Genomic DNA, 70,811 nt, shown 5'->3' on the forward strand with positions numbered 1-70,811 from the left:
TTTCTTAGCATCAGGATCTTTTCCAGTGAGTCAGCTCTTCATATCAGGGGGCCAGTTTATTGAAGGTTTGGTTTCAGCAACAATCCTTCCAATGAACATTCAGAGTTGATTTCCTTTAGAATTGCCTGGTTGGATCTCCTTGCTATCCAAGGGACTCTCAAGAGTCTTCTCCAGCTCCACAGTTTGAAAGCATCAATTCCTTGGCGCTCAGCCTTCTTTATGGTCCAACTCTCACATCCATGCATGACTACTGGGAAAACCATAGGTTTGACTAGACAGACCTTTGTTGGAAAAGTGATGTCTCTGGTTTCTAATATGCTGTCTAGGTTTGTCATAGCTTACTGTTCATAGCGTTCTCGAGGCAAAAGCACTGGAGTGGTCTGCCATTCCCTTCCCCAGTTAAGAGATGAGGCAGACACAGAGATAAGGACAGAAATAGAGACCGAGCGATGGTCAGAAAGGGTGATGCTGGGTCAAGGGAAGTTCAGGTTGATCATGTGACCTGCCTGAGGTCACAGGTCACAGCTCAGCCATGACTGCGAAGTTCCTCTTTCCCCATCATGCCATTCTCCTTCAGAAGGGAGGGAGTTGTGTGAAGGGAGAAGGCAGCGGTGTCTGCTTTGCATTGTGTAGACTTTTCCTTTAAAGTTCAGGCTTCTGTCCCACGTAGGGTGAGCCAAAACGGCGCTATGAGCCTGCGGTTGCCAGTCACGCTGACTGTGATGACGCACTGCGCCCTGAGCCTGCAGCCTGCTCCAGGTAGGCCAGCTCTCCGCTCCCCGTCCTGTTCCCATTCCCAGACTGTTGAGCCTGGCAGTCGGTCCACCTGGTGGGAGTTGCAGACAGCAAACTTGATACTTGCCACGTGGGTTCAACTACTCCACAGCTTAGCTTTTAGTTTTAAATGATTCATTTCCCCCGACATCATGGCTTTTTCTCAAGGGACACCTTGTCACAATTTAAATATCTTCTATAAATCAGTGAGCTTTGGTGCTGGAAAATCTAACATGCACCCTGACTTTGTCCAGAGTTAGAAGACATCTGGAAGATTATCTGGGCTATTTGTGGAGATACAGAAACAGCGAGTTGCTTTGCTCATAAAATGCTGGTAATTAAGAATACCAGTATGTTAAACCAGTCTTCTCATCGAGAAGTTTTTAGTTTAATGCAGTGTCATTAAAAAAGCACCATGTTTTAACAATGACTTGAACAGAAATAAAACATAAGAATCAGATCACAGTATTGTCTTTATTTCAAAGCAGCGAAAAGGTTTCTCTGGAAGCATTTAACTACATTCCCAAGTCAAGCTCCTTGTCTTCCAAAGTCTGAGCAAACTTGAGTATTATATAATTCCTTAGCATGCTACCAGCTCTGTGAAACCTTTGAACTCCAGAACTTTTTCTGGACTTCTCTTTAAAACCTCTCTTTAAATCTGGTTTACAGTAACTCTTGGTGAATATTTAATAATAACGATAATAAAACAAGTGCTCAACGTGACGCATGTGGGATCTTGGGAATCTTAGCTCTCTGACTGGGGATCAAACCCATGCCCCCTGCATTGAGGGACAAAGTCTTAACCACAGGACTGCCAAGTAATTCCTCAAAAAACGTGTTTTATTCATACATAGAATGTTCTTTGGCAATAAAATATAACAAACTATTAATAAATGCCATATCATAAGCAAGTCCTCACGTTGAGCACTTGTTTTATTATCGTTATTATTAAATATTCACCAAGAGTTACTGTAAACCAGATATCATAAGCAAACCTTAAAATATCATGCTCAATCAAAGAATTCATTCATAAAAGACTACATAGTTTATGTTTCCATTTGTGTGAAATATCCATAAGAGGTGCATAAATATAGACAGAACACAGATTGGTGATTACCTGGGGGAGAAAGAAATGAAGAGCAACTGTTCAGTGAGCCCAGGATTTTCTTTTGGGGTGATGAAAATGTTTTGGAACTAAATAGGGGTGGTAATTGTACATTTTGAATGTACCAAATGTTACTGAATTGTCTACTTTTTTGTGTGAATTTCACTTAAAAAAAAAAAGGCTGAAAAAAGAAAACAATAAAACAAGTGCTCAAAAAATTTACTGAGCACTTTTTACCCAGATGGCAGCTTTGTAAACCGCTTATACGGGTCAGTTCTTCGTATCCACTGCAGTTTTATTGTCTTCTCCACTTCATAGCGGAAGAAACTGCTATGGAGTTAGGTGACTTGCATAAGGTCATACAGCCTATTGGAACCAGACTTCAAATCCAAGTGTTTCACTGCAAACTTGTGCACTTGTGAGCTGTGACCTCAGTATTTAACAAACGAGTGAGGGAGGATGGGCGGATGGGTAAATGGACGGATGGATGGTTGAAGGAGTGGATGGATGGACAGATGGAGGAGGGGAGGGAGGGAGCGATGGATGAAGGGGATGGATGCGTGAAGAGCTGACTGGCTGGTCAGCTGGATGAAAATAAAGAACAAGAAGTAGTACCCTTGGGTCACCTCTAGCCTGGACTCTTCACTCCTGGGCATCCAGCACGAAGTGCGCAGATAAAGGCTGGGCTGGCCCAGGGACGGCTCCCAGGGTGGCAGTATCACCCTGAGTGAGCTGGGAGGGGCTCGCTTGAAATGACCGCAAGTCGGGAAGCCCTGGGAGTGACGGGAAGGCCCCAGCTGAACCGCCTTCCCTCGCTGCTGTTGTCCAGACTGGAGCATAAACAGCCCCCTAATCTGAGCTCCGAAGAGCTGCCCAGGGCACGCGACACCCTGGGCTCGGATTGGGCATCCTGCCAAAGCCAGGGATCAAACTCTCCAGGGGCAGGAGAGTCATCTGGGGGCTGAGTTTACAGTCATTCACCCCAATCTCTCCATTGGCTTTTAACAAAGCCATTTTCAGCATCCAATTAAGTTGTAATGGACCATTAGGATCACTAATTGTTGTGTATTTAATAGGAGAAACTCACTCTCGAGTAGTTAATGTAAATCACTTGCTGAATGCTGATAACTACACTCCCCAGACAAGCCGATTTCTGTGTGTGAAGTTCCCCTTGGCTCACCCTCCCTGAGTGGACTTTCCACCTCTCCAGTCAGACACACCCTCCGTTCGCAACGGCAGGGTGGGTTTTGCTTCTGTCCTGTGGAACACAAGATGGGAATCTTCTCTCTAAGCATGCTACCAGCATCGCCGCCCCCCCTCCCCCATCTGCACTGGAAGCCTCTCTTGGGTATTTGGGGAGTTTGGAGAGCAAGGTCAATGCTTTTTTCTATCCCGAGCATTCAGCCTGACACCTGCTATAATCACTGGCTGTATGATGATGAGATCAGAGGGAGGAAAGACTAGGGAGGTGAGGACGCTCCCATATCCGCAGCCTGTGCTTGTTCTGGTGGCTGAGGCACGGAGACTGGAGAGAGAGCCGCTGGAGGCCTTCTGCTGCAGGCTGGCATTGCTGGAGAGTCCGCCTGGGCTCACAGCCCCGGTGGTGATGATGTCAAGACTTGAGAGCCCTACCAGCAGGCACTGAGGCCCCTTCCCCAGGAAAATAAAACCTCACCAAACCTGCGAGCTGCATGACACCTCCTTTCTCAGATGGAAGAACAGAGACTTTAGGGGACCTCCTGACTTCAACCCTGCCTATCCCACTCCTGATAGAAAGGGGCTTTGGGGTGAATGAGGAGATGAGAGAGTGAGTAGATAACATACCCCCAGGAGGAAGTTTGTTCTGAAGCCAGGTATTTGGAAAGATTGCTGTTGAGTCGCTCAGTCGCATCTGACTCTGTGACCCCATGGACTGCAGCACACTAGGCTTCCCTGTCCTTCACCATCTCCCGGAGCTTGCTCAGACTCAGGTCCATTGAGTTGGTGATGGTTGGTGATGTCCAACCATCTCATCCTCTGTCATCACCTTCTTCTCCTTGGAAAAGATTGTCCAAGTCTAAATCCCAGGGCAAAATTCCGTCCCAAATACACTGACGAGGAAAAGGATTTTATTTTTATATATTTATCCACAACACCTGAGGTTGGTTCCCAGATCTCTTCTGTTAACTACAGACCAGATTAAATAAAATAAAGATATACTGGTTTCCCAAACAATGGCTCTGTGATGGATTTCAGGCTTGGTTGGTTCAAGCCATGCTGTGAGGCGTCAGAATCTCTTTCTCTCTTTCTGTTTCTCTCTCTGTCTCTCTTCCTCATCTGCCCTTTCCTTCTCCTCTCCCCATGCCAGGATCTTCTGCAATGGCGTGGTTCTCATGCAGGCGCTCCATGGTGGCAGCTTGCAGTCAGCAGCTCTAGACTTCTATCTAAGAGGGTAGTTCCCTCACAATGAGAGCTGCTGTCCAACAGCTAATGTCCTGGAATTGAGTCTCACTGACCTGGCCTGGGTGACATTCCACTGGGACTGGTCAGCCAGGCTCTGGTCATATGCCCATACTTGCAGGAGAGGGTAGGTGTCAACTTCATCCAAACCACCCCCAAAGGAAGACCCAGAGGGAGAAAGAGGGCTGCACCATGAATGTATCAGTCCTATCCTGACATGCTGTGCTCTGTGTCCTGGGGACCTTGACCAGCCAGGACCACATCCTAGGGTGCTGGGCAGTGGCTCTCTGAGGAGCAACGCGACTCAGGTGCGGCTGAGCCATGGCCTGGGTGTGCTGCTGGCTGATGTGAAGGGGGCGGCCCTGGACACCACAAGTGGGAGCCTGTTGGGGCGGTCCTTGGTATTTTTGGTATTTTCTCTTCTGAATGACCCTTGGATCATCTTGTCAAATTCCACTCAAATCTCACTGGGATTTGACTAGGGTCGCACTGGCTCTCTGGGTGCACTGGGGAGAACTGACATCTTATATATTGTTTCTTACCCTCAAGCGTGTTATTTCCTCCCTGTATTGGTGTCCTCTTTCAGTTCAGTTCAGTCGGTCAGTCCTGTCTGACTCTTTGCGACCCATGAATCGCAGCACGCCAGGCCTCCCTGTCCATCACCATCTCCTGGAGTTCACTCAGACTCACGTCCATCGAGTCCGTGATGCCATCCAGCCATCTCATCCTGGGTCGTCCCCTTCTTCTCCTGCCCGCAATCCCTCCCAGCATCAGAGTCTTTTCCAATGAGTCAACTCTTCGCATGAGGTGGCCAAAGTACTGGAGCTTCAGCTTTAGCATCATTCCTTCCAAAGAAATCCCAGGGCTGATCTCCTTCAGCATGGACTGGTTGGATCTCCTTGCAGTCCAAGGGACTCTCGAGAGTCTTCTCCAACACCACAGTTCAAAAGCATCAATTCTTCGGCGCTCAGCCTTCTTCACAGTCCAACTCTCACATCCATACATGACCTCTTTAGTAAGTCAGTAGAAGCTTACGATAAGTCTCGTACCTTTCTGGTTAGTTTACTTTTCTTCTCTAGGTACTTGACAGCATTTGTTGTCCTTTCTCAATTTTATTTCCTAATTGGTTATTGTAGATTGCGTCATGCACTCTTATTTTGGCTCCCAAGGGATGAAGAAAGGTTCACTTGAGACTTAATTATAACAAAAAGGGGTGTGTGATTTATTATGTCATTAACTGAAAAACTGAGGGTTGGCTGGCTTCAGGCACCAAAGGATGAAACCTCTTCCCCTGCTTGTGTCCTCCACATACATATCGTTTAGGGAAACACCAGCTGCTTCAACAGATAACCCTTGGTCTTGGCAGCTGAACCCAACACAAGATGAGTCTGCTTATTGATCATCTAAGAGTCTCAGTGCCTCTTCTCTGAGCAGGGATTCCAGGACGCAGCCTCCATCAACCCAGGGCTCCCAAGGTCAGCTCCAGCCTAGGCAGGAGGGAGGGAGGACGGGGTAGCACTTATGTGTCTACACGGAAGTGGTGAGAGTCAAAGGATAAGGAAAAGAAAAATGCGGTCCAGCCATACAACGGGGTGTCATTCAGCAACGAAAAGGCAGGAGTGTACCGACACCGGCTGCAACACGGATGCACCTTGAAAATACAGCACGTGAAAGAAGCCACATAGAAAAGGCCAAGTATTGTGCACCTCCGTTTTTATGAAATGAATAAGGGCGCTTCCACAGGGACAGAGAGCAGGTGAGAGGTGCCAGGGGCTGGAGGAGAGGAGGAGGCGAAGGGGCTGCCAGCGGATGCAGGGGGGCTTGGGCCTCTGGGTGGGAACTACTTCCGGACGCTTGTGCTGACTTTCTTCCCTCAGTTCTCCGCCCCTGATCTCCGGGGCCCCTGCTTGGGGTTCTTTACTGATTCAAACCCATCCCTGTCAAATGACCTTGCTCAAGTTCGTGAACCTCTTTCTCAACGTTGGCTCCTGCACCATGAAATCGGCTTGAATAAGCCAATCTCACAGACTTATTTCTTGGAAAGCAAAGTCTGTAAAATCTCTCTTCAGCAATGACGACCTGCTTTCGCGTGTTCTTTTTTTAAATACAGATATTTAAATTTACCGTATACATACTACGTACACAGTTTTGAAGGAATAAAAACCCCACACATAAGACAACACAGAGAACAAAGACTGGCGCTACCGTACAGATGGATCAGCAAACGTGAATAAGAAGTATACGGTTTTTGGCTTTCCAGGGGGCACTAGTGGTAAAGAACGCGCCTGCCGACACAGGAGACATAAGAGAGGCAGGTCTCACCCCTCCCGGAGGAAAACACGGCAACCCGCCCCAGGGGTCTTGCCTGGAGAATCCCAAGGACAGAGGAGCCTGGTTACAGTCCACGGGGTCACAAAGAGCTGGACATGACAGAGCAATTAGCACATACGAGCACATGTGATTTTTAACCACGTTCATATTATGCAGTTGTAAAACTAATATTTTACAATGATCGAATCCTTACTTGAAACTGTAGTGTTGGTAAAGGATGTATGCCATTTTAAATATTAATTCAGAGGCATACAAAACAATTTTACTGGTATTTATGTGGTATAAATGAGGAATAAATACGTGAAGGATATGCTTTCATGAACTTAACTGTGCTTTCAGGAGCCAGAGCATCCGTGTTGCTCCTGCCATGTTGGAGGTCAAGTTGGGGCGGCCCTCCCCAGCCCCCACGGTGGTTTGGGGCCACGTGACTTGCTCTGAACCATCAATTGTGGATAGATGTGCAGCGTGCACCCTTGCTGCCAGTGAAAGGGCCTCCAGGGCACACATATTGTGCACTCACAGGACGAGACAATGTTCCAGATGGTGTCAGCTCTGTCAGCCTGATTCGGGGGTGAGGGTGAAGCAGGAGAGAGTCCCTGGGACCTTCAGTGGACGTGCAACACAGGTGAGAAACAGACCTTTGTTCTGCGGCACTGAGTCTTGGGGAATGTTTGTTTCTGCAGCACAGCTTAGCCACGCTGACTGATACACAGTTGCCAGAGATCCCTCTGCTCATGACTCTGCTCTGATGCAGAGAGAGCCCTGTGAGCATTTCCCAAAATGCTGCAAGCCTTGCTCAGAGAGGCTGTCTGTTCTTTATTGACCCTTTTAGTCGAAGTCTGGGGGAGGAAGGGCCATGCCCAGATTTGAGTTTGTTATGAGCTCTGATCAGTTCAGTCAAGCTGAGGTTCAGCCTGGAGCTGGTGAGACAGGTGATGTGGTCCAGACAGCCACGAATCAGAGGGTCCTCCTCCCAAGGACGGAGAAGCCCATCTCCCTGTATTCTTCTCTGGTGACCCACATGTCCTTGAAGGTGGAGAGTGAGCACAGGATGGAGCCACCTACCCATGCTCCATACACAGAGTATGGACAGGTGGACACCTGCACGGGCGGGGAGGAGGCAGAGGGGGGAGTGGAGGAGGGAAGGGAGGAGGGGGAGGCAGGAGGGAGGGTCAGAGGGGAGAGAGGGAGAGAAAGCTGGATCAAAATACTAGCAAACTGGGGATCAAAACGCCAGTCCCTGAGCAAACTTCACAGGCAGTCATTCCCCCACCCCCCAGCAAGGACCGTCTATTCCAACCTTGAAAGATGCTTCGTGGCCTTCATCCCACTGCTTGTAGCTTAAAATTATAGGATAAAAGGGATAAGAACACAAAGGACCCACAGCTGACTGTTGGATTCACTCTAAAACGCACGACACACTTGATACATGTATTAAGACTATGCAAAAGGCAAACATTATTTTGTAGAAAAAATACAGCTAAGCAAAAAAAAAAAAATCCAAGTACTCAGACCACGTGGAGAAGATCTCGTCTACCGCCTGAGGCATCACACCAAGACTTTCTCTGGTTTCTGCTCTGTTCTTACTTTTAGACTGACATTAGCCAGGCACGTGGCAGGTAGCGGTGTTTCTTAGCCAAGTCAGGTCACCCCTGGGTTGAGCAGGTAAACATCTCCACACCCACTTGCCAGGTGGCATCACTGAGGCTCTGAAGGACAGGTCACTTGCTCAAGGTCAGATGGTGTCATCCTCACATGTTCACTGACTTTCCTTAAGGCTCTCAGACACGTCATAGTACAACATGTTTATTCTCCTAAACTGCGAGGCGAACACACAACTGCAGGGCTAAGGGATTTAGAAGGAGGATTTCAAACACCCGCGGTCCAATTGGAAGCGGGAATGAGGGAAGATGAGTTATCAGATTAAGTCATGGGGAAGCTTGCTGACTCCATTGCCATAGAACCACGCTTGGCTTGGAAACCATCTGCTACTATTGGTTAAGACAAGAAAAACTGCTAAAATTTTAGGGAAAAAAAAAACAAGGAAAAGGGTCACAAATGGCGTGGGAGAGCATATTCAGGGTCAGGCATCAGGCAGAGAAAAGAGCTAGTCACAGGAGCCTGGGACCCTGTGTGCTGGCTTTTTTTCCATCAATAAGCTGCCAGCCTGGATGAGCCACAGACCCCATCTATGTCCTGTCTAAACAAACAAAGAAAACCAGGCAAAGGTGTACACACAATGAGGTCTGTTCATTCAAAAGAGAGCAAAGCCCCCAGCAGAAGAAAGTGGCCAGAAGGTCGGAAGAAGCGATTACAAAGATATAAAAGAAGATAAACAAGAAGGTATGCCGCACAGGGAACTATGTGCAGTACCCTGAGATGAACCGTAACGGGACAGAATATTAAAAAATGAAAGCATGTGTGTCACTTAATCACTTTGGTGTAGAGCAGAAATGATCACAACAACTGTCCTTCAATTTAAATAAAGAAAAAGAGAAAAACTACAGGCAACTAGGAAACCTGCCAAAGACTCACCTTTATTAGTCATTAAAGAAACAAAATTAAAACAGTTATTTTTCATCTACCCACTTGGGAAAGAGTTTTAAAAATGATGGACCCCATTGGAAGGACTGATGTTGAGGCTGAAACTCCAATACTTTGGCCCCCTGATGCGAAGAGCTAACTGATTGCAAAAGACCCTGACGCTGGGAAAGATTGAGGGCAGAAGGAGAAGGGGACGACAGAGGATGAGATGGCTGGATGGCATCACCGACTCGATGAACATGAGTTTGGGTAGGCTCCGGGAGTTGGTGATGGATAGGGAGGCCTGGCGTGCTGCAGTCCATGGGGTCACAAAGAGTCAGACACAACTGGGCGACTGAACTGAACTGACGCTGAGGGAACAGCTTCGGTGAGACAGTCTCCCCACCATCGACAGGACTAGAGGTTGGCTATTCTCAGGGGCACCTTGGCCGTAGGTTCCAAAACCTTAACAGTGCATATATTTCTGGCTCAGGAAATACCCATCTAGAAATGGATTCTAAGGGGGAAAAATTCTCCTAAAGAAATAAGAGGAAATCATGGCACAAGAACATTATTATAGCAAGATTTAGGTTGTCAGGAGAAGCTATTATTTTAAACGTTGGCCCCATGGAGACCAGCTGTTCTCTGAAGGGAGATGAGTCTGTTTTAGGGAGAGCATCCTTCTGTTCTTTAGGGGGGAATATAATGAGCTCTGTGGATGACTAAAGGTGAACCCACATCCCCTTCTCTTCCAGAGATGTCTAGATGGGAGAGAACTTGGGCAGAGACAGACCTAAGTTTTAATAAAGTTACAGAAAACGGGTGATGCCTTCAAGCTTCATATGGAGAAGTTTTCGGGGTGGGGGGGTGGGGGTAACTTGAGGGATCAGAAGAAGCGGGGATGGGAGAGTTTGGTTCAAACCTCAGTCCAGCCACAGGCTGGCAGGCAAAGCCAATGCAAGACAGTGTGAAGGGTGCTCTTTGCAATGGTGGTCAAGAAACACAGAGAGACTGTAACATGCTTCCATTTGTTTTTCATTCTGGCTAAGCTTGCCTTCCTTTCTGGTTTAGGGTTTTCCCTGGGGGCTCAGATGGTAAAGACTCTGCCTGCAATGAAGGAGACTGGGGTTTGATCCTTGGGTAGGGGAGATCCCATTCTCCAAGGAGGGAAAGGAAACCCACTCTAGTATTCTTGCCTGGAGAATCCCATGGACAGAGGAGCCTGGCAGACTACAGTCCATGGGGTGCCAAACAGCTGGACATGACTGAGTTACTAACACTTTCACTTCCTGGTTTAATGCAAGGTTTTTACAGGTAAGAACTCGGAGGGTCAAGAGGAGGAGCAGCGGAAATGTATTCCTGAGGAGAGTGGAGGACTTCAGAGTGAGACGCCGAGAAGGATATGAGCTTTCTAACAATTATGTAAATGTCTCATCTCATGTGAGATGGTGGAAGGAGGCTGCAGCCTTGGGAGGTGAGGAAGCAGGTCAGTAACAATTTTCCAACATTACCTATATTTATGTAGCATCATATGAAACCGTATAAAGAAGACGGCAGCCTTAGGAGGCACGAAGGCGGGGCACCATTCTCTAATACAGATGTGTGCCCTGGTGGATCCTATTTTATGATGAGGGTTGCAGTCTTAGGAAGGAAGGGAAGGGATTAATTTTCCAGTATTACATGGATTTGTACAATAATAATGTAGTCCATCCTAAAGGAGACCAGTCCTGGGTGTTCACTGGAAGGACTGATGCTGAGGCTGAAACGCCAATACTTTGGCCACCTCATGCGAAGAGGTGACTCATTGGAAAAGACCCTGATTCTGGGAGGGATTAGGGGCAGGAGGAGAAGGGGACGACAGAGGATGAGATGGCAGGATAGCATCACTCACTCGATGCACATGAGTCTGGGTCAACTCCAGGAGTTGGTTGTGGACAGGGAGGCCTGGCGTGCTGTGATTCACGGGGTTGCAAAGAGTCAGACAGGACTGAGCAATTGAACTGAATGGAGTTTTATATATAATGTATATGCAAGAGGGCTGCTGACTTTGGAAGGGAGGCCTGTATTGATTATATAATACCTGATACATTTATCCTTCCATGAAATTCCTGAGTCTTCCCTATTGCCCCAGTAGCTCTGGAGGGGGAGCCATAGAGACCACCCAGAGCAAGGAGCACTGCTGGGGGGCAAGCCTCAGTCTTCAGTCTCTTATTTAACCAAGAGCATGTGGGTGGCCCCATCCCTCCAACCCACAGCCACCCAGCCTGGGCTCATGCTGAGCTGGTTCCTTACAATTAGAGGGAGAGACAGGAAGATGCTTCTTCATGGCGCAAACTGGGACTGAAATTCCAAACCCACTATATCAGTTCAGTTCAGTCAGTCAGTCCTGTCCAACTCTGTGACCCCATGGACTGCAGCACTCCAGGCTTCCATGTCCTTCACTAACTCCCATAGCCTACCCAAACTTCTGTCCGTTGAGTCAGTGATGTCATCCAACCGTCTCGTCCTTTGTCGTCATCCCCTTCTCTTCCCACCTTCAATCTTTCCTAGAATCAGGGTCTTCTCAAATGAGTCATTTCTTGGCATCAGGTGGCCAAAGTATTGGAGTTTCAGCTTCAGCATCAGTCCTTCCAATGAACATTCAGTACTGATTTCCTTTAGGATGAACTGGTTTGATATCCTGGCAATCCAAGGGACTCTCAAGAGTCTTCTCCAGCACCACAGTTCAAAAGGATCAATTCTTTGGTGCTCAGCTTTCTTTATAGTGTAACTCTCATATCCATACATGACTCCTGGAAAAACCATAGCTTTGACTAAACAAATCTTTGTGGGCAAAGAGATGTCTCTGCTTCTAATATGCTGTCTAGGTTGGTCATAGCTTTTCTTCCAAGGAGCAAGCATCTTTTAATTTAGTGGCTGCAGTCACCATCTACAGTAATTTTGGAGCCTCCCCAAAATAAAGTCTGTCACTGTTTCCATTGTTTCCCCATCTATTTGCCATGAACTGATGGGACCAGATGCCATGATCTTGGTTTTCTGAATGTTGAGTTTTAAGCCAAATTTTTCACTCTCCTCTTTTACTTTCATCACGAGGCTCTTTAGTTCTTCACTTTCTTCCATAAGGGTGGTGTCATCTGTGTATCTGATATTATTGATATTTCTCCCTGCAATCTTGATTCCAGCTTGAGCTTCATCTAGCCTGGCATTTCACATGATGTACTCTGCATATAAGTTAAATATGGATGACAAGATACAGCCTTGACATGGTCCTTTCCCGATTTTGAAGCAGTCCATTGTTTCATGTCCACTTCTAACTGTTGCTTCTTGACCTGCATACAGATTTCTCCAGAGGCAAGTCAGGTGGTCTGGTATTCCCATCTCTTTAAGAACTGTGGACGGAGGTTCATGACATTGTACAGGGGGCAGTGATCAAGACCATCTCCAAGAAAAAGAAATGCAAAAAGGCAAAATGGTTGTCTGAAGAGGCCTTACAAATAGCTGAGAAAAGAAGAGAAGCTAAAGGCAAAGGAGAAAAGGAAAGATATACCCATCTGAATGCAGAGTTCCAAAGAATAGCAAGTAGAGCTCAGAAAGCCTTCCTCAATGATCAATGCAAAGAAATAGAGGGAAACAATAGAATGGGAAAGACTAGAGATCTCTTTAAGAAAATTAGAGATACTGAAAGGTTGTTGCTGAACCACAAAAGACACCGGGATTCTTGGCCTCCAGAGGAGAAGAATTCTGAGGCTTGATCACTCAACGCTTTTGTGCAATGAAGTTATATTAAAGTATAAAAGAGATAGAGAAAGCTTCTGACATAGGCATCAGAAGGCGGCAGAAAGAATACTCCCTGTAGTCTTTAGCTGGATGTTATATAGCTACTCAGTTCAGTTCAGTTCAGTCACTCAGTCGTGTCCGACTCTTTGCGACCCCATGAATTGCAGCACGCCTGCCAGGCCTCCCTGTCCATCACCAACTTTCGGAGTTCACTCAAACTCATGTCCGTTGAGTCCGTGATGCCATCCAGCCATCTCATCCTCTGTCGTCCCCTTCTCCTCCTGCCCCCAATCCCTCCCAGCATCAGAGTCTTTTCCAATGAGTCAACTCCTCACATGAGGTGGCCAAAGTAGTGGAGTTTCAGCTTTAGCATCATTCCTTCCAAAGGACACCCAGGACTGATCTCCTTTAGGATGGGCTGGTTGGATCTCCTGCAGTCCAAGGGACTCTCAAGAGTCTTCTCCAACACCACAGTTCAAAAGCATCAATTCTTCGGTGCTCAGCTTTCTTCACAGTCCAACTCGCACATCCATACATGACTACTGGAAAAACCATAGCCTTGACTAAACGGACCTTTGTTGGCAACGTAATGTCTCTGCTTTTGAATATGTTACTAGCAGTCTGCTAATTAAAGAAAGGAAATGTCTCAAAACTGAGAATGGCACCAGGCCCCTCACCCGCAAGATGCATTTTGAGAGAACCTTGGCACCAGATGAGTCATCCTGGGCCATAACATGATTGGCATGAATCTTGGAGAAAGGCAGATTTCCATACAAATGCATAGTTTCATTAACATAGATTAGGAGAACAATGTGTGAGTATAACATACTGGTTTGTGAAGTCAGTTCTGAGCCGTTAGGTGGAACCCACTTGAAGACAGAGTCTGGGGTAAATACATAGCCCATTAACATAGTTTAAGACAAACATCTCCATAAGAAAAATGCTTTGGTTAGCTCTAGGTTTGAGAAAAGTTAAGTTCAGGTGGAGCCAGGTGTCTTTCTGGCAACACAGAATTTTAAGAGAAACCTCCTTTTAAATTTGCAGAGACAAGGGGGGCGGGGGGGGGGGGCGGGAATGTAAACTGGTTTGTTTCCTCCTGCTGCTTAAGAGAGATTAAAAAATGTCTGACACTTGTAGCCTATTTCCTCCGTTTGGAGACCCCTGGCCTTCCTGCCTGTTACCCCCAAGGGAACATTTCATGTGAAGATGGGTATAATAAAGGACAGAAGTGGTATGGACCTAACAGAAGCAGAAAAAACCCAGTGCATAAACATTGCTTCTAGAACTACTTTTATAAACAGGGGGGGAAAAAGAAAGAAACGGTTTGAAAATGGAGTCAAAAAGAAGCCCACGTGGAAAGGCTACATGCTCTGTGATTCCAGCCACACGAGCGTCCAACGACTTGATTCCAGCTACATGGCATTCTGGAAAAGGCAAATCTATGCAGACATTAAAATCATCCGTCGGCGCTGCTCGGGGCCGGGGGCGGTGGGGAGCAGTGGGCAGCCCCCAGGGCGTTATAACATGAACTATCATGTGACAGCCACCGAGAATATGGAATCACTTCCTCTACAGGACACGGCGTCTGCGGGTGCACGGCTTTCTACATTCCTCGGAGCCCAGCAGACGCACAACACCAGGGGTGAGGCATGACGTCAACTACAGACTCCAGTTGACAACAACTGGTCACCGGTTGTAACCAACGCACCAGAAGAGAGCAACGGATGGGCTCACGGGGCGACTGGGTGCACAGGGAGGAATATGTGGGAACTCGCTTTCTCTGCCATTTTTCTGTAAACCTAAGACTGCTCTTAAAAAATAAAGGCTGTGAATTTGAAAGTAAACGAGTAAAATTTACATGGTGGTGAGAGCATGGCAGGAAGCCCCCTGGCAGGGGTGGAGGGTCAGACAGGGGAGGGTCCCTGCCTTCCTAAAGCCTGAGGTGCATGGAAGCCGGCCTGCCTTTTGCAGACCTGGACCCGGGAAGTGGGGGTGGAGGTGGGAGAAGCGGGGGGAGCCTTTGCGTCAACGTCTCTCTGCACCATCACTTCGTCTCCCCACAGATAGTCCCTGGCAGAGGTCATACAGGCAGGTAGCTCTCCCGTCTTAAAACCACCGCCACCGCACCCACAAAACTGATCTTGTGTCCCAGGTGTCGCCCGGCTTTTCTGTGCTTCTTTGCAGCAAATGTCCAAGTCCCCTCCAGACATCGGTTTTACAGGCCCTCCATGTGGTCTGTCTCCCCGGACAGAAGATGCTGAATCCCAGGCCCCCAGGGGCTGGTCGTGAGCCTTGCCCCACCTGCCAATGTTGCAGGATTTCTAGTCTGGCTTTCTGCTACCAGTAGGGCTGCCCACTCTCCTACTTTCCTGCCTGCGCTCTGGAGCTCCGGTTCCTGGGGGCACCCCTGTTCCTCCAGCCTCTCCCGCTGGACCGAGGGGGCTGCGTGTGGAGCTCGGCCCAGTACCCTGCCTGCACCCCTGCCCCTGGTGTCTAGGCATCCTGCCTCTGATGAAGTCTCCAGTGTGGTGGTGGAGCCCAGCCTCCTCCCACCTCTGAGCTCTAGCCCTCCTGAATTCTGCCCCCCAACAGAGGGGAGACATCCCCAAGTGGATGAGTCCAAAACACCACTTCAGACTTCCCCTGACTACCCCTCTGGTGACCTCGACCATCTCTGCCACAGCGTCTCTGTCTCCCCAGTTGTTTAGGCTAGAACTTCAGGACCCGCCCAGGGTTCCTCTATCTCACCACTGCTTCACATCTCCCTGAAAATCTTATTGCCTTTGCTTTGAGTGTGAGCTCAAAATTTGGCCACCTCCCCACACCCTCCGTGCTGCCGACCCTGAGCCACCAGCATCCCTCACCTGGACCCCAGCATCACCTCCCAGCTGCATCCACACAGTCCACCCCCCAGCAGCCTGACTCTTCCTCCAGAGCCTGGCCTGATGTCACTGCTCTGCCCAAACCTCCTGCTGGTTTCCAGTCTCCTTCACGGTAAAATCTCACGTGGCTTCTCTGACCCCGTTTACCCCGCTCCCTCTCTCAGCCCAGCCAACCTTTCTCAGCGTTTCCTTAAGAAACCAGCCTCTGGGCCACTGTGGGGGCTGTTCCCTGAGCCTGGATGCTCTTCCCCACATATCCACCTGCTCCCCTCTCCTTCAAGTATTCACTCAACACTGCCTTTCCAGGAATGCCCCTGTCCTGACCGCTCTCCCCTTCTCCTTCCTTCCTGTCTCCCCACCCCGAGGCTAATAGCCCTTCCCAGCATATTCCCTCCGTACATATGAACTGTATCGCTTACTCCTTATCACCGCCCCCAACACACACTAGAATGTAAGCTCCCAGAGTTCTGTCGTTTTCTGTTAACTGAGGCTTCTGCAAGCGCCGGGCACCTCAGAGACATTCCAGGAACACCTGTGGAATAAATCGCTGAGCCCCAGAGGGTGGGTGGAGGGGCCCTACCTTCACATTAATCTTCGGGGAGACCAGGGCGGATGCTTCTTTCTGCAGCCGGGACCTCAAGCCAGAACAGGTGCCCGTACCTCCCGACAGGATGATGTGGCCAAAAAGGATCTTCCAGAGGGCGGGGTTGCAGGAGCTGATGCATTCGAATGCCTTTATGTGGATGCCCAGGTTGTTCCTCTCTGTCAGGATGGACGGAACAAGGAAGAAACTTAGGGGACCAGAGGCCTAGCAGCTGCACCCCTGAGCTCCTCCCTTCCCCGGCAGGGACTAGGGAGGCAGGGGCCCCCACGCCTCAGGCAGTTCGAGTGCAGTGGACAAACAGCACTGCTGACTGCGAGGCCCTTACGGGTTCAACACAGCAAAGCACGTGACCTGCCCAGTGCAGTCGTGGGGTCCACTACTCATGACTGAAGAAATACATGTTAATTCTCCTCGCTCATCCGGATGACCTTGCATCAAAATGTCACAGACAGTTATTAATTTTTAATTAAAATCTTTAGATTAATTTTCATCGGGTATGGTTTCTTTACGATGCTGTTTGTCCGTCTCTCAGTTCAGTTCAGTTCAGCTCAGTCGCTCAGTCGTGTCCGACTCTTTGCGACCCCATGAAACTGAATCCGCTGTTCGCACACACACGTCTCCTCTTTGTTGGATTTCCTTTCCGTTTAGGTCACCGAGCACTGAGTTCTCTGAGCTGTGCGCAGGCTCCCATTAGCTGTCTGTTTCATACACAGTGTCAATAGTGCAGAAATGTCGATCCCAGTCTCCCAATACGTCCCACGCCCCTGGTGTCCATGTGTTTGTTCTCTTTGTCTGTGAGTTATTCGTTTTTAATGTGTTGGCATCAGTTGCCTTATGAAAGGACTTCTGTAGCCGCAGGGCCTTTGCTCAGGGGCCTTGGAAAATTATCCTGGTCCTTCCTCTCTGGACTCATCCCTCGCCTTTATGGCCTCAGATGCAACGAGCACAGACCTAAGGATGTGTGCGCTGTGGTCCCGTCTGCCTGAGAGTGTGAGGTGCTGGGAGGGATGGCTGGTGCCTATCACTGTGGCCCCAGCTGTGACGGTACCGACGTGTGACGCTGGGATAAGGACCGAAAAGTCGAATTCACAGGAGCTGTGTAGACGTGTGCACCAGCAGCTACCGTTAAAGTCACAGTTGTGCCCACAAAGCTGCAGTCTACCTAGACCCGGAAGAGAACTTTCATACTGCGGGTGAAACTTCATCCAACGGCTTCACTTCCCCTTAATATCTGGAGGCACGTGCCATGTTTTAAACCTTTACCCCCTACACAGCGTGTCAGAGAACACAGAACCCGGCTCACCTGTACTAGATAAAAACGCCGGGTCCTTGCTAGGTACTAATTCTGCGGAAGTTTACTTCTCTTTTATTCCCCTTTGTCCCTTATTAATGTAACCAATTATCTTTAAGTTTTGATTTCAGGCAACAGCTGGCTTTCCTTGACTACTTTGCAGACTTCATTTGCCCAATCAAAGGGAATTTTACAACTCATCACTTTTTCCCGTTCTCCCATGTCTGCCAGAGAGCTTTGTCAGCTCAACCTTCATTTACAATCTCTAGATCAGCCAGATTTTTAAAGTTTCCTTCAAATTCCATGGGTTTTGCTTCTTTGCTTTGTCTCAATACCTATATCCCGAAATATCTTGTAAGTAGGTAGAGTATAAATAATTCATAGTGAAAGAGGCTTGCTGTCCAGGGCAGCATCTCATCACGTCTGATGAATGAGCTAACACTTTCTAGTGGGGTTCTTCATCTGTAAGATGAAATAATGTGAGATCTGGGGAAGGCGGAAAGGCCACAGCCCACGTACAAATGGTCTCTGCTGTTCAGCACAGTGAATCCGCTATTCGCACACACACATCTCCTGTTTGTTGGGTTTCCTTTCCGACGGGTATGCTGTTGTTAATTGTTGTTATCACTGAGTCACGTCCAGCTCTTTCGTGACCCCCATGGACTGAAGCCCACCAGGCTCCCCTGTTCATGGGATTTCCCAGGCAAGAACACCGGAGTGGGTTGCCATTTCCTTCTCCAGGGGATCGTCCCAACTGAGGGATCGAACCCCCATCTCCTGTATTGGCAGGTGGATTCTTCACCTGCTGAGTCACCGAGGAAGTCCTGGAGACTTTCTTAAATAGCGGTAAACTGTGTTTTGGTGCTTAACAAGTGACGGTTGATATCAGGGGACCTTTGGAAATGAGGTGTCAGCTTGCTATTATTTGCTACTCAAAATAGAATGCCCTCCTGGCAACCCATCTCCTTCTGCCTTGCGATGTGCTCATCTGTCTGTCCCCCTCCACGGACTCACCTATGAGGTCTGGCTGGAAAAGCGCTTCGGGGCAGAAAAACCTCTCCCTCCCAAGGTCTATCTCCTGGCCGTCAGGCAGCTGACACTTTTGTGGGTAGGAGGGAGAGTTGGCTTCTGCCTTCTCTTTTTCAAAGTCCAAAGCCACAAAACAGTTTTTCTCTTTCAGGTCCCGCGCACACTCCCGATCAGCTGTGGAAGAAATGAAAAGGGTCTGGCTGTGAGTTGAGTTCACGAAAGGATTTGTTTCTCCAGGAGCCTCCTTCTAAAGCTTCAGCTCCTTGCAGGTGTGGCACCAGACAGAACTGTTAAGGGAAGCACACTGATTGAAAATGTCCACCCTGACCAGGCACCATAGTAACTATTTGCATGAGCTGTTTAACGACAGGAGGTCCTGGTAAGGAACAGGGAACTAATAAGCCTCCACCAACCAGAAGAGTTCGGGAAAGGTCAAAAGGAGACACCACCTGTCCGACCACCTCCCAAAATCCTGCTCTCTGGCATCCATCTTGGCTGAACAAGGCATGCACCACCAGGAAGGACTCTGAGTCGGAATGATTGGCTAAGGACAACCCGGAAACTAATCCCATCGCCATAAAATTGCGAGCCATGCGACGGAGCAGTTCTCCTGAGTTCCCTTACCTACCGCTCTCCACCCGGGCGCCCTTTCCCAATAAAATCTCTTGCTTTGTCAGCAGATGGGTCTCTGGACAATTCATTTCCGAGTGTTAGACAAGAGCCCATTTTCAGGCCCTGGAGGGGGTCCCTTTTCTGCAACAGAACCATGCAGCGGCAATTTCTATTTTCATCTCATATTCTAGAACCGGACTTCACATAGCTCAGTGTAAAGATTTTTCCTGCAATGCAGGAGACTCAGGTTCTATCCCTAGGTTGGGAAGATTCTTCGGAGAAGGGAACGGCCACCTGCTCCAGTATTCTTGCCTGGGAAATCCCATGGACAGAGGAGCCTTGGGGGCTACAGTGCATGCGGTCTCAAAGAACTGGACACAACTTAGTGACTAAACAACAGCTCTCTCGTGCCTGCTGACCTGTGACATGTGTTGGGTCCAGGTCTGTGCTCGAGAAGGGTGGACTAGGGATGTTCCGAGCTGAAATGCAAATGTTTGAGAAGCGTCTTCATTTTATATGCTGTGTGCTTTGGGGGCTGGATAATCAAGTTCAATTAATTATCTCTTAATCTCTTAATCTAGGAGATGATAGTGCTCACATCCCTACCTGCTACAAATATTGCCTCTGAACAGTTCACAACTGCCTCCTCCTCTGGAGAACTGCCCAAGGCAATGGAAGCCCCTTATTCCAGAAACATCCCACCTTCTGGACTGCTGACAACAGGTTTCAGACTCAGCGGCATCTGCTGGTGTTAGACTTCTATTTTTCATCCCTCATCACTTTTGAGAGTGGGTCAGAGGGCTCTCCCTCTATCTGCTCACCTGGAAATCCCACTGATCCTTCAGTCCATGGACATCTGACCTCTGCCTGTCACTTCACCTAAACCGAGATGACGAATCCGTCACTTGGTAATGGCAGAAGGAGGAGAGGTGAACGTTGAAAGTTGCCTTTTTCTTGACTTCTTTCCCTCCAACAACTGATGCTGTAGGTCACACCCTTCTCTTTCCTTGTCTCCTGGGTAACACCTTATAGTTTCCCCTTCTTTGCCTGGTTTGGGCTTTGGTGAGACAAGTATAGGTTCAAATTACCTCTTCCACCTCTGCCATTTACCAAGTGCCAAGCTTCCCTGATAGCTCAGTTGGTAAAGAATCTGCCTGCAATGCAGGAGACCCTAGTTTGATTCCTGGATTGGGAAGATCCTCTGTAGAAGGGATAGATTACCCACTCCAATATTCTTGGGCTTCCCTTGTAGCTCAGCTAGTAAATAATCCACCTGCAATCTGGGAGACCTGGGTTCAATCACTGGGTTTGGAAGATCCCCTGGAGAAGGGAAAGGCTACCCACTCCAGTATTCGTGGCCAGAATTCCATGGGCTATATAGTCCATGAGGTCGCAAAGAGTTGGACACAACTGAGCAACTTTCACTTCACTTTCAAGCTCATTATCCTCTTAGCCTTCTGTCTCCTTGTCTTCAAGAGTGGGGCTGGTCCTCCCTCACAGCATTGCTGTAAGGATGAGATGAAATAATGCATATGTGACTTTGCTGAGTGTGAGGTGTCAGTAACACATCTGAGTCTGTCCCAGCCGATCCCCACCACTGTCCCTTGCTTTCCTCTAATGGCCGCTATTCCTCTGGGTTCGTACTTTGCACGGTTTGGATACAGACCCCTCACCTGAGAAGACCCGAAACCACGAGGTGGGTTAGAGGCTTGTTGGGAATGGGTGTCAGGTAGGGTCTACAGGCTGGGACTTAGTCCAGGAAGCGGGTGAAGAGTGGACAGGCACCTCCTTGTCTGCAGTCCTTGGTTCCCTTCCCAGCAATTATACCTACTAGTCATGGGAAGTTGAAGTCTTCTAACTTTCCTAAACCTATTCCTCTTGCAGTGGAGGTAATTGTTTCTACTCAGAGTATCGAAGCATAAAGCAATGAGAGAATGTATGCGAACTGCTTCCTTAGCCTGGTGCCTTTCACAGGTAAGTACTCTGTAAAGCTTAGCTCATCAGCATCAGCGTCAGCATCCCCTCACCACCATCAGCACCATCAGCACCATTACACCCGCATCACCACCTTCATCACCATCATATCCTCATCTTCACCATCATCCTTATTGCCATCATCAATGCACTAAAGGTCCCTAACATAGATAGCATTGCTTTTTAGAACTAGAAGGAGGATAAAGTAGCCTTTGCTTTACAAATTGAGAGCTGTAGGTGGAGGACGCTAAGGAGGCCGTTACAGCCCAAAGACTGGTTTACCTGGCTGAGAAGAGCAATGTCCTACCTGTGCTCACAAATGAGTGCCCACTTTCTGACAGCAGATGTAGGAAGTACAAGGTTAGGTCTTGGCCTGCAATGTCCATGTGGAAGGTTGACTGGTGCAAAGGACAGCCGTCAACGATGGGCACAAAGTATGTCATTCCTTCTCCGGATTCAATTGTCATTCCTAGGCAAGAAAACACACTGGCATCATAATGTCAGGTACAGGGCATTGCTTATCAATTGTCAGGTCTGCCTGAAGACATGGCAGAGGAGCAATAACCGGATGGGAAAACAAGGGACCTGAGGAGAACACTTTCTTTCCCTGTAGGAGAATGTGCTGGGATGGTGCCAATCTGGGTCAGACCAGCGGCTAAATGCATTGGAGAGGAAGCCTGCAGATTTTCTAATTAAATCAGACATTCAGGTATTAGCCTTTTCATACTATTCATGGGTTCTTAAGGCAAGACTACTGACATGATTTGCCATTCCTTGCTGCAGTGGACCATGTCAAGGCTGTATATTGTCACCCAGCTTAATTAACTTATTGCAGAGTACATCATGTGAAACGCCTGGTTAGATGAATCACACGCTGGAATCAAGATTGCTGGGAGAATTATCAACAGCCTCAGATATGCAGATGATACCACTCTAAAGGCAGAAAGCAAAATAGAATTAAGAAGCCTCTTCATGAGGGTCAAAGAGGAAAAAAACTGGCTTAAAACTAACATTCAGAAAACAACAATCGTGGCATCTGATTCTATCACTTCATGGCAAACAGATGGGGAAAAAGTGGAAACAGTGACAGATTTAATTTTCTTGGGCTCCAAAATCATTGTGGATGGTGACCTCAGCCATGAAATTAAAAGACGCTTGCTCTTTGAAAGAAAAACTATGACAGACTTAGCGTATTGAAAAGCAGAAACATTACTTTGCTGGCAAAGGTCTGTATAGTCAAAGCTATGGTTTTTCCAGTAGTCATGTATGGATGTGAGAGCTGGACCATAAAGAAGACTGAGCACCTAAGAATTGATGCTTTTGAATTGTGGTGTTGGAGAAGACCCTTGGCAGTCCCTTGGGCTGCAGGGAGATCAAACCAGTCAATCCTAAAGGAAATCAGTCCTGAATATTCATTGGAAGGACTGATGCTGAAGCTGAAGCTCCAATACTTTGGCCACCAGATCATAAGAGCCAACTCACTGGAAAAGACTCTGATGCTGCGAAAAAGTGAGGAGAAGAAACAATAAGGGGACGACAGAGGATGAGATGGTTGGATGGCATCACCAACTCAATGGACATGAGTTTGAGCAAACTCTGGGAGATGGTGAAGGACAGGGAATCCTGGCGCACTGCAGTCCATGGGATTACAAAGAGTAGGACATGACTTGGCAACTGAACAACAGCAAGGGCATGGCACCAGCATATTCTTATTTTAAGACTTCTTAAGCCACGAAAAGGCAAGCCACTCCAGTATTCTTGCCTGAAGAATTCCATGGACAGGGGAGCCTGGTAGGCTGCAGTGCATGGGGTCACAAAGAGACAGACACGACTGAGTGACTCACCCTTTCAAAGCTACAGTAATCAAGACAAAGTAGTATCATCCTACAGCTACACAAACTGATCTGGAGGAGGAATGGCAACCCGCTCCAGGATTCTCGCCTGGGAAACCCAGCGGACAGAGGAGCCTGGCGGGCTACAGTCCACGGGGTCGCAAAGTCAGACACGCCTGAAGCGACTTAGCACACACAAACAGACTGAGGAAGCAGGACAGAGAACAGAGAAGCAGAACCCCCCACACAGACAACTGGTTTTCAAAAAATGGGCAAAGGCAATTCAATGAAGAAAGCCTGGTCTTTACACAAATACTGTGGGGAACATGAGACCTCTACACACACACAAAACCTCACTCATACTTCATACCATATACAAAAATTTATTCGAAATGGATCTAAATGGAAAACTAAATGACAATCTCTAGAAGAAAACAGCCGAAAACTTTTTGAGCTCAGCATGTACTTCTTAGATATGACACTGAAAATAAGATCCACAGAAACTAAATTGATAAATTGATCTTCCTTGAAGTTAAAAGCTTCTGCTCTTCAAAAAACACATTGAAGAGGGTGAAAATTCAAGTCATAAACTGGGAAGAAATAGTTGCAAAACTTCTGTCTGATAAAAGACTTGTCCCCAGAATACAAGAAGAATTCATAAAGCTTCAAGATAAACAACTCAATAAAAAATTGGGCAAAACATTTGAACAGACTGAAGCAGATCTGCGGATGGTAAATAAACACATGAAAAATGCTCAGTCTGATTGGTCTTCAGGGAAATGCCAGCTGAAACCACGATGAGATACTGCTACACACCTGTTCAAAAGCAGAAATGAAAGACTGACCCCATCAAGGGCCTTGGAGGAACCGGGCCCCTCACAACGGCTGTGTGGGACCGTACAAAACGGCCCATGCAACACCACTCTGCAACTAGTTTGGCCAAGTTTTTAAAAAGTTAAACATCCACCTACCATATAACACAGTCACCTCCCTTCTGGGTATTTGCCCAAATGAAATGAAAACAAATGTCCGTGCAAATGTGCACAGATGGACACCTGTACACAAATGTCCACAGAAACTTTATTGATAAAATTCCCCAACTGGAAACATCCCGAATGTCCATTCCTGGGTGAATGGATGAAGTATGGGCACCCATCCAAAGGAGCATTACTCAGCAGTAGCAAGGGATGAGCTATTGATACAAACAACAACACGAGTGAGTCTCCAGATAATCATGTTGAGTGTAAAAAGCTGTACAGGAAAGGGTACCCACTGCATGCTGACACGTCTACAAAACTCCAGAAGATGCAGACCCATGTGTGGGGACAGACGCCTGGAGGAGGCAGCGTGTGAGGTGGGGCGGGGAGTGTTTGCAGGTGATGGACAAGTTCGTCCTCTTGACTGTGCGGGTGGGTTCAGGGTGTATCCATGCCTCAAGGTGTATCCAGCTGTACGCACTGCCGTTCAGTACATGTCAATCACACCTCAATAAAGATGCTCAGGAAAAAAGTGAGTCAGTGCGGGAGGTTGGGGGGAAGTTCAACCAGGAGGGTTGAAAAGGGCTTGTAAGTGGCTTTTATGCATTTTTCTTTTCTTTTCTTATTTGGCAGCAAGGGAGTGGACAGCTAGAGGGATGGGCTGGGTGTGGGCGTGGGCTCCTAGGGGCGGGCTTCCTCAGGGCCACTCACCAGCGGTGTGTCCAGAAGCATAGAGAGAAAGGACTCCTTGGTTGGCTAAATATAAGGCAGGCACACTGAAGGTCTCGAACAGGATCTGCGTGCGAGAGGTGTGGAAGCAGTCAGGGGGCAGTTTGCCTAAATTCCATGAGCACATGAGTCCCTCTGGCCAGAGGCACATGGATCCAGAGAGTGGGGTCAGGAATGCTCCTCTTCATCCCAGCCCTACCCTGACGACCTCTGTGACACCCTGTCTCCCCGTCTGCAGAATGGGCCCGCACCCTTCCCAGGTACCGAATGGGTGAGCACCTTCTGCGCTGTCTCAGGACCTACTAGAGGGCATCACACCGTCTTCTAAGCCACCATTTCCTCACGATGGGGAAAACACAGATTCCCAAAGCCTCTGAGAAGCCATTGCTGGTCCCTCCACTGAGGACACCCTTCTTTCCTCTCTCCAAGGGCGGGCGGACCCATACGGACCAGGGTTCTTGGCCTTCCCCAATCAATAGAAATCAACCAGAGGCCAGACAAGACATTCAGGCAAGGCTTGATCGGGGCCCCTGTTGCAGAAGGGGTGTGTGTGGCAAGAATAGGTGCTTGGCTGCCCCTGAGTGGGGATGAGCTGCTTCCTGATGTGGGGGAGGCTCGGGGTGTGTCCAGGGGTGAGCAGAGGAGTGGTGTAGGTGGCTTGCACACCCCTTCGTGGTGCTGAGAGCAGGGGGCACATGCACGGCCCCACTTCTGCCAGCACTGCCCACTTTCTGTCAGTTTTCTTTTTCTTTATTTTTTGCTGCCAGCTCTTCAGAAGCGGCAGTTGAGTTTTTTGGTCTCCTTGTATCTTTTGCTCTGGAATTTGTCCCCAGTGCGCATGCACGCAGTTATTTTCGGTGTTGTATGCAGTACTTGGATGCAACCTCAAAAACGACAGAATGATCTCTGTTCGTCTCCAAGGCAAACCATTCAATATCACGGTAATCCAAGTCTATGCCCCAACCAGTAACGCTGAAGAAGCTGAAGTTGAATGGTTCTATGAAGACCTACAAGACCTCTTAGAACTAACACCCAAAAAAGATGTCCTTTTCATTATAGGGGACTGGAATGCAAAAGTAGGAAGTCAAGAAGCACCTGGAGTAACAGGCAAATTTGGCCTTGGAATGTAGAATGAAGCAGGGCAAAGACTAATAGAGTTTTGCCAAGAAAATGCACTGGTCATAGCAAACACCCTCTTCCAACAACACAAGAGAAGACTCCACACATGGACATCACCAGATAGTCAACACTGAAATCAGATTGATTATATTCTTTGCAGCCAAAGATGGAGAAGCTCTATACAGTCAGCAAAAACAAGACCAGGAGCTGACTGTGGCTCAGAACATGAACTCCTTATTACCAAGTTCAGACTTAAATTGAAGAAAGCAGGGAAAACCGCTAGACCATTCAGGTATGACCTAAATCAAATCCCTTATGATTATACAGTGGAAGTGAGAAATAGATTTAAGGGCCAAGATCTGATAGATGGAGTGCCTGATGAACTATGGAATGAGGTTCGTGACATTGTACAGGAGACAGGGATCAAGACCATCCCCATGGAAAAGAAATGCAAAAAAGCAAAATGGATGTCTGGGGAGGCCTTACAAATAGCTGTGAAAAGAAGAGAGGCAAAAAGCAAAGGAGAAAAGGAAAGATACAAGCATCTGAATGCAGAGTTCCAAAGAATAGCAAGAAGAGATAAGAAAGCCTTCTTCAGCGATCAATGCAAAGAAATAGAGGCAAAGAACAGAATGGGAAAGACTAGAGGTCTCTTCAAGAAAATTAGAGATACCAAGGGAACATTTCATGCAAAGATGGGCTCGATAAAGGACAGAAACAGTATGGACCTAACAGAAGCAGAAGATATTAAGAAGAGAATACACGGAAGAACTGTACAAAAAAGATCTTCACAACTCAGATAATCATGATGATGTGATCACTAATCTAGAGCCAGACATCTTGGAATGTGAAGTCAAGTGGGCCTTAGAAAGCATCACTAGGAACAAAGCTAGTGGAGGTGATGGAATTCCAGTTGAGCTGCTTCAAATCCTGAAAGATGATGCTGTCAAAGTGCTGCACTCAATATGCCAGCAAATTTGGAAAACTTAGCAGTGGCCACAGGACTGGAAAAGGTCCGTTTTCATTCCAGTCACAAAGAAAGGCAATGCCAAAGAATGCTCAAACTACCACACAATTGCACTCATCTCACATGCTAGTAAAGTAATGCTCAAAATTCTCCAAGCCAGGCTTCAGCAATACGTGAACCGTGAACTTCCTGATGTTCAAGCTGGTTTTAGAAAAGGCAGAGGAACCAGAGATCAAATTGCCAACATCCGTGGATCATGGAAAAAGCAAGAGAGTTCCAGAAAAACATCTATTTCTGCTTTATTGACTATGCCAAAGCCTTTGACTGTGTGGATCACAATAAACTGTGGAAAATTCTGAAAGAGATGGGAATACCAGACCACCTAACCTGCCTCTTGAGAAGTCTGTGTGCAGGTCAGGAAGCTACAGTTAGAACTGGACATGGAACAACAGACTGGTTCCAAATAGGAAAAGGAGTACGTCAAGGCTGTATATTGTCACCCTGGTTATTTAACGTATATGCAGAGTACATCATGAGAAATGCTGGACTGGAAGAAACACAAGCTGGAATCAAGATTGGCGGGAGAAATATCAATAACCTCAGATATGCAGATGACACCACCCTTATGGCAGAAAGTGAAGAGGAGCTAAAAAGCCTCTTGATGGAAGTGAAAGAGGAGAGTGAAAAAGTTGGCTTAAAGCTCAACATTCAGAAAACGAAGATCATGGCATCTGGTCCCATCATTTCATGGGAAATAGATGGGGAAACAGTAGAAACAGTGTCAGACTATTTTTTTGGGCTCCAAAATCACTGCAGATGGTGACTGCAGCCATGAAATTAAAAGACGCTTACTCCTTGGAAGAAAAGTTATGACCAACCTAGATAGCATATTGAAAAGCAGAGACATTACTTTGCCGACTGAGGTCCGTCTCGTCAGGGCTATGGTTTTTCCTGTGGTCTTGTATGGATGTGAGAGTTGGACTGTGAAGAAGGCTGAGCACTGAAGAACTGATGCTTTTGAACTGTAGTGTTGGAGAAGACTCTTGACAGTCCTTTGGACTGCAAGGAGAGCCAACCAGTCCGTTCCGAAGGAAATCAACCCTGGGATTTCATTGGAAAGCTGCAACTCCAGTACTTTGGCCATCTCACGCGAAGAGTTGACTCATTGGAAAAGACTCTGATGCTGAGAGGGATTGGGAGCAGGAGGAGAAGGGGACAACAGAGGATGAGACGGCTGGATGGCATCACGGACTCGATGGACATGAGTCTGAGTGAACTCCGGGAGATGATGATGGACAGGGAGGCCTGGCATGCTGGACTCATGGGGTCGCAAAGAGTCAGACACGACGGAGCGACTGAACTGAACTGAACTGACTGACCATTTCTTTGCTGGAGGAGAGGTGTGTCCCAGTGCAAGCACCACAGCAAAGGCCAGGTCCCAGGGCCTCCCGTTTCCAGACGTCATCAAAATTCCGACACTTGGACTTGGGACAACTCGCTTGTTTCATCACGATGGAGCAATGAAAGCTAACGGCCATTGTGTGTCAACTACAGGCCAGGCACTTAGTCCAGACATGGTTTGGTCAAGAAATCTCTCCTGGGTGCTATGTACGGGGGGAAGGAGTGCACAGGGCAGGCACAGCCTCATCTTTATGGCCCACGGTGGCAGCCCCCTAATGGGTGTGATGTAGGATCCCCCGCAACCCCATCCACATGAGCGCCCAGTGGGCAAGAACGTGAGGCAGCAGGTGGCAGCAGTGGGATGTGAGCACGGGCTGCGGGGCACGTGGGGCACCACCTCTGGGGCCTTGGTGGGGTAAGTGAACGATTCTCCTGCAAGATGGGGACACTGGGGTCCACAGGACTACAGGTTCTTTTTCCCTGTTTTTTTTAAAGTTCCCTAAGTCCTTCCTAAGCCTGTTCCTGCCCCTGCACTCCAGACGCAGCCACTTTCGGCGGTTTTTTTGGATGGGCTGGTTTGCTGCATGCTGGCTTTGGTCTGGGTGCGGGGGCTCTTCTCCGGTTTCACGGCGGCGGCTTCTCCTGTTGCAGAGCCCGGGCTCTGGGCGCGTGGGCTCGGTAGTTGTGGTGAATGGGCTTAGTTGCCCTACGGCATGAGGAATATTCCTGGACAGGGGATCGAAGCTGTGTCCCCACTGAACCTGTGGGTGCGTTGGCAAGAGGATTCTTAACCACTGGACCAGCAGGGAAATTGTATCGGCTCTTCCAGTGGCGGGACTCAGCGCGGTGTCACTCGGGTAGGTAGCAGGCAGACTTGGTCACGTGCAGCCCCAAACCAGGGACGACCGCCGGCGGCGCCACGGGGGTGGGACAGGGGTGCACCCAGGCACAGGGTGAGCGGGCGCTGCTGGGTCCAGAGCACGGGTGCCCGCGGGGTGGTCTGCCCAGTTTCAAGGGATCCTTTGGGTCGGCTCGTTTGGCTAAGGTCATGGGCTCCTGTGCATAGAAGCAGACCCTAGCGGTCTAGTGACCGGCTCTGAAGCAGTTAGGTCAGGTGTATAGTGCCCGGGGTGTGTGACAGGGACACAAACAGAGGGGTTGGGGTGTGGGCTTAATCCGCTGCCCAAGAGGGAAATTAACCAGCCTCTAGCCAAGACCCCAAGCCAGGTCAAGACAGCCTTTTTAAACAACCTTCTACGTGGAACACACCCCACTGAGTGTGTTACTCACAAAGTGCTACCCTCTAAGGGGGTTATACAGAGCAGGGTCTGGGCCTTGATGATTTACCACGAGAGGTGAGAACACACGTCCGTGCACACAAAGGTTGGCCTGTGCGTCTGTGCCCTTCTTGGGTCCCCCCCTGACTGGACCCTGGAATTTGGATCCTAGAGGAGGTGGGAGGGCAGCTTTCACGATTCAGCTAGAGACCCTTCCCCTTAAAAACACAAAGAAAAAAGCAGCTCCACTCCCCCTGGCCTGGCAAGAGCTTAGAAGGGTCTTCAGGGAACCTGAGGTCAAGCTCCCACTTCAGAGATGAGAAAACAGAGGCCTAGGGATGAGAACCAGCGTTTAGTGAGTGTTTGATGGTGCTAAGCATTGGGACAAGCGCTTTACAGCGTTAACTCACCTCATTTCCATAGCGCCCCCGGGTGATACTGTTATCATCCTCTGAGGGGGGCACCAGGACACCAAGAGGACCAGTCACCCACCCGAGGTCACGAGGCCAGCACTTGGGGGTCTCAATGCCAGCTCGCGCCCTTCCCTGTGTGCTGGGCTGACCCCACACTGGTTTCTCTCCTGGGACCTGGTCCCCAGAAATCCTCTTCAGATACACGTTCATTCTCAGAGGAGAACCAGCCCCGCAGTTCAGTCCCACTGGAAGGCCGGGGCAGGACGGGGAGCTCGGCGCAGAGCCGCAGATGTGGAGAAGTCCCCTGTCCGCAGGGAGGTGGCGTTCCGGGGCCTTAGCGCAGCCGCCACGGCCGGCTGCCTCTGGTTTGTCTGCAGAAGCCCCCGCCCTCCAGCACTGCTCTGTCCTGGGCTGTGCTCACAGGTTCCCCTGCCCTGGGTGACCCACTGGGATCTGCCCATGGGGGTCCCGAAGGAGAGACGAGGGAGGCGGGAGAAGGCACTGGGCCCCACTCCCTCCCTCCTGGCCCCTCTGGCTGCTGCTGCCCGCCGGCTGCCCACTCAGCCCTGGGGGTGTGTCGGCTCGTTACCAGCCCGGAGCCCTGAGCCTCTCCTGTGCCCATTCTGAGACCTGGGCTCCCCGTGCCTGTTGGCTCTTCAATAAACTCTCACCAACGCTACCCCATGTGGGCATCCTTTGGTTTCCTGCTGGGATCCTGATACAATTAGGGAGTGAATTCAGAGACAGTTGTGGCAGAAAGGCAGGGAGTGGGCCTGGGGGTGGTGGGGAAGCGCCGGAGCCAGGCCTCGTGGCCAGCACTGCAGTTAGTGCGAGGCTGGTCAACTTGCCTGGGCCACAGGGGGGCCAGACATTGGGTCAAACATGGGTCTGGGTGTGTCTGAGGGTGTTTCTGGACGAGACTGGCACTTAACGGCTGTGCTCAGGCGCTCAGTCTTGGCCGACTCTTGCAGCCCCATGGACTGTGGCCGGCCCGCCAGGCTCCTCCATCCATGAGATTCTCCAAGCAAGAATACTGGAGTGGGTTGCCATTTCCTTCAGGGGATCTTCCCGGCCCAGGGGTTGAACCTGTGTCTAGTAAGTCTCCTACACCGGCAGGTGGGTTTTTTACCACTAGCGCCACCCATAGACTGAGCAAAGCAGATTGCTTTTCCCACAGTGAGTGGTGTGAAAGTGAAAGCGCGAGTCACTCAGTTCTGCTGGACTCTTTGTGACCCCATGGACTGTAGCCCGCCAGGCTCCTCGGCCCATGGGGTTCTCCAGGCCAGAATACTGGAGTGGGTAGTCATTCCCTTCTCCAGGGGATCTTCCCCACCCAGGGATCCAACCCAGGTCTCCTTCATTGCAGTCAGATTCTTTACCGCCTGAGCCACCAGGGAAGGTGGGTCTCATCTAATCAGCTGAAGGGCTGACAGAACAAAAGGCCTGAACTTCCCTGAAGGAGAGGGAATTCCTCCTGCCTGACTGCCTTTGAGGTGGGACATCCGGTCTTTTTTAAAAAATATATTCCTTACTACTATTTTATTGATTTCTGGCTGTGCTGGGTCTTCGTTGCTGCCCGGGCTTTTTCTAGCTGCAGCCAGCACAAACTTCCAGTCCCATGGCTTCTCCTGTTGTGGAGCCCCAGCTCTAGGGTTTGCAGGCTCAGTAAATGCGACTCCCGGTCTCTGGGGCACAGGCTCAGGAGTTGTAGCACACGGGCTTCGTTGCCTGAGGCGTGCGGAATCTTCCCAGATCAGGGATCGAACCCGTGTCTCCCGCGTTGGCAGGCAGATTTTTACCACGGAGCCCTCAGGAAATCCTGGGACATCACTTTTTTTGTGGGTTTGGACTGAAACTTAGACCACTGACTGTCCTGGGGTCCATCCTGCTGGCTGCAGATGCTGGGACTTGGCGGCTCCCACGATCCTCGTTGACTCCTTACAATAATATGTATTTCTCCTTGCTGTCATTGAGTTGCTCAGTCATGCTCAACTCTTTGCGACCCCATGGACTGCAGCACAGCAGGCTTCCCTGTCCATCACCATCTCCCAGAGTTTGGTCAAACTCTTGTCCATTGAGTCAGTGATGCCATCCAACCATCTCATCCTCTGTCGTCCCCGTCTCCTTCTGCCCTCAATCTTTCCCAGCATCAGGGTCTTTTCCAGTGAGTCAGCTCTTCGCATCAGGTGGCCAAGGATTGGAGCTTCAGCTTCCACATCAGTCCTTCCGGTGGACATTCAGGGTTGGTTTCCTTTAGGAAGGACAGGTCTAAATCCCTTGACTCTGCATGTTTCCTCCACCGCATGTGTATCTTCCTGGTTCTGCTTCCCTGGGAAGCTGCGAACAAGACTGGAGCAGCGAGTCCCCTCGGGGGAGGGATGCTTCTGTCTCTCTTTTCTCTCCGGCTCACAGGGGCCCCTTCGGGCCCTGGGCATTCTCGAAGCTGCTGTCTGCCATGGCACGATAGAGGCTTATGCCGGGTCCACGTGCCGCCTGGCATGGCCCACCGCCCGCGTGCAGGGGAGGACTCGTGGGTGCCCCGAGCCCTGTGTTAAATGAGGCGGAGCTCACACCTGTGCTGCGGTGGATGCCCCTCTGTTTCTGGGCCATTGGAGGGAGCCTCCTCCCTGGGCAGATGGTGCCTCGGACCGCTGGGCATGCCTGCTGGGTCACTGCTCACCGCGGGAAGCGCCACTGGATCCAGGGAGTCCGAGCCAGGTGGCAGAACCTGGCTGCTTGCTTAATTAGCTCGCCAATGTCCTCACTAGGCAGCCGCTGCAGCCCCTGCCCCATCTGGACCCCAGCCCTGAGGAGGGCTCTGCCATCTGCACTGGGCGTACACTCCCCTCTCCCCACCAGCCTTGATGGGCTCCGTCACCCAGTTCAACCCAGTTCAAGCTGAGGCAATCCAACCAGCACACATCACCCACTCCTTGGGGTTGGGGGACAAGCCAGGGGGTGAGGCCTAGAGACGGAGGAGGTCCTGGAGCTTTTAAGTCAGGCTTAGACCCGCAGGCCGGACACACTAGGCATCAAAGCTGAGAATACACTGCAAACCCAGGCCCCGGGGGTCTGGATGTGTCCACAGGCCACTCGCTGTGTGACCTCAGCCAATGACTTCCTCGGCTCCTGGAAGCCCCAGTTTCCCTGCCTGCCCAAAGGGGCACATGAGCGCCCTGCACAGAGCGGCCGCAGGTCCCGATGAACCCGTTCAGCTTCAATGACTTACCTGTGCTCGACGGTGTGCTGAGGCCTCTGGTGGAAGCTGCCACTTGCTGCTGCTGTCGAAAGGGTCAGGTCTCGCTGGGAGAGGCCCCTGCCGCCCTCCCCCAGCCTGCTCCCTGAGCCCCGAGCTCAGCTCCTGGCCCCTCACCTGTGACAGTCTCTCTTTACTGGACATGGAGTTCAAGGGCGGCTCTGCCATCAGCAGAGGGTGCTGCTCTGGGGCCACGTGGAGCACCTGGTAGAAGGAGTGATGCCAGATCTGACGAGAGAGGGGGTGTAGCCGTCAGCGCCCCGCGGCTCCCACCCCAGCCCCTACCATTGTCCACCCGGGAGGAGGCCAGCCACGGGCCTCGAGGACCGTAGGGAGGCCCCGCAGAGAGGCCACGTCGAGAGGGGCCCCCTTGCTGGCCCTGCAGAGCCTTCGGATGCCACAGCCCCAGCCAAACTCTGCCTGCAACCCCGTGAGAATCGAGCCAGAACCACCCAGCTAAGCTGCCCCCAAGTCCCTGGCCCACGGAAAGTGTGGGAGGTAACCAGAGACCATCCCTGTTTCCAGCCACTCCGTGTCGGGATGACCTTAAGCCTTTGATACTTAACACATCGTCCAAGGCAAAGTGAACCTGTTCGACTACATATGGAGCCCTCAGTTACTGAGAGAGTGGTTCAAGCTAGCTGTGCCCATCCCAACCCTACTGCACAGGACATGGTTGGATGGCATCACCGACTCAACGGGCATGAACTTGGGCAATCTCTGGGAGATAGTGAGGGACAGGGAGGCCTGGTGTGCTGCAATCCATGGGGTCACAAAGAGTCAGACACGATGGAGCGACTGAACAGCAATAACAAAAATACACAGAACACAAACTTTGCCATTGTAACCTTTTTCCAACCGCACAGTCCAGGGGCATTAAGTTCATGAACACTGCTGTAAAACCATCACCTCCATCCATCTCCAGAACTTTCTATCTCCCCGAAGGGACACTCTGTCCCCAGGAAACACTAATTCTCCATGCCCTCCCCCAGCCCCCGGTCCCCAGCCTCCAACTCTCTGTCTCCATGAACTTGATGACCCTCCGTCCTCATGGAAGTGGTGTCATACATTATTGCCCTTCTGTGACTGCCCTATTTCCCTGAGCATCTTGTCCTCAAGGTTCACCCCCGTTCTAGCTGCGCCAGGATTTCCTTCCTTTTAAAGACGGGATAATAGTTCACCGTATGGAAGGGCCACACTGTGTGCGTCCAGTCGTTCACTGAAGGACACTTGGGTCATGTCTCCCTTTTAGCTGTTGTGAATCTTACTGCTATGAACACACGTGTACAAATATCTCTTCCTGGCCTTGCTTCCAAGTCTTTGGGGATTCACTCTGAAGGGGGATTGCCTCCCTGGTGGCTCAGACAGCAAAAATCTTCTGGAGATTGATTGATCTACAGGATACCCTGGGTTCGATGCTTGGGTCAGGAAGATTTCCTGGAGAAGGGAATGGAAACCCACTCCAGTATTCTTGCCTGGAGAATTCCATGGACAGGGGAGCCTGGCAGGCTACAGCCCATAGGGTCTCAGAGTCGGACATGACTGGGTGGCTAGCACATTCACTTTCGCGGTGATTCCAGCATGATTCTTTGAGGAACCACCATGTTGTTCTCTGTAGCGACTGCACTGTTTTACATTCCCACCACGAGTGTTTGAGAATTCCAATTTCTGACTCCTCGTTCTCACCAACATCAGTCATTTGGTGGAGGGTGAGGGGTGAGGTGTTTATTTGTTTTTAAGATAATAGCCATCTTGATAGGTGTGGCGCGTGTTTCAGAATTTTTAAAATCCATCGTCTCCTTTAATTCTCACAACAGCATCACACGGTAGGAAAAGTTAGACCCCTTTCTTACAGATTAGGAAACCGAGGGCCAGAGAGCCAAATTGTGGGTCCGAAATGATGCAGGTCATGCGTGATGGAGGCGGGACCCAGGTCCAGGTCTGTGGTTCTAAAGCCTGTGTGGTGAATACTGTGGTGTGGCATCTCCAGGGACCCAGAGCCGGGAGACGCCGGGAGAGCCCTGGATGTCATCTGTACATCCCTTCCGAGGTGCCGGGCAGCAGACCAGCCCAGGCGTTGGTGGGGGCCCTTGAGCGCATCCCACCCAACAGAAGCCGCAGCCTACCTTCTCCATGTCGTCCCAGTTGGTGATGGCAGCTCGAGAGATGGGGTATAAGAGGTTGAGTTTCCCTCGGTTTTTCAGAACCTCGTTTCCAATGAACCAGTCTTCCTCTTCCATTCCCACCAACAGCTTCTGAAACACACAGGCCAGGCCACGTCTGCCCTCAGCAGCATCTCCCTCGACTTTGGTCTATGGGTGCCCAGCGGACGGCGGGGAGCCCCAGTGTAATGCCGGGGACCACTCTGGGTCACAGCGCCGCTGCTGGTGGCCTCCTCAGACCCCCACACTGTGTCAGAATGCTGCTAAGGGGTTTCAGCAGAACGCCTGCTTGCAGAAGGCACGCCCAGGAGCCCCTGCTGGGACAGGCGCTTGCCCGCTTTGTGGGTGAGGAGACTAAGGCCACAAAGAGAGGGGTGGGAAGGAAGGAGCTCTGGAAGTGGGGGTGGGGGCGGACACACTGCTTTGGAAAGTAAGCAGGCAGAGTCTCCAATTTAATATAATTCGTTATTTGGGGGGAGACAAATCTACTTTAATGCAGATTAAACCATGTGTTCCATCATTTGGAAACTATCTGAGAGTCAGCTGTATGTTAATCTGAGTCCACCAAGAATGCGACACCAAGAGGAGATGAACAGTACAAGGATTTTATTCGGGAACACACCAGACGAGGAGGAGAGACACCAGGCTGGTGTCCGATTCTGAGGCCAGGTGCAGGACGGTGGGCTGGATGGGCAGCCTGGAGGAGTCCTTGAGTCAAAGGCATTCAGCAGGGTCACTCATTCATTCGTGTCTCCCAGCAGTGGGTCTGCCTGGGTGTCCCGCCGCGCTCCGTTGTTGGCTACAGGGCATCTGTGGGCAGCACGGCCCTGGTGTCCCGGGGCAGGCTGGCACTGGTGCGGAGGCAGCGGGCTGTTGGTGGTGTGCTGGTGCACGGGGGCCGTGCCACATGGTGCCAAGCTGCGATGGTGCATGTGGCAGTGATGCTGGGGACCCAATGGCCTGGCAGTGCCAGGCTGCCCTGCTGCAGCGGATTTCGGAGATAGGAGGCCCCCTCAGGGAGCACCACAGCTCCTCCACACAGAGCTCTCCCATCTCAGGAATTAGTATTTTAGGCGGAAGAGGCCGTGTGTCTCATGCATGGAGTCCACCCTCTCTGAGCTCCGCTTCTTTGTCTGGCCGGTGTGACAATGGCCGGCTGGCCCTGCATCTGGCCACAGTGTTGCCAGGGATGAAGTCTAGTAAGTCTGTGGCTGGGAACACATTTTATAAACCAAAAGTATCTGTTGATACAAGGGGCAGATTTCAGCTCAGCCCAACCTTGGTGAGAAAGGAGAGGGACGAGGGGTGCCTGCGGGAATGAGGAAGAGGCAGCCTCATCCTGGTTCAGCGTGGACAGGGCTCGGGTCTGGCGACTGCTTTGGTTACAGCAGTTGAGTGACTCTGGGCAGAGCCTGTCCCGCCCCTCCATGGGCAGAGGTCCCCCACGAGGGGTCCCCTGCCCTCCTGTTGCCGCACAGAAGGGCCCAGGAGGGACTGTGGCGTGGTTGTCACGGATGGAAATGAGCCCACGTGGAGCATCCTGCCATGTGCCAACTCCTCTTGGAGGCAGAAGCTTCACCAGGGACTCGCCTGAAGCCCGGACAGGTGGCACCAAGATGCCTGACGGAACACGAAGACCGAGAACCCAGTAGGCCACGGTTCCAATAGAGGGTTCGCTGCCTGATCATCCGTCTTGGTCACATGGTGCCATTTTGGTGAGGAATTTGAACTTTTTTGCAGTAATCTTGTGCTTCCCCAGGTATGTAACCTACACTGTGTTTCTCATTGAACCTCTTTGTAGAATGAACAGGTTTTACGCCCTCCCTGGGACTGTAGCATGTTGTTCTGTGAGCCAACGTTAATTTTTATTTTTTTTAAGGATTTAGGCTATTTCTTTCTTTCTTTTTTTTAGTTAGAGGATAATTACTTCACAATATTGTGATTTTTTTGCCATACATCGACATGAATCAGCGTTAGTTATACATATAACCCCTCCCTCTTGAACCCCCTTTCCCACTGCTTTAGGTTCAATGTTTAGTTTGACCTTGCAGGACAAATGATCACACCTGTTGGGGCAAGAGATGTCACACCAAGGGTTTCAAACAGAGGGACTGAATACAGGGAGGCGGTTACACCGTGCTGGGAGTTTGAAAACGCCAAAAGGACAGACAGTAGGACCCCCTGGAGGCCCCTCGACTGTGGGAAGAATCGGGCAGTGGGTTTGCAGAACAAAGGTTCAGAGGAGGCCCCTTAGGGCCGGGAGAGGCTCTCTTGGGGCGGCAGGGCAATCCACAGATGGAGGGGAGGATGAAGACTGCCTGCTGGTAGGGGGTAGTGGGGCTGAACAGTGTGGGGAACAGGAAGCCCGCCCCCTTCTGCCACCTTCTGAGTGGCTTTGGTGCCTCCTATTTGCAGAACCTCTCAGAGGCCAGTTGGTAGAGGAGCCCCAGTGCCAGCATCACAGAGCAGAGCAGAGGTTTGAATGGCGGTTCCTGGGATAGGTCCACATGTAGCCCCCAGAACCCACGTGAGTGTGCCCTTGCTTGGGAACAGGGTCTTTGCCGATGTGACTCATTTAGGGATCTGGAATGCGGCTGGATTTAGGGCAGGCCTCAGACCCAGAATGTGGTCCACTGGAGAAGGGAATGGCAAACCACTTCAGTATTCTTGCCTTGAGAACCCCATGAACAGTATGAAAAGGCAAAATGATAGGATACTGAAAGAGGAACTCCCCAGGTCATTAGGTGCCCAACATGCTACTGGAGATCAGTGGAGAAATAACTCCAGAAAGAATGAAGGGATGGAGCCAAAGCAAAAACAATACCCAGCTGTGGATGTGACTGGTGATAGAAGCAAGGTCCAATGCTGTAAAGAACAATATTGCATAGGAACCTGGAATGCCAGGTCCATGAATCAAGGCAAATTGGAAGTGGTCAAACAAGAGATGGCAAGAGTGAACGTCGACATTCTAGGAATCAGCAAACTAAAATGGACTGGAATGGGTGAATTTAACTCAGATGACCATTATATCTACTACTGCAGGCAGGAATCCCTCAGAAGAAATGGAGTAGCCATCATGGTCAACAAAAGAGTCCGAAATGCAGTACTTGGATGCAATCTCAAAAATGACAGAATGATCTCTGTTCATTTCCAAGGCAAACCATTCAATATCACGGTAATCCAAGTCTATGCCCCAACCAGTAATGCTGAAGAAGCTGAAGTTTAACGGTTCTATGAAGACCTACAAGACCTTTTAGAACTAACACCCAAAAAAGATGTCTTTTTCATTATAGGGGACAGGAATGCAAAAGTAGGAAGTCGAGAAGCACCTGGAGTAACAGGCAAATTTGGCCTTGGAATACGGAATGAAGCAGGGCAAAAACTAAATGAGTTTTGCCAAGAAAATGCACTGGTCATAGCAAACACCCTCTTCCAACAACACAAGAGAAGACTCTACACATGGATATCACCAGATGGTTAAAACTGAAATCAGATTGATTATATTCTTTGCAGCCAAAGATGGAGAAGCTCTATGCAGTCAACAAAAATGAGACCAGGAGCTGACTGTGGCTCAGATCATGAACTCCTTATTACCAAATTCAGACTTAAATTGAAGAAAGTAAGGAAAACTGCCAGACCATTCAGGTATGACCTAAATCAAATCCCTTATGATTATACAGTGGAAGTGAGAAATAGATTTAAGGGCCTAGATCTGATAGATGGAGTGCCTGATGAACTATGGAATGAGGTTCGTGACATTGTACAGGAGACAAGGATCAAGACCATCCCCATGGAAAAGAAATGCAAAAAAGCAAAATGGATGTCTGGGGAGGCCTTACAAATAGCTGTGAAGAGAAGCAAAAAGCAAAGGAGAAAAGGAAAGATAAAAGCATCTGAATGCAGAGTTCCAAAGAATAGCAAGAAGAGATAAGAAAGCCTTCAGCGATCAATGCAAAGAAATAGAGGAAAACAACAGAATGGGAAAGACTAGAGATCTCTTCAAGAAAATTAGAGATACCAAGGGAACATTTCATGCAAAGATGGGCTCGATAAAGGACAGAAACGGTATGGACCTAACAGAAGCAGAAGATATTAAGAAGAGGTGGCAAGAATACACAGAACTGTACAAAAAAGATCTTCACGATCCAGAGAATCATGATTATGTGATCACTCATCTAGAGCCAGACATCCTGGAATGTGAAGTCAAGTGGGCCTTACAAAGGGTCATTACAAACAAAGCTAGTGGAGGTGATGGAATTCCAGTTGAGCTGTTTCAAATCCTGAAAGATGATGCTGTCAAAGTGCTGCACTCAATATGCCAGCAAATTTGGAAAACTTAGCAGTGGCCACAGGACTGGAAAAGGTCCGTTTTCATTCCAATCCCAAAGAAAGGCAATGCCAAAGAATGCTCAAACTACCACACAATTGCACTCATCTCACGTGCTAGTAAAGTAATGCTCAAAATTCTCCAAGCCAGGCTTCAGCAATACGTGAACCATGAACTTCCTGATGTTCAAGCTGGTTTTAGAAAAGGCAGAGGAACCAGAGATCAAATTGCCAACATCCGTGGATCATCGAAAAAGCAAGAGAGTTCCAGAAAAACATCTATTTCTGCTTTCTTGACTATGCCAAGGCCTTTGACTTTGTGGGTCACAATAAACTGTGGAAAATTCTGAAAGAGATGGGAATACCAGACCACCTGACCTGCCTCTTGAGAAATCTGTATGCAGGTCAGGAAGCTACAGTTAGAACTGGACATGGAACAGACTGGTTCCAAATAGGAAAAGGAGTACGTCAAGGCTGTGTATTGTCACCCTGCTTATTTAACTCCTATGCAGAGTACATCATGAGAAACACTGTGTTGGAAGAAGCACAAGCTGGAATCAAGATTGGCGGGAGAAATATCAATAACCTCAGATATGCAGATGACACCACCCTTATGGCAGAAAGTGAAGAGGAGCTAAAAAGCCTCTTGATGAAAGTGAAAGTGGAGTGAAAAAGTTGGCTTAAAGCTCAACATTCAGAAAATGAAGATCATGGCATCCGGTCCCATCACTTCATGGGAAATAGATGGGGAAACAGTAGAAACAGTGTCAGACTTTATTTTGGGGGGCTCCAAAATCACTGCAGATGGTGACTGCAGCCATGAAATTAAAAGACGCTTACTCCTTGGAAGGAAAGTTATGACCAACCTAGATAGCATATTGAAAAGCAGAGACATTACTTTGCCGATAAAGGTCCGTCTAGTCAAGGCTATGGTTTTTCCTGTGGTCATGTATGGATGTGAGAGTTGGACTGTGAAGAAGGCTGAGCGCCGAAGAATTGATGCATTTGAACTGTGGTGTTGGCGAAGACTCTTGAGAGTCCCTTGGACTGCAGGGAGATCCAACCAGTCCATTCTAAAGGAGATCAACCCTGGGATTTCTTTGGAAGGAGTGATGCTAAAGCTGAAGCTCCAGTACTTTGGCTACTTCATGCGAAGAGTTGACTCATTGGAAAAGACTCTGATGCTGGGAGGGATTGGGGGCAGGAGGAGAAGAGGACAACAGAGGATGAGATGGCTGGATTGATGACTCGATGGACGTGAGTCTGAGTGAACTCTGGGAGTTGGTGATGGACAGGGAGGGCTGGTGCGCCTCGATTCATGGGGTCGCAAAGAGTCGGACACGACTGAGCGACTGAACTGAGACCCAGTGGCAAGTGTCCTTACGAGAGAGAAGGGAGAGGAGAGTGAGCGGAGAAGGGGAAGGAGGAGAGAGAAGCCACAGGATGATGGAGGCAGAGGCCTCAGAGATCCAGCCTCAGGCCCGTGAACGCCACCGGAAGCGGGCAGACACCAGGAGGACCCTCCCCCAGACCCTGGAGAGTGTGGCCCTGTGACGCGCTGTGACCTGCTGCATAAGTAAACAGAGGGTGTTGCAGCCAACAAGCCCCCAGCCACTGCAGCCACCCCGACTGTGCACCCCCAGGGGACTCGGGATGGAGAAAAGCAGATGCTGGCCCCAGACAGCTGGAAGTGCTAGTCGCTCAGTCGTGTCCGACTCTTTGCAACCCCACGGACTGTAGCCCACCAGGCTCCTCTGTCCATGGGGATTTTCCAGGCAAGAATACTGGAGTGGGGAGCCTTTCCCTCCTCCAGGGGATCTTCCACAACCCAGGGACTGAACCCAGGTCTTCTGCATTGCCGGTGGATTCTTTACTGTCTGAGCCACCAGGGAAGTCCAAGAATACTGGAGTGGGTAGCCTCTTCCTTCCCCAGGGGATCTTCCCGACCCAGGAATCAAACCTGCATCTCTGAATTGGCAGGCGGGTTCTCCACCAGCTGAGCCAGACAGTCGAAGTGCATATCAAAGGAATGATTCCAGTGAGCCCAGATTCTTGCCTCTTCCAGTACAGAGAAGACCGTTAAATTTATTGACTGGAGATATGCGCTTTTCCTTAACTAACAGCAATCTTGTGATGTACAACTACCTGGTTTTCATCACAAAACCCCCTATGTCCCCTGGTTCCTCCCTTACCCTTCAGAGCAGATCCTCAGAGCGACCTGAGAGCATGTCTCCTGGACCTAAGTCCCTCAGCAAGTCCACCGAACAAAACAGAATTGTCAGCTTTCAAGCTGTGCCAGTTTGTCTCTTTGCTTCCATCGACAACACCTTGATTCTGGGCCTTGGGCTCCAGAACCAGGAGGGTCCGTAGTTGCACTGTTTCGGCACCAAGACAGCAGCCCTTGGTCACGGCCGCCCCAGGGCACTAACCCAGCAGCAGTTATAACAGATGAAGTATAAGCCTCCCTCCTCCACACACCCCCAGCTAACTCGCATCCCACCTCCCAACTATCCAGTAGATAAACCCCTAAAAAGCAGCTTGGGCGAGGGGCGAGGTGAATGCATTTCCATCCTCTCAAGGCTGGTGGGGAATTATTCAGAGACAGTTCAGTCTCCAAGAGAGAGTGGAGAGCAGAGGGGGTTCAAAGGCCCCGAACCTCTGGGAGGCAGGAGCCAGGGGAGGCCTCGGGCCAAGCCGCTGCTTCTGGGGAAGCGGCGGAAGGAGGGCAGGGGCCGACGGACTGTCTGCTCCTTCCTGGCCTTGACCGGCGGCTGTCACAGTGGCCAGAGCTCTGCCTGCAGCTGCGCGTTGGGAGGGCGACCCAGAGGGGTGTCAGGACCCCTCTCTCACCCAGCTAAGCTGTGCTAAGTGCATTAAGCGGGACTCTTGCAGCCTTTCCTTATCTCCAGCGTTCACGCTGCCCTAGCCTCCGTAGCCTCCGGGACTGGAAGTCAGCCGCCACCACCAGCAACAAAGGCTAGACAAGGGCTGCTTGGGCGGCTCTTCCGGGAGGTCGGGTGGCTCAGGCTCCAAGGAAACCCGCACACCCGACAGGCTCCCCTGCCTCTGACTCAGGCGGCTCTGCCTCTTCCAGCCCCCCGCTCTTCCACTCTCTGCTTCTTGGACGCACAGGATGGGCCCACCTGGCTCCAGGGTATGCGGCTGGAGGGGCAACCAGGTGACACAGAAGGAGGGAGGGGATGGCCTCAGAGGAAGGGGCTCAGACGGGGCAAGGCTGGTGCTTCCTTTCCCTCCCCCAAGACAGCACACCCTTCATTACTGCTTAAAGCATGTTATCAGTTGAACTGTGTGTCCTCCCAGCAAACCCTGTGTTGAAGCCCTGACCTCAGAGTGTGGCTGTATCGGGAGTCGGGCCCTTAAAGAGGTGATTACAGTTAAATGAGGTCACGAGGGTGGGGCCCTAGACCCACAGGACTGGGGGTCCTAATAAGAAGAGGATGTCAGGCCACAGACACACACAGAGGGATGACCCTGTGAGGACACAGGGCAGAGACGGCCATCTGAATGCCCAGGAGAGAGGCCTCAGGAGGACCAGCCCCGCCCTCAGCTGGGTCCGGGGATTCCAGCCTCCAGGCCTGGAGAGAGTAATTGTCTGCTGTTTAAGCTGCCCCGGCTGTGGGCCTTTGTCTCAGCAGCTCGAGCAAAGCAACACAAAGCAAAAGCAAGCAACGTGTAGCGTTCTCAAGCCAGGTCCTCTTGGTGGGCTGTCTTAAGACAAGGCTCAAGGCCCTTTGAATCTTAGCTGGGGGTGGGGGGCGGTGGTGGGCTGCGGCCCGCAGGGAGGATGCCTGGCACTCACCTCGTGGCGGAGTTTCCCGAGGGTGGTTGGGAACACGGCCAGGGGTGCCTCTGTCCCCGCGAAGCCCACCTTGCTGAAGCCCGAGCCGTAGTCGCAGATGAGGGGCACGTTCATGGTGCCGCGTGAGCCAGCTGCAGGGGAGACAGACGGTGCGGCTGTCTGTGCCATTCGCAAGGTGCCCACCTGAGGGGCAGCTGCCGTGCCAGGTAGGATCTCGGCTCTGGGCACCCAGAGCTGGGCCTGCCTGCGGGGTGAGCTGCCGTCTGGATGCACTGGGCGGTTTGCTGGAGCGGCCGGGCTCTCACGTGACCACCTGCCCTGGCTGCCCTGCCTGTTTGGACACAAGGAAAGAAACCCAGGCTGCCTTACTCTGCGCTCTGCCAGGAGCCCCTGACTCCGGGGCCTGGGAGTCTGCTCAAGTGCCCAGACTCACAAAAACCGGGGAATTCCTGAGACTTTGAGAATTGAATTCCAGACCGTTTCAGACGTAATTTGGTTAAATCCCTACTTAGAAGTCTTTTATATATACATCTGAAGGAAGAAGATTAAAAGAAGCATCGAGAGAAACCTTGATGAGGAATTCCCTGGTGGACTATTCGTTAAGAATCTGCCTACCAGTGCAGGAGACATGGGCTCGATCCCACGTCTGGGAAGATGCCACAGGCCATGGGGCAACTAAGGCTCACGCCACAACCACTGTGCCCACCTGCCCGTGAACATGCTCCACAGCAAGAGAAGCCACGGCAGTGAGGAGCCCACCCGCCACGACAAAGCCCTAGTGTAGCCAAAAACAAAATTTCTAATTTTTTGGAAAAGAAAAAACATGAAACCACTCATTTTTGTTGTTGTTTTTGTTCAGTTGCTAAGTCTTGTCCAACTCTTTGTGACCCCATGGACTGTGCACGCCAGGCCTCTTGGCCCCTCATCATCTCCCAGAGTTTGCATAACTAAGTTCATGTCCATCAAACCATCTCATCCTCTGCTGCCCCCTTCTCCTCCTGCCCTCAGTCTTTTTTCCAGCGTCAGGGTCTTTTCCACTGAGTCAGCTCTTGGCATCAGGTGGCCAAAGTATTGGAGGTTCAGCTACAGCATCTGTCCTTCCAATGAATATTCAGGACTGATTTCCCTTAGGATTGATTTGTTTGATCTCCTTGCAGTCCAAGGGACTCTTATGAGTCTTCTCCAACACCACAGTTTGAAAGCATCATTTCTTCAGTGTTTTTCCTTCATTATGGTCCAGCTCTCACATCAGTACATGACTACTGGAAAGATCATAGCCTTAACTATACACACCTTAGTCAGCAAGAAATTTGAAATTCCCAAGCACAGCTTGCTTCTTGGAAAGCGACCAGCCCCCGCTTACCTCCAAGTTCCCAGGGAAGACACGTGGCCAGTGCAGGCCTGGCTCTCAGGAGAGGGGTTCTTGTTTATTCAGTGCTGAACCATCAGTCTCGCTCAGCAACATTTCTCCTTCTGTTAGAAAAAAGATTTCAAAGTCCTCTAATTAAACAGTGAAAGCGTCTAGGCCAAACCAGAGGTACCGAAACAAAGAGCCAAATGACCGTCACAGACAGTGCAGCCCACTAACGACCTCCCTGCCCCGTCCACTGACGAAAAGGCCTTCCGTAAAACTGAGCTATCTGGTTAACTGAAACTTTGTAAACATGACGTTTGCAAACACACAAGCCTCTCAAGGAGATGACAAACCTCTCTGCCTGCTTCACCAAGGATGCTGGGCATGGGGTGGCCTTGTCTTGGTGGCCTGGGGCCACCATGATGCAGAACAATCACCTTGTGCTATGACACAGCTGTGACCTCAGGGTCCTGCCCTGACGTCAGCTCCAGCCTGCCAGCTCCCGGCTTGCCGTCCAGTGTTTACGACTTCCTTTCGGCTTTTCCTGTATCCACTCTTGTGGTTGTTCTGGCATGTGGGGCCCTCCAGGAATCGGCCCTGCTGCAGAAGAATGGAGACGCAGGCCCCTGCCAGACTCCCGAGGCCTGCCCCTGGGATGTGAGCTCCGGGCACCGGAGGAGAGTTGACTATTAGGCAAAGCTGCCTTCAACCTTGGGCAGGAAGGCAATGGGCTGGCAGAGGCAGGTGTCCTGGCCGGATGAGGCAGGGGCTGAAGCAGTGGGGTCCCCTCTGGGGCAGGCCATCCCAGCACCTTGACTGAAAGGGCGTGTATCTGGTGAGGCAGAGAGCGGGGCGGCTCCAGACCTCCCATCCCAGAGGGTGGGGTCCCACAGGCAAGGGGTGACGAGACTCCTGGAACCAGTCTGCTCAGAGGATCACGGCACAGCCTCTGGCATGTGGGGTGCAAACCCGGGGGCCCAATGGGGTAAGCTGTAACAGCCCTGCTTTCCTGAGTCCTTGATCCTCTCCTAACGCTGTCTCCATGAACACCTCATGGAGGATGCACAGACCCACCTGGTCAGGTGAGGGGCGAGTGAGTGGCTGCAAGAGATGGACTTCTAAATGCACATGTGTGATGAATGCCAGCCGCCATTCAGCGCGGGGGCTCTGTGGCTCCCTCTTGTCCGCCTGCTCAGGGCGTCTGTCCCTCTGCACTCAGAGGGTCTCTGCCAAAATCTGCAGCACAGCTGCCCCCTGCCCGCCTGGCGCTTTCCTCCCGGAGACCGCTGGACAGCCTAGCTCTCCACACTCAGGGACTCTGCACCAGCCCTTCCTCTGTGTGTCCATGCAGAGGAGCTGCCTGACTCCTTTCTTCTTTGCGGAAAGACATGATGTGCAGGTAACGCAGCGCATGTGTTTACGGGCACACCGGGATGACCTTGATGTTCACTGTCCCTGTGTAACCGAATGGAGACTCAGGTATTTTTGGTCCCCAGAAGGGCCACCCTGTACCCTCCACTTTGGCCACACCCCTGCCAGCCTTGGAGGTAACCACCCTCTGTCTCCTGGTGCAATGTCGCGGCCGGCCTGACCTTGGAATTGCTGGAAGTGTTTCCCCCTGGGTCGGACTTCCTTCGCTCCACACCATGCACATGAGTCTCCCGTGCACTGTAGCCTGGGGGAGGGGGTCACCTGGGTCACTCACTCTGCTGTCCGCAGGCTTTCAGGCTCCTTCCTGTTTATGAGCAGTGCCACTGTGAACACAGCTGTGAGCACAGACGCTTGGTCCCTGGAGGCCAACCTGGCGAGGGGAGTTACTCTGAGTGGACACAGGTGTTGGGCTTTGAAATGCTGCCAGACTCCTCCCTGAAGGGGCCATCCCAGTCTGCACCGCCATCTGGGGCAGACTGCCTGAGGCTGCACAGGTAGGCTTCTAGGCCGTTTCATCTTCGCTCCCCCCACCCGGGGTCGTGGTTTCACCTGCACCTTCCTGACAGTAACGATGCTGAGCACATTCTCATATGGTTATTGGTCCTTTTCTCAAGTCTCTTCCTCCTTGACAAAAATCAGCTTGCCAGTCACTATCTTAATGGCCTGTTGTGGTAGCTGTTCAGTGCGCTAAGTCATGTCCCCCTCTTTGCGACCGCATGGACTGCAGTATGCCGGGTTTCTCTGTCCTCCACTGCCTCCTGGAGTTTGTTCACATTCATGATCATTGAGTTGGTGATGCCGTCTAACCACATTCTGTCCATGAGTCCTCCAGTGGAGGGAGCATCACCGCAAACACCTTTCCCTCCTGTGAATTACCCTTTCACTCTCTGAATGTTCCCTTTTGATGAAATGGGAACATTTAGTTTAATTTTGTTGAAATACAGTCTTGTCTTTTTTGTGGGTAGTGCTTCACTGTCCTTTGTAAAGAAATCTTTGCCTAACCAAGACGATTCTCTTTCATTTTTAAATTTATTTTTAAAAGAATATGTATTCATTTGACTGCCCTGAATCTTAGTTGCAGTACACAGGATATTTTTTACTTGCAGCATGTGGGATCTAGTTCCCTGACCAGAGTTTGAACCCAGGCCCCTTGCATTGGGAACACGGAATTTTAGCCATTGACCACCAGGGATGTCCCCCCACCTCTTTTATTTTTAAAGAAGATTTTATTGATTTACTTTTTACATCTCAATTTTTTGTATATTGTTTGTTAGGTAGTTAGGAGAAGGAAATGTCAACCCACTCCAGTGTTCTTGCCTGGAGAATCCCAGGGACGGAGGAGCCTGGTGGGCTGCCGTCTATGGGGTCGCACAGAGTCGGACACGACTGAAGCGACTTAGCAGCAGCAGCAGCAGGTTGTTAGGATAGGAAAAAGGAATCCCAGATGGTGGTGGCTAAAAGACAAAGAAAGGGAAAAGCCTGTGAAAATGGAACAAAAGAAAATCCACGGACCGGAGTGAGAATTTCAGGTGAAACAAACACACCCGCTTCTTGGCTAGCCCAATTTGCACAGGGTAGGCTCAGGGGGGAGGAGAAAAAACATACAGAAAAAAGGAGCCAAAACTGAGCCTCCCTCTTCCCTTTGTGTCTTTTGGGCCAGGCTACCCTCACACTTCAAGGATGTATTTTCCTTTGCTTGCCAAATAAAACTGAGCTGTAACCGAGCTGTAACCCTGGTCCGCTGCTTCAAATTTTGGCCGTGGTGAGACAGAACAGAGGAAATCACACACTCCCCCGCCATCTCTGGTGCTGTGATTCGGATTTAGCCTGGCTGAAACAACCTCGGCTCAGCCCCCGTGAGGCAGAGGCCAAGCACAGCAGGAGCCCGACTCAGTGAAAGCTTACACGGTGGAATCTGAACGCAAAGAAAGCCCAGCACAGTGGAAGTGACAAGAAGCCCAGTGTGCTGGAAACCGGGACAGCAAAAACAAACTCGGTAGAAAGCTCATGCAGCTCCGTCTCAGATTCCAGAAGACCTCCGGTTAAGGTAGGAGGCCCTCACTCCTATGGCTGGAAGGACATAAGGCTAACAAAACCTTAATTCCTTTACATGCTCTCATTTACTGCTTCCTTGAACCTCCTGCGAACAGGCAAGTGGCAGTGGGTACAATTAAGTGACTGGCAGGGGCCACTGCCCAGTGTGACCTGAAGGCTCCACGATCGGCCGTGCCCTAGTTGCTCTCGCCCAAGCAGCTGGGGGTTCTTCTGTCCTTAATCTTCTTTGTGCCAAGGATCAGGCCAATGAAAACTGTGAGCACAGGTCAGGTATTAGCAGATTTTCCAGCAGGTTATGAAGGGGCTTCCTTGGCACATTCTTCCACTGCTTTTTCCTTCTGTCCTTCAACTCCTCTCTCCATCTATGCCACTGCTTACAAAGTATTGGGCAGGTATTGGGCATCTTTGCATTTCTGAAAGTTGTGTTGGAAACTGTTTACCTAAGATTGGGACTCACACCCATGTGGCAGGGACTCTGTGCTATGCTTAGTCACTTGGCCAAAACCCACAATGCCTGGTTTCAGGACCTAATGAAGCTCAGGTTCTTGATGTCTCATTGCAAAACAATTCAGTGAGAGACACAGTGCTAGGTAAGAGGTAGATGTGTTCGGATTCAGAGAACAGCACATCCCACAGGGTGTGGGCCACAGCAGCGGGTGAACGCAGTGGCCATGAAATGTGGTGTGGTTAGCTTTTCATGGGCGGGGTGATTTCCTATGCTAACGAGTTGGAGGATCATTACGATAATTGGGGAGCCACCCACTCCTTGGTCTCTTGATGGTGCCTTGGAACTGTCATGGCGCCTCTGGGTGTGTCATTTAGCTTGCAGACTGAGGATCCAGGCTTAGCTGAATTTTACTTGTCTGCCATCTTGGACCCATTTGATTTTAATTGGTTTATATTCTGCCCTTGGGCCACGTCATTCTTTCAAAAGTTGTGCCCCGCCCTCTTCGCTCCTGTTTCATGCTCTTTTCCTGAGCCCCATCTGGGCCCACAGTGTTGCCTTTACCATCTTCTGGAGGGATAACCAGAAAATAGCTGGGCCTTGGGAGGGAAATCCACTCCCTCTAGATATTCAGGCCTTCATCTTCCATGTTTCCAACATGCGCAACAATAGCAACTCTCAGTAGACCCGCTAGGGCGGGCGACAGGCACAGGATGCCTGCTAGAAGTCCATTTGTTGGTGGCATCCCTTCAAGGGCAACTGGACTTCCAGGGACAACGTTTGCCACTAGGAGTTAGGCCTGCAGGCCATTTGGGTCCAAACCCTTACCACCTTCCTCCTAAAGCTACAAACACACCCCTGGATCAAATCCCCACTCCACTTTTCTGGAGTAACTGGTCTGTTGCCTCTTATCCTTTTGTTCTCAAGCTACTTCCTAACTCCTACAACCAGGACCCTGCTCCCTTGTGGGCAACATCACTCCACCCAGTATTACTAAAATACTCTAAATGGTTTTTCCAGTATGGATGTGAGAGTTGGACTATAAAGAAAGCTGAGTGTGGAAGAATTTGTGCTTTTGAACTGTGGTGTTGGAGAAGACTCTTGAGAGTCCCTTGGACTGCAAGGAGATCCAACCCATCCATCCTAAATGTTATCAGTCCTGAATATTCATTGGAAGGACTGATGCAGAAGCTGAAACTCCAATACTTTGGCCACCTGCTGTGAAGAATTGACTCATTTGAAAAGACCCTGATTCCAGGAAAGATTGAAGGCAGGGAGGAGAAGGGGATGACAGAGGATGAGATGGTTGGATGGCATCACTGACTCAATGGACAGGAGCTTGAGTAAACTCCAGGAGTTCGCAATGGACAGGGAAGCCTGGCATGCTGCAACCCATGGGGTTGCAAAGAATTGGACATGACTGAGCAACTGAACTGAACTGAATGTCCCTAACAGGACCAGATAACCCATTCCTTTGTCATTCCTTCTGTTATTACCTAAAGTGGGTCTATGACAATGAAAGCTTTACCACTGAAAACACCTTAACCGCTCTTATGAAGGACTAGGGGAAGAAATCAGCTACTTACATTCCATCGGAGCAATAAGAGGATAAGTCTTGTTTCACCAGGTTCCCAGTTTCAGGGCACAGACTTGGATTGCTTTAAATCATGGTATCTATTCCCATCCATCCACAGTGGACAAATCAGCAATGAGTTAAGATTACACCCCCTCATCCTACCCAGCACTAGTCACACTGGAGACCTTGGGGATGCCCAACTCCAGCCTGGGCATCCCAGGAGGTCAACCCACCTCGACCTGCCTAGGTATCCAGTCTCCAAGAGGTTGTCATGCCTCAGCCTACTTGGGGATCCACCAGCCTGGGGTCCCAGGTGGTCGACCTGCCTTGACCTGCCCAGAGACCCAATTCTCAGGAGGCCAACATGCCTCGATCTGCCTGGGGATTCGATCTCCAGGAGGTTATCATGCCTCAACCTGCCTGGGGATCTGCACCCTGACCTGGGAACACCTGGCCCTCAGGTTGCAACAGTACCGGGTAGGATAAGCTTCAGAAAGATTCACTCCTAAGGAAGTCCACCCATGGAAGTAGCAGGAAGTCTATTAGTTTGGGGACTGTGCCCAGTCTCAGCAATAATTCAGGAGTCCAATGAGAACCCATTGCCTATCTGGAAAGTCTAAAGGAGGCCCTCCAAAAGTTTACCAATTTGGACTTCGACTTTTATGAGGGACAGGTGATTTTAAAGGACAAATTCCTGTCCTAATGTGCATTAGACATCAAGATAAAGTTACAACAGCTACAGCAGCAGGGCCCTGCCGCCTCTTTAGATGAGATGGTCCAGACAGCCACTAGTACCTTTTATTACAGAGAACAGGAGAGGGAGGCCAAGGCCCAGAAAGGGAAGAGAAGGAAAGAGACCAGGCATTCCCAGATGCTGGCTGCCCTCCAGGGAAGCCTATGGCAAACTCCGAGTCCTTAAAGGACAAGGCACGAGGCAAATGCCTAAACTGTAGACAGGTGGGATATTGGGCCAAAGAGTGTCCAACCGTGACCAGTCTCCTAAAATGGCTTGCCACAAATGCCATCAGTTGGGACATTGGGCGGCACTCTGCCTCAGGACCCAGAGCCTCAAGATCAATCTCCAAGCCTTCCTCACGATGGTTCAACAGGACTGAAGTGGCCCGCTCCAGCCAGCCTGCCTGTCACAGATAACCATCATGGGGCTGGAGACAAGGGTGCAACTGGACGTGGCAGGTAGGTCTGCGAATTTCTTGGTTGACACAGGGGCTACCTACTCCATTCTGACCTCCTACTCCAGAGCCTTCTCTTCCAAAACCTGTACCATTTTGGGTGCGACAGGAAAAACAATTACAAAAAAATTCACCTGAGAACTTCTTTGTTGCTGGGATGGACAAATATTTCCCATATTTGGAAGCTGGTGGTCCCTGAGTGTCCTACTCCCTTATTGGGGAGAGATATACTCACTAAACTGGGGACTATCCTTGTGATGGGAAGCTTTTCAGCCCCTAGAGCCCTGAAATGTTGTTGCTGAACCACGAAAAGATGTTGGGATTCTTGGCCCCCGGAGGAGAAGAATTCAATCAGGGGCCAGAGACGAGGTTTGATCCCTCAGAGCTTTTGTGTAATAAAATTTTATTAAAGTATAAAGGAGATAGAGAAAGCTTCTCATATAGGCATCAGAGGGGGCAGAAAGAGTACCCCCTGGCTAGTGTAAGCAGTGGAGTTATATACTCTCCAATGAATCAAAAGAATGTCTGGAGGTTGTAAAGGCCTCACCAGACCTACTCCCATAATTTAGATTTTAAGATAACAGATTAGCCAGAAGATTTAATCCAGAAACTGCTCAGGCAGGATACATTATTGTTATATAATCCTTGTAAAGACCTCACCAGACCTACTCCCATAATTTACATTTTAAGATAACAGGTTCCGCCAGAAGGTTTAATCTGGAGACTGTCCTCAAGCAGGACACATTATTGTCATATAATCCTAAGGAATGTAGAGGGAAATAGAGTTTGTTCTTTCTTCCTCCTTGAGAATTCCAGACCCCTCTCTCCTTGGGGACCCCTAGACTTCTTACCAACCTGCCTAGGAAATGACTCTCTCAGGCTACAGCTCCTGGCTACTCCTGAGGAGCCCACTGCACCTTCTCCAATAGGGAGGGACCAAAAAGTATGGGAGGACAAAATTAACCCCCAGCTGTGGGACCAGGGGGCTCCTGGGCGAGCCCACCTGGCTGAACTGGCCATCACCGTCCTCCGAGATCCCACTCGATTTCCAAAACCAGAAATAATATCTCCTCAGAAGAAAAGCTCAGGAAGGACTTCAGTTCAGTTCAGTCGCTCAGTCGTGTCCGACTCTTTGCGACCCCATGAATCGCAGCACGCCAGGCCTCCCTGTCCATCACCAACTCCCGGAGTTCACTCAGACTCACGTCCATCGAGTCGGTGATGCCATCCAGCCATCTCATCCTCGGTCGTCCCCTTCTCCTCCTGCCCCCAATCCCTCCCAGCATCAGAGTCTTTCCCAATGAGACAAGTTCTCTCATGAGGTGGCCAAAGTACTGGAGTTTCAGCTTTAGCATCACTCCTTCCAAAGAAATCCCAGGGTTGACCTCCTTCAGAATGGACTGGTTGGATCTTCTTGCAGTCCAAGGGACTCTCAAGAGTCTTCTCCAACACACAGACAGCATCGGACCTTGCTTCTATCACCAGTCACATCCACAGCTGGGTATTGTTTTTGCTTTGGCTCCATCCCTTCATTCTTTCTGGAGTTATTTCTCCACTGACCTCCAGTAGCATATTGGGCACCTACTGACCTGGGGAGTTTGTCTTTCAGTGTCCTATCATTTTGCCTTTTCATACTGTTCATGGGGTTCTCAAGGCAAGAATACTGAAGTGGTTTGCCATTCCCTTCTCCAGTGGGCCACATTCTGTCAGACCTCTCCACCATGACCTGCCCGTCTTGGGCTGCCCTGCGGGCATGGCTTGGTTTCATTGAGTTAGACAAGGCTGTGGTCCTAGTGTGATTAGATTGACTAGTTTTCTGTGAGTATGGTTTCAGTGTGTCTGCCCCCTGATGCCCTCTTGCAACACCTACCATCTTACTTGGGTTTCTCTTACCTTGGGCGTGGGGTATCTCTTCACGGCTGCTCCAGCAAAGTGCAGCCGCTGCTCCTTACCTTGGACAAAGGGTATCTCCTCACCGCTGCCCTTCCTGACCTTCAACGTGGGATAGCTTCTTTAGGCCCTCCTGCGCCTATGCAGCCACCGCTCCTTGGAAGGACTACAGCCTCTAATAAATAAATTCCTTGCCTATGGGCTATTGGTCCTCACAAATTTGCTGTGTAACACCCTGATCCTCCCTGTAAAGAAAAAGGACAGGACCTAGTGAGTGTTTCAAGATCTCCGGATCATAAGTGAAGCTGTAGTTCCCCTCCATCCCACAGTACCAATCCCTATGTAATCTTGGGAGAAATCCCTCCCAGTGCCGAGTGGTTTACAGTCCCGGGTCTCCAAGATGCATTGTTTTGCATACCACTGGCTAGAGAATCCCAGTATATTTTTGCCTTTGAGTGGGAGACTCCAGGAGAAAAACACCAAAAGATGACTTGGACAGTATTAGCTCAGGGGTTCAGAGATAGTCCCACTGTTTGGGCATGCTATTAGCCAGGATCTCCTAGATCTGGGACCTAATGGGAAAATATTACAATATGTAGATGACCTACTAATCTACTCTCCCAGTGAGAAAAATGCCTAACAACATGCAATTCAGGTTCTAAACTTTTTAGCAGAGATGGTCGAGACAAAGTCACTTACCTGGGAGTTCAGATTACTCATGGGTCCTGGAGGCTGTCCTCTGACTGAGTAAAAGAAGTCCTCCAACCACCCTCCCCCATGATTCAAAAACAACTGTAAGCTTTCCTGGGGCTAACTGGGAATTGTAGAATCTGGATACCCAACTATGGGCTAATTGCCCAGCCCTTTTAACGGGCTTTCTTAAAAGGCCCTTTCCTTTTAAGGAAAGTTTGAAGGGATGGGATGATTCAACTCCATTGATGTGGAGAACTCCTCAAAAGAAGGCAGAGGCTCCACTAAAACAAGCCTTAACTCAAGCACTTGCCTTGAGGTTGCCAGACCCTCCCACCTCAAAAAAATCCAACTTCATGTCCACAAAAAGGAAGGAATAGCCTTGCGAGTGTTAGCTCAAAGGTTGGGATCTGAGCCCCAGCCTGTATCCAAGAGGCTTATCCAAGAGGCTCGATCCAACTGCCCAAGGCTGGCCTCCCTGCCTTCGAAATCTTGCAGCTACCGCAGTCCTGACAGAAGATGCTTTAAAACTCTCTTTGGGGGCAAAGTATTTTTATCAGCCACGAAGTGAAACAACTCCTGAATGGAGAGACCATTTATGGATGTCTGATCAAAGGATCCTCAGATATCAAGTAGTGCTGATGGAAAATCCTGACTATATCCCCTTGTGAGGTTCTTAACCCAGTCACCCTCCTGCCTACCCACAAGGGCTCTCTCCCCTTTCACTCTTGCTTAGAAACCTTGGGACACTGGACAAAACCCCGAGAGGGATTGTCAGAAGATCCTCTGACCAATCCTGAGGAAATCTGGTACACTGATGGAAGCAGCTCTGCCTTGGATGGAAAAAGAACAGCCAGATATGCAGTGGTCTCCAATTTTGAGACCACAGAGGCTAAACCTTTGACACCAGGTACTTCATCCCAATTGGCTGAGCTCATAGCCCTGACTCGAACCTTAGAGCTGGGAAAAGTTAAACAAGAAAAGCCATTTACACTGACTCCACGTGTGCCTTTCTGGTGCTACACGCACAGGCTGCTATTTGGCAAGAAAGGGGCCACTTGACCACCTGAGGGTCCCCAGTCAAGGATGGTGATCAAATCCTTAGGCTCTTGGAGGCAGTCCACCTGCCCCCTAAGGTTTCAGTCTCCCACTGTAAAGGACACCGAAAAGGGAGCAAGAAGTGGCACGAGGGAACCAAGCAGCCGATCAGGCAGCTAGGAGAGCAGCATCACAGAACCGTGGCCCAACAGGGGCTGCCACCTCAGTCCCACAGACTAATTTGCCAGAAACTCCTTCATACACTGAAGGTGAGACTCTTCAAGCTAAGAGTGAGGGCTTTCAAGAGGATCATACTGGGTGGTTCCACATGCCACCACTCATTTAGGGGAGAAGGCCCTCCAAAGATTACTAAAAAGGTCTTTCAGAGGAACAGGCTTCCAAACAACTATAAGACAGGTGGTCTCCTCTTGTCACACTTGCCAATTAAACAACCCCCAAGGAGCTCGAAGGCCCCAGCTGGCCCAGCCCATCCAACAACGTGGGGCCTACCCAGGAGAGGACGGGCAGACGGACTTCACCCAGATGCCAGTTTCTCAAGGGTATAAATACCTATTAGTCATGATAGATACATTCACAGGATGGGCTGAAGGCTTTCCCACCTGGACTGAAAAGGCTGAGGAGATGGTAAAAAAAACTGCTTCATGAAATCATTCCAAGATTTGGTCTGCCCAGGTCATTACAAAGTGACAATGGGACATCATTTACTTCCAAGGTCACCCAAGAGGTCTCGAAAGCACTGGGCATTACTTATTATCTCCATTGTGCCTGGAGGCCTCAGTCTTCAGGAAAAGTAGAAAGAGCCAACCAATTCTTAAAATCAGTGATAAAAAAGATAACCCAGGAGACCTCCCTGGGGTGGAAGGAGGCTTTACCAATAGCTCTCCTCCGCACCCCCATTGCCCCTAAGGAACAGCTTGGTCTTCGTCCTTATGAGATGCTATATGGGAGACCTTTTGTCTATGTCAGTGACCTCTTCCTGGATCCAGAGGCTCAGACCCTCCAGTCTTATAGCATGGCCACTGGGCAACTCCAACAGGATATACGCTTGTGGGGTATAAACCAGGACCCAAAAGATTCTAAGGAGTCACCACGATATGCTCCAGGGACTCAAGTCCTAATTAAAGTCTGGAAAGATGGGTCCCCAAAGGCTCAACTCCAGCCCACATGGAAGGGCCCCTACTCTGTAATACTTTCTACCCCCACAGCAGTCAAGGTACCAGGACATGACTCCTGGATTTACTACTCACGAGTCAAGCCGTGGAAGATGACAGAAGAGGACACTCAATACACCTGTGAGCCCCTGGGGGATCTCAGACACCTATTCAGGACTATAGATGAGTGCCATTCTAATGAACACCCCAAAATCAATACACCTGTGAGCCCTGGGAGAGCTCAGATACCTATTCAGAACTACAGATGAGTGCCATTCTAATGAACACCCCCAAATCAATACACCCGTGAGCCCCTGGGAGATCTCAGACACCTATTCAGGACTACAATCGGGTGTCATTCACGAACACCCCCAAAATCAAGTTTCTGGAAATAAGATTTCTCAGGACTGCTCTAAAGAGCCAACACACCTTGGCAGAGGTTGTACTCCAAAATAGACAGGAGATAGATCTCTTGATCCCTGAACAAGAAGGACTTGAGCCATCTTGAATGAGATGTGTTGCTTCTAAATAAATACCTCCAGCCAAGTTAAAGAAAGTCTCACAATCCTCAAAAAACCATTCAGATCCTATAGGATCTCAAAGAACAAGCTGGAGAGTTCTTGGGAGTGATTACAATCTCTTTTGGGGGCTCCTTCTCCCTGCGAGGGGGAATTTGGAGTTGGCTAATGCCCCTACTAATCCCTGTTACGCCATATTGATGCTGCTTATGATTGTTCCATGTATTATCAACTGTCTAACCTGTTTTGTCTCTGTCCAGTTCAACAAGGATATATAAAACTACACCTGAGCACGGAAAATATCATTCACGCCCCTTTCTTGGCTAGCCCAATTTGCATAGGGCAGGCTCAGAGGGAGGAGAAAAAACATATAAAAAGAGGAGCCAAAATTGAGCCTCCCTCTTCTCTTCCCATCTTTAGGGTTGGCCCACCCTCACACCTCAAGGGTATATAGTCCTCTGCTTGCCAAATAAAACTGAGTTGTCACCGAGCTGTAAGTGTTAGTGTTAGTCGCTCAGTCGTGCCCGACTCTTTGCAACCCCATGGACTGCAGCCCACCAGGCTCCTCTGTCCATGAGAGTTTCCAGGCAAAGATACTGGAGTGGGTTGCCATTTCCTTCCCAACTCAGGGATCGAACCTGGGTCTTCTGCGCTACAGGCAGATTCTTTACCGACCGAGCTACAAGGGACCTCCTAACACCGGTCTAATACTTAAACTGAGTTGTAACACTGGTCCGCCGCTTCACATTTTTGCTGTGGCAAGACAGAACCGGGGAAATTACACAGTCCCCCGACACTATGATGTGAGCTGGAGTCAAGATTCGTTTTCCTCCATTTGGGTCTTCATCTGACCCAAGTGTGCATTTATTATTTTTTAATTAAGACAACTTTTAGGAACTTCACTGGTGGCTTAGTGGAGAGGAATCTGCCTGCCGGTGCGGAAGACATGGGTTCGACCCCTGGTCCAGAAAGATCCCACACGCCGTGGAGCAGCTAAGCCTATGAAACCGCAATTACTGAGACCACACTCTAGAGCCTGGGAGCCACAGCGACTGAGCCTGCATGCTGAAACTTACTGAAGCCCACGTGGCCTAGAGCCCATGCTTGGCAACAAGAGAGCCGCCGCCATGAGAAGCCCACCCACCACAACAGAGAGGAGCCTCCCGCTCACTGCACTTAGAGAAAGCCCTTGCGCAACAAGGAAGACCCGGCACAATCCAAAGCAAACAAATAAATTTAAAAAAACAATTTTTATTGAAAAGCCCCTCCTTTCCCCCTTGATCATCAGATGTCTCATCACCTGACCGAGTTCTCTGATACACGTCCCTTGGTTGCTCAGGTGCTGTTTGTTAAGTGCCAGGTGTTGAGAACCATCCAGGTGCCAGGCCAGAAGGCAGAGCCGGGCAGGAGCTACAGGCCACAGGGAGCGCTGGACCCCAGTGGGAGGTGCAGTTGGTGGAGGGTGACATGCTCTCACCTCTTACTGGAACCCTGCCACCATCAGACCTACCAGCATCAGCGACCTCCAGGGACCTCTGCAAGTTTACTTTACTGTCAAGTAACCTGTGGCAGCCTGCCTCCAAGATGACACCTCTGGCTGCTGGTAACACCTGTGTAGCCCCCTCCCACATTGAAAGGCACTGCCTTGTGTCACCAGTGGAATATCACAGAGGTGGGGGTGCAGGACTTCTGAGGTTGGTGGAAAGGCTGTTGTGTGAAGGGGATCACCCACTATGGGGGTCGCCATGTTGGGAGGACCCTTGAACATGGTGACAAGCTGAGGCCCCCAGCCAACACGAACATGTACTTAGTCACTCAGTCGTGCCCAACTCTCTGTGACCCCATGAACTGTAGCCTGCCAGGCTCCTCTGTCCATGGGGATTCTCCAGGCAAGAAGACTTCAGTGGGTTGCCAGACCCTTCTCCAGGTGATCTTCCCAACCCAGGGATCGAACTGGGGTCTCCTGCACTGTGGGCAGATTCTTCACCAGCTAAGCTACCAGGGAGGCCCGAAGCCAGCACCAATTGCCAAACACACTTGGAGCCACCTTGCAAGCAAGTCCTCCAGCCCCAGTCGAGCTTTCAGGTGATGTAGTCCTGGCCAACACCTTGCCTGCAACCCTGTGAGAAACCTTGGACCAGAACGACCCGGCTAAGCTCCTTCTGAACTCATGAACCTCAGAAACTGGGTGAGATGATGTCTACTGCTGGTTTAAGCCATTCAGTATAGGAGTCACTTACAACACAGCTATGGATAATACATAACCTTGCCTCTTCCTAGTGATGATTTTATGACCCAAGAGCGGTTTGCAAGTCATAGTCTGCAAAGTGCTGGTGGAAAGCTTTGCCTCTGGACCTTCCCTGCTTCATGACACAGCCTGTCTAGTTATTTAACACCTGGAGCAAGAGGAGAGAAAGCTCCAGAGGGAGGTGGTAGAGGGCACAGACTCTGACACCAGATGGCATTTGAGCCCCAGCTCTGCCAGGCATCAGCCTGCAACCTGGGCAGGTCTCACTGACCATCTGCGCCTCAGTTTCACTAACTGTAAAATGGGAATGACAATGGTATTTAGCAGCAGGGTTATTGTGAGGGTCACAGGGTGTGTGTAAGGTTTTTATGACGGTGGCTGGAGCACAGTAGGAGCTGTAAGAGTCAGCTTCTGACTTGTGGCAGATGGTGTTCTGAGGCTAGGGATACATCAGGGCACAAAATAATCAGAAATTTACCCTCACTGGGCTTGTATTCCAGTGAGGGAGACGTAAGCAAGGTAAGTCGGTAATTTACCATGTCAGTGGGCTTCCCTGGTGGCTCAGATGGTAAAGAATCTACCTCCAGTGCAAGAGACCTGGGTCAGTCCCTGAGTTGGGAAGATCCCCTGGAGAACAGCATGGCAGCCCACTCTAGTATTCTTACCTGAAGAACTCCATGGGCAGAGGAGCCTGGTGGGCTGGTCCATGGGGTTGCACAGGGTCAGACACGACTGAAGTGACTTAGCACTAATGACAGATGAGGTTACTGAGAGATTTCTTGAGCCTCCCTGTTTGTCCAGGTGATCGTACTGGTCCTGTACAAACCTCCAACTGCTGCCCGTATTCTGGGACAAGGAGCTGGGTGGCATGGCCAGGTCTGCCCATGGATCACTGGTGACGAGCCAGTCCAGGGCACTGAATTTCTGGAAACGAATGTCATCCTCTCCTGGCCCCCCAGTCACCGCGGTCTCACCCGCATGGGGTGAGAACGGCCTGCTCCTTCTAGAAAAGAAGCATGTGGTGTGAACTTACGTCTTGATTTTGTACATTCTACTCAACTCAGCCTCTCACCCAGAGAAGCTGGCTGTGTCGCTGCCTGGCCTGGCTTCTCACCAATGAAACAACACCCACATCCAGACAAGGGAGTTCCAAGACCTAGAGGAATACCTTCCTGGAGTAACTCTCCCCAGAAACAGTAGTGAAACCGAGCCCATCGCCGTGGGCGGCGTGTCTCTGGTGTGGGAACCGCCCTTTCCCCCACTGCCCACACCAGCCTCACCACGCACAGGGGTGGCACTCCAGGCTCCTCGTTCCTTGCCACAGAGGGCTGCTGGGTTTCATCCGTATGCAGAAGAGGTGAGCAAAGGCAGACAGACCTGCCCTGTTGCACAAGGTGCCCGGCTTTACTGCGCTGGCTTAGCGTGCTGGACAAAACAGATCCAACTGCAGCCCAGCTCTAAGACGCCGACACAGACAGACGAGACTTGGCCAAGTGACACACAGGCCGACCTCAGGTTTGAACCTGCCAAGCGACACACAGGCCGATCTCAGGCTTGAACCTAGAGCTCTCCTGGGAAATCCATCTCAGAAGGCTTCCCACACAAGGCGAAAGAATCATCACCCTCATTCTTCACACAAGGACACACAGAGGGAGGTCGCCTGCTGGCGTTCCCACAGTTGTTGAACGGGGAAGACAGGATCTGGCTCACAGACACCACCCTCCAGCCTCCTTAAAGTGACTTCGCCCGAGGTCTGGGAGGAAACGGCGGGGTCCACTGTACTCAGGGCCATCCCAGCAGGGGCCCAGTGCTCTGGCTGGTCCTCGAGTGCCTCGTGTGGCTGGTGAGATGCCCAGGACCCCCTTTGACCCTTGAGTGCCAGCGGGCAGGGGTGCAGCAGCGGCACAGGAAAGCCATGGCTCTGAGTTGGCCCAGCCTCTTGGTGAGGGTGGAAGGGGAGAGTGGAAAAGCTGGCTTAAAAGTCAACACTCAAAAAAACCAAGATCGTGGCATCCGCTCCCATCACTTCAGGGCAAATAGATGGGGAAACAATAGAAACAGTGGCAGATTTCATTTTCTTGGGCTCCAAAATCACTGCAGATGGTGGCAGAAGGCATGACGTTAAAAGACGTTTGGTCCTTGGAAGCTATGACCAACCTGCTGCTGCCGCTAAGTCCCTTCAGTCGTGTCCGACTCTGTGGGCCCCACAGACGGCAGCCCACCAGGCTCCGCCGTCCCTGGGATTCTCCAGGCAAGAACACTGGAGTGGGCGGCCACAACCTAGACAGTGATTAAAAAGCAGAGACGCCACTGTACGCAAAAAAGGTCCTTATAGTCAAAGCTATGGTTTTTCCAGTAGTCGTGTACGGATGTGGGAGTTGGATGGCTCACATAATGACAGCTGGGCACCGATGAATTGATGCTTTTGAACTGCAGTGCTGGAGAAGACTCTTGAGAGTCCCTTGGACAGCAAAGAGATCAAACCGGTCAATTCTAAAAGAAATCAGCCCTAAATATTCATTGGAAGGACTGATGCTGAAGCTGAAGCTGCAATCCTTTGGCCACCAGATGTGAAGAGCTGACTCACTGGAAAAGGCCCTGATGCCAAGAAGGATTGAGAGCAGGAAAGGCGCACAGCAGAGGATGAGATGGTTGGATGGCACTACTGAATCGACGGACATGAGTTTGAGCAAACTCCAGGACATAGTGAAGGACAGGGAAGCCTGGCATGCTGCAGTCCATGGGGTCAGAGTCAGACACAAGTTAGCAACTGAACCACAGTGAAGTCAGGCCAGGTGGGAAAAAAACTCTGATCCTGGCTATTCCGGAGTCTGCCTGGCTTTGCTTAACCGATTCTAACTTGAGCAGGGGGCACGTTGTCCTGCACCTGCCCTCCCTGCTCAGAACGTGGGGCTCCCAGCTCAGCCCGGTCCTCGGTTCCTCCAGGTGTGAAGCAAGCCTAGCACCGTCTTTCTGGTTTCTCCATTCTCTTGCTGGGGGCAGGCGGTCCAAATGGAGTTTCTCCCTTTGGCAAACGAAATGGATTTTCACACCCCGCACAAGAGCAGCCCCAGCAGAGGGCAGACGGTGGCGGAAGTGGGGGGTCCCTCCCCGTGAATCCCACGATGGGTACCCACAGCTACGAGGCAGACCCCAGCAACTGATCCAATGTTCCTTGAGCATCCCTTCTCCACACCAAAACCTGAGCCCTTGTCTACGGCCAGGTACCAGTGGGAGACAAACCACACGGAACTCTGAACAGGGGAGGTTTAAAATGGGTACTTCTCTTTTATTGTGCTTTGCAGATGTGGCGCTTTTATAGAAATCGAAGATGGCTGGCAACCCTGCGTCCAGCAACCCTCCTGGGGACATTCCCCCAACAGCTTCTGCTCACTCTGTGTCCCTCTGTCACATTTTGGCAAAAGGCCGTACTTCAAAACTTTGCTTACATTTGTTAACAGCGATCTGTGATCAGTGACCTTTGATAAGACTATGGTCATCATTTCGGCGTTTTTCAGCAATAAAGCATTTTTTAATCAAGGTACATACACTGTCCTTTAGGACAATGCTATTTCATGCTTAAGAGTACAGAGTCGTGTAAACACGAATTTTATATGCACCGCAAAGCCAAAAAACTCACGTGACTTGCTTTACTGTGACACAGGAAGTCCTCTGCATAGGAACCTTTAAGTTGCGGACTTTCAAAGATGCAAACGAGTGCTCTGGCAGTAAGGCGTGGCTCTGCAGCTGGCCCTCCACCTGCTGCCGCTGGCATCATTCAGCTCCGCCATCGCCCAGCTCCTCCCCCTCCTCCAGCCAGTAAGCGTTCTTGCCTGTTCATTCGATGCCAGCCCCTGTATGGTACGGCACCACTCTACTTTTCAAGTTATGTCCTGTGAGATTAAAAAATGTTTTATCTGTAGGAAAAGTACTATAAAACTATAATAGAACAGTACTAAACAGCCAATTGTGCCACTGGGTACCTACACTAACTCTGCTGGACTTAACGAACAAATTGGGCTTTGCAAACGCTTTCTCAGAGGAGAGCTTGTTCGTACGGCAGGGACTTACTGTGTTTGCTTTACCGGGGTGGTCAGGAACTGAACTCACGATATCTCCCAAGTACACCTGAATAAAGGATTATTAACTCTATCAGGCCAGTAACATCTAAAAGTCAAGAATCCCTGTGGGTTGAGGAGCTGGCCATGGTAAGAAAGGGGTCCCCTCCCGAGGCTGGGGTTCAGGTCTCCTAGGAGACCCCCTTGACGGTGGCCAAGGTCTCTGGGTCATCTGAGCAGTCTCTAAAGAACCAGAACCAGAAGCTGGCCCTTCGGTGTGCAGCGTCCCTCAGTGCCCTCTACAGAAAAACGTGTTAACACAGCACGGGTGCAAAGGAGAAAATCTGAAGGACACCGCTCACCACCGCCAAGCAGGCAATATAGGCAGCACCTGGAGCTGAAGGCGGTACAGCGACAACCCGCAGAGCTTGCGGGCCCACTGCTACTATGTTTAGCAAGAGCTAAGGGCAGGACTGGCCAGGGGGCTGGAGGATGTCCCATTTGATGTCAGACACTCACTGTCTGGACCGCAGAGAGGAGATGAGTCATCTGCGGGCAGACCAGGTCATCCTCTCGCCCTGGGAACCTGCACACAGAAGTTGGTGGTTTCTGCTGGTGAGAAGGCAGCTGGTGTGAGCCCTGGGGGTTGTGCTCGGGGCAAGAGCTCCATTTAACAGGTGAGCAGAGGCTCCTGGAGGGCGGGGCTGGGCCCCGCGCTCCTCACCGCCCCACGGGGGCTCCTCCTGGCACGGGCCCCCTCTAGAAGATGCCGGGGAGCAGGCGGTAGGGCACGGCAGCCGTGTAGCGCTCCCAGTCGCGGCCGTACTTGTTGGCACAGCGGTGCTCGTCCCGCAGGCAGCGGTGGGTCAGCAGGATGGCCATGAAGATAATGTAGAAGTAGGGCAGGAGGTGGCCGCCGCCGCAGGCCAGGCAGTACGCCAGGCTGCCCATAAGGTCGCCCGTGTAGTTGAAGTGACGGGCCACACCCCAGAAGCCCGAGACCAGCAGCTTGCTGTGGTGTTTCTGCCCGTCGGCCGACGTGTAGGAGCACTCGATGGCCTTGGGCTTCCTGCCCCAGATCAGGCAGCGCCCATCCGTGCGGCGGAAGAGGTCCTTCTGGTGGTTGGTCACCCGGAAGATGTAGTAGCCGAGCAGGCCCAGCAGCAGGACGCCCAGCGCATAGGAGGTGGGCAGCTGCACGGGCTGGTACACCAGGTACAGGCCCTGCGGGGCGAGGCGAGAGGTCAGGGGCGGCCTTGTCCGGGCGGCGGGCGGACCACAGGCCCAGGAGCACGGCCCGGCTTCACACCCCAGCTGCGCCCCTGACCAGCTGCCCACCCGGCCCCGCCTGTGTTTCCTTTCCTGTGAACAGAAGCACCCGCCTCGGAGGGGATCAAACAAGTAAATGTGCAAATGACGCAGGTTCCACCCCTGGGTCGGGAAGATCCCCTGGAGGAGGGCATGGCAACCCACTCCAGTATTCTTGCCTGGAGAATCCCACAGACAGAGGCTGGCGGGGTAGTCCATGGGGTCGCAAAGAGTCGGACACAACTGAAGCGACTTAGCATGCGCACACGTAGCTAGCTGCTTGCCTCTCTATCTACACACACACATCACATACAGTATGAATGTGAAATACACAGAATAATGGGACTTCCGATTATGGCTCAGACGGTAAAGCGTCTGCCTGCAATGAAAGTGACCCATGTTCGGTCCCTGGGTCGGGAAGATCCTCTGGAGAAGGAAATGGCAACCCACTCCAGTGTTCTTGCCTGGAGAATCCCTAGGACAGAGGAGCCTGGTGGACTACAGTCTATGGGGCTGCAAAGAGCTGGACACAACTGAGCAATTAACACACACACCATAATATTAAAAACACCATTCGAATAGGATAGTTAATTTTTTGTGTCCCCTTGGCTAGGCCACGGGACCCAGATCCTCGGCCAAACAGTAGTCTAGCTGTTGCAAAGGTATTTTTAAGATGTGATTAACGTTTCCAATTAGACTGGATGAAGCTGATCACCCTCCACAAGGCAGGTGGGCCTCATCTAATCAGTTGAAGACACTAAGAATAAAAGACTCAGGAGCAAGAGTGAATTCCACCAGCGGACGGCTGTCAGACCCAGCTGCAATATCAACTCGTCCCAGGACCTCCAGACTGCTGCCAGCAGCCCTGAAGAGTTTGGAGTTGACGGGATCACAATCACACAATCAAATAAACAGACACATACACGTGTGTGTGTGTGTGTGTGTCCTACTGCTATCACACACATGTGTGTGTGTGTCTGTGTGTGTGTGTGTTTGGACTTGACGGGACCACAATCACACAATCAAATAAACAGACACATACACGTGTGTGTGTATGTGTGTGTGTGTGTGTGTGCTACTGCTATTGATTTGCATGCCTGGAAAACGGTGCTCACAGGATCAGGGAACCAGAGAGCCTGCAACCACCAAGTGGAGAAAGGTGTCCAGAGGGTCTGTACAGAGGCCCCACAGTGGGGACTGGAGGCCAGAACTTCCAGCCTCCAGCCCAGGGCTCTTTCCCCTCCACCCTGCCGGCTCTGCTGGGACCTTCCTGCTTCCCCGCTCTTGCTGCGGGATGCCGCAGGGGGTCAGCCAGGTAACAGCAGCCCTGCCGTCACGGCAGGACTCACTGACCGCTCACCGCCTCGCACACGCTCATCCTGGCCGGCCCGCAGGCTCTGTCCACCTTGGTTCCCTCCACTCTTGCACAGCCTGTTAAAGCAGGCCATCTGGGCTGCCGCGAACCACGCACGTGCCCAGGGACCTGTTCTCTTCCACCCCGCAGCTCCTCACTTGGGCTCACACCACGAGCAGGCGGCACGCTGCCAGGCTCTTCACGCAGCCTCCCTACACAGGAGCCCGCACGCCATGCAGAGGAAAGGAGGGCTCTTCTCTGCGAGCTGGGAGCGGTGTGGAGGGCTGGACATCCCCCAGCAGCCTCAGAGAGCTTCCCAGGTGGCTCAGTGGTAGTGAACTCGCCTACCAACGCAGGAAACATAAAAGATGCGGGTTCCATCCCAGGGTCGGGAAGATCCCCTAGAAAAGGAAATGGCAACCCACTCCAGTCTTCTTGCCTGGAGAATCTCACGGACGGAGGAGCCTAGTGGGCTACAGTCCATGGGGTCACAAAGAGACATAACTGAAGTGACTTAGCAGGCACGCAACAGCCTCAGAACCACCCACCCCCCTCCCCAAGGTGGCTCCTGTGGCACAGAGGACACGGCGGGCACCGGGGCAGAGCTGCCCAGCCCAGCTCGAATCACCAGCCTAGCCCTAAACAAGGTGAGTCTGCCCTGATATTCCAGAGACTCAAGGCCCCATCCCCTGGCTGGTGGGCCAACAGAGGTGCAAAGCCAGGTCCCTCCGGCTCCCCAGGCAGGTTTCTACACTCGACTCTCGGGATGCATGCGAGGGAACCTCTCCTGGAGCCTGTGGTCCCGGCCAGCCTCCACCCTCCTCTCCCCTGGAACGCTCCCCTCTTCCAGGCCTCCTGCCTGGCACTGGACTCTTCAGAGCCCAGCCTCTCGTCTGGCAGGGTTCTTACCCCCAGACTCTCTCATTCTGCTCTTGGTCTGGCTGCGGCTGCCCCAAGACGCTCTGGCTGATCCCCACGCCCAGGCTGCAGGCGCCTCCTTGGCCCTCTCTCAGCTGTCAGCACCCCGCTTCCTGTCAAGCACCCCCTCCCCACCCTGGGATGCCTGCGTCAGGACCTTTCCCTGCTCAGCCATGAGCTCCGAGAGGGCAGGGCGCCCCAGCATGTCCTCCACTCACATGTGTGAACATTCAGAGCCTTTAATGGAAAAAATGATGAGAGCAGGCCTCTTATCCTTCCAGCGTTAAGATCTGAATAAATATGAATATCAACAGCCACCTGCAGCCACCCTGATCTCACACCCACCCTGATCTTTCCTTAGACCCACAGTCTACTCTGAATCATCCTCTTCTCTGAGTCTTCGGGGCTGAGCTGTGTCCCCCACATTCACATGTGGCAGTGCTGAGCCCAGGACCTCAGCAGGTGGCTGTATTTAGAGACGGGCCTTTGAAGAGGTGATTACGGTAAAATGAGGTCACGAGGGTGGGCCCTAGACCCACAGGACTGTGGTCCTTATAAGAAGGGGAGGTCAGGACACAGACACACACAGGGACGACCCTGTGAGGACACAGGGAGGAGACGGCCGTCTGCACGCCCAGGAGAGAGGCCTCAGGAGGACCAGCCCCGCCCACACCCGGGCCTGCGAGTCCACCCTCCAGGAATCCCAGTGAATCCTGTTGTTCAAGTCACCCGGTCTGAGACACTTTTTACAGCAATCTGTGCTGACTCATACACTAAGCCTTCTCTCACCAGCCTCCTTTCTCCAGGTTCCGGTGCCCGCCCCCACCTGAAAAATCCAGACACTTGGGCAAGGACAAGGCTTGGCACGTGCCAGCTTGTCTGCTCTGAGGGCAGCACTGGGCATGCCTGGGGACCTGGCCACTGAAGGTCCTGCTGGGCGGGGGGGGGGGTGGCAAACATCACAGGGGCTCCCTGGCCCACTCCTCACCTGCAGCGTGTACAGGTATGGCAGCCAGACGCAGTCCCCCCAGCCCAGGTACCACCCGAAGTGGTCGTGGCAGATGTCAATGGTTTTCAGGTACCAGGTTTCGTTCCAGAAGAAGTCCAGCACGTAGATGGCCTGCAGCACAGGAACGGCCATATACTGACCACAGGCGCGGACAGGGGAACCACACTCCAGGATGGGAGGGGGTCCCTGGGTGTCCCTGAGCTCCCCTGGTGACAGGCCCCGTGGGGCAGCTGCTGCACTTCCTGCCGGGCCTGGGCCATCGGGGATAAGTGGGGGAGGGAGTCCCTGTCAGCAGTCTGAGATGACATGTGGCCCAGATGAGGGGCACCCAGCAACGTCCTGGACGCCGATGCCCAAGGCCGTGGAGCTGGGAGCAGAGAGATGGCTCTGGGGGTGGGGGATTGGGACGAGGTCCTTCCACAGCCATCAGAGCTGTGTTGCCAGGACCACTGACACGCCTGAGTGGCAAACTGGAGTTCGCCATGGGCCACACGAGTCCCCAGGGCCAGTGAAGTGCCCGACAGGTGAGGACACGACTCCCCCGCCTCCCACTCTGCAGCCAGCCTCCCAGACACGTGTGAAGGGTGCCGACCCCCTTCTACAGTCTTTCAAGAGGCTTCCCTGGGGGCTCAGACGGTAAAGAAGCTGCCTGCAGTGCAGGAGACCAGGGTTCATTCAATCCCTGGGTTGGGAAGAGCCTCTGGAGGAGGACATGGCTACCCACTCCAGTATTCTTGCCTGGAGAAGTCCATGGACAGAGGACCCTGGGGGGCTATACAGTCCACGGGGTCTCAAAGGGTCAGACATGATTGAGCGACTAATATTTCTTACTGTCTTTTGAAATCAATCTGGCTTTCGGGTTTCCCCAGCACCCAGTCGGTGTCAGAGCTCACAACCCCCGACCCAGGCCCCAGATAGGCTACCTGCAGGACGTTGACCAGGACCATGGAGTTGGTCACGTGGCCGTAGAGCTCCTGCTGCTTGGCTGCAAAGGACAGGTTGATGAGAGTCCAGGCGACGATCCCGGGGCGCCCATTGAAGAAGAGCTTGAAGTCAAACCACTTCCCAATTCGGGGGTTAAACTCAACGCCCATCATGTAGTTGTAAAAGAAATTGCCTGTGAATTTGCTTGAAAACACAAACGACAGATGCATGCTGTCAACGAGTGCCTCTCACAAGCAGCCTCCTTGGCTGGCACGGACACAGGTGCCCAGCCCGGCCTGGGTACTGCAGGCCCAAGAGAGAAGACCCGGGGGAGGCCTGCCGCGAGCTGCAAGGGCCCAGCACGCAGAGACCGCACGCGCCTCCAGCCCCTCCCGGATAGCCGTGATACGTCACTCGGCATTCAGCCCCGGCCTTGAGCTGAGATGCTCGCTCTGTCCTAATGAAGGTGGGGAGACTCTACCTGGGCAGGTGCCCAGGATCCTCCTCCCACCTCCAGCTTCCCTGGAGGCAGGCTGCCTAACTGGCTCGACTGGACAGAGATTTTCTTCTCAAGGACTCATAGAGCATTCGGGCCTCCGTGGGCGAGTGAGGTTATAAACGATAACAGCGCCAGTCTCAGAGCCAGGTGCCCGGCTCCAGGACCCACACCCATGGCTTGCTGGGCAAATTTTAACTGTTTTGTTGCCCTCATCACCTGACCATAGGCGTGACAGAGAATCAGCCAGGATAACCCAGCTGGGGACTCACGCTACCACCTGCTGCCCATACACGGGGATTTCTGTGTTGGCTCGGGAAACACACTTTCATGTCCATTTCCCTCAACTAGGATAAATAGAAAGAAGCAAAATATACAAAGTCTACAACAGGGGGTGTGATTATAAAGCAGAGAAAATGATTTCCATGAGGCACAGAAGACCAGCCTCGTTATTCGATCATCACACAAGCTCAAAGTGCCATAACCCAAACACGCTTCCTAAGAGCCTAGCGCTAACAGTTACAGGAAGCACACTTTGCTTTCATCTGGAACCAAAACTAAAATGCAATCAGAACCAGAATCTTCTTCACACCTAAAGCCCCACTGCCTACACCTGTCTACAGGAGGGGCCCGACAAACATCTCTTGATGAATGTGTCCATGGAAGGAGGCGGGGAGGGAGCGATGGGAGGATAAGTAGATGCATGGATAGATGAATGGATGGCTGGGTGGCTGGGTGGATGGATGGGTGAGGACATGGGTGAATGGATGGATACAGGGAGACGGGGAGGGAGGGACGGGGGATGTGGGATAGATGGGTAGGTGGATGGTGGCTGGATGGGTGGATGAATGGATGGATGTGCTGGATGGATAGATGGATGGGTGGTTGGATGGGTAGATGGGTGAATGAGTGGATGTGCTGGATGGATGGATGGATAAATGGATGGATGGGTGGCAGATGAATGGATGAAGATTTGGATATATGGATGTATGAAGAGATGGGTAGTTCGATGGTTGCTAACTATCTCCCTCAACGCTCCATGAGAATGGACACTGATCAGTAGGGCTCTCCCTAGGAAGCTACTGCATTAAAGCCACCGAGATAACAAGACTTCTTACTAAGACTGCTTCAGGCCGCACTGACGTCTCACAGAAAGAGGGAATGGGCTGCCCCTGCCTGCAAGAAGGAGTTGCCCCTCCCGCCCTCCTTCTTCCCTATGGCCCTGCTGGAGATAACTCAGCCACTGAAGATAGACTTGGCCACCTTCAACTGCATCCTCCCCAAGTGGGAACAGCTACCCATTCAATACGGATGCTCCTCAGAGTCCACCACGGTCCCTTGAGCTCCTCCTCAAGGATGCTCAGTCCTCAGACCTTTGCAACATCCTAGCCTGACGTACTAGAAAAAGGCGCTGACCCGCCACCTAGGGCTCAGGCAGCTGCTGAGGACGTACCATTCCCGGGCGTCGGTGGGGAAGAGGTAGCCCTTGACCATGGCGAAGGTGGAAACGGTGTAGC

General features: G+C 51.1%; 2 protein-coding genes across 5 annotated transcripts in view; both read right to left on the reverse strand.

Moving 5' to 3' along the window:
- Positions 1–21,417: 21,417 nt before the first annotated feature.
- Positions 21,418–43,734, reverse strand: LOC128068594 (actin). The gene is made up of 6 exons (XM_052661704.1): positions 43,621–43,734; positions 35,439–35,567; positions 33,430–33,540; positions 24,862–24,946; positions 21,659–21,810; positions 21,418–21,492 (listed from the first exon to the last, which is right to left on the reverse strand). Exons 1-6 carry the CDS (start codon positions 43,732–43,734, stop codon positions 21,418–21,420), a joined length of 666 nt encoding a protein of 221 aa, XP_052517664.1.
- An 18,770-nt stretch (positions 43,735–62,504) lies between these two features.
- The window catches only part of DHCR7 (7-dehydrocholesterol reductase), a 20,086-nt gene continuing 11,779 nt past the window's right edge, over positions 62,505–70,811 (reverse strand). For 2 of the 4 annotated variants that reach the window (XM_052662022.1, XM_052662024.1), the window contains exons 6-9: positions 70,748–70,811; positions 68,798–69,002; positions 67,854–67,985; positions 62,505–64,509 (exon numbers count right to left, since the gene is read on the reverse strand). The exon at positions 70,748–70,811 is cut by the window's right edge and continues 150 nt beyond it. In XM_052662022.1, the coding sequence (XP_052517982.1) occupies positions 64,045–64,509; positions 67,854–67,985; positions 68,798–69,002; positions 70,748–70,811 (866 nt within the window). In that variant the 3' untranslated portion in view covers positions 62,505–64,044. The remainder of the gene's footprint in view (positions 64,510–67,853; positions 67,986–68,797; positions 69,003–70,747) is intronic. The other 2 variants (XR_008201524.1, XM_052662025.1) reach the window with 2 other exon arrangements.

The sequence above is a fragment of the Budorcas taxicolor genome, chromosome 25 (assembly GCF_023091745.1).
Source record: "Budorcas taxicolor isolate Tak-1 chromosome 25, Takin1.1, whole genome shotgun sequence".
Lineage (NCBI taxonomy): Eukaryota > Metazoa > Chordata > Mammalia > Artiodactyla > Bovidae > Budorcas > Budorcas taxicolor.

Bases quoted from the DNA above. Each gene is read 5' to 3' on its own strand.
- LOC128068594 (XM_052661704.1), bottom strand. From the start codon at position 43,734: ATGAACGTGCCCCTCATCTGCGACTACGGCTCGGGCTTCAGCAAGGTG. The intron at 35,568-43,620 runs GTGAGTGCCAGG...TGTGTGTTTCAG, and splicing joins TCGGGAAACTCCGCCACGAG to AAGCTGTTGGTGGGAATGGA. The intron at 21,493-21,658 runs GTGAGCACAGGT...AGGGACCTTTAG, and splicing joins CAGAAAGTGGGCACTCATTT to TGCATTGATGATGGCAATAA.